We start from the raw sequence: 72,089 nt of genomic DNA, 5'->3' as shown, positions 1-72,089 counted from the left end.
CCGCATGCCTGGGAGTCTTTCCTTGATAAATTGAAGCTAAAATAGGAAATATCCGTTTTTCATTATTCTCAAGCTCAGCATGTGAAGCTTTAAAAAATTGCTGGTAAATCCAGCGGTTTGAATGGAGCGTAAAATAATGTTTTGCTCAAAAATGGTTCCCCTTCAAAATCTACTGAGTTCACAGAGTTTGCTCACAAATCTTAATTCTCTTCACACGTCACTCTCAGAGGTCAAACATGGTGCTTTATGGAGGATCGCCGCAGAAGCGAACATTTACCAGCCACTTGTCATCACAGTCGATTCCTGTAGGGCCAGAAGAAAGAGAGAAAAAAAAAAGCCACCACTGTCCCGGGTGATATATGCCTGTGCAGAGGGTAATTGCAGCAGGCACGGGGGGATGACTGTAGTACACAGAGGCAGCATCCAGCCCGCGGACAGGCATTCTGGGAAACAGGCGTGGAAGTGGTCCTTCCGCTGGAGAGAGGTCCTGTGATGGATGGGGTGAAAGGATGCCAGACTCTCTCGAAGAGATTGAGAGCAATTCTCTCAGTGCCAAAGTGGCAGAAACAAATGTCTGAGACATAGCACAGGTCACATTGTTATGGACTCCAAGACACTGATGGCTTTCAGGGCGTGTAGCCTCTCAAGGGGGGTTCTAGGGGACATGGCGAAATGAGTACATCGCCGATTGGCAACCTCTCTGAGTGCTGGTACATCTGCCTGTCGAGACACATCAAGAACTCATGGCGAAGAAGAAGGCCAGAACCGTAAAGTGAAAAGGATGTCTTCATAATCAAGACCATTTCCTGGTAGTGGATGAGGGGGAGTGTTTTTATTATTTTTCCTTTTAAGTGAAAATCCATATTAAAACAACACATGTGTTTGTTCTATGATTTTAGAAAGTTGAGACAATCTTTAAACAAGCTTACTTCCAGAAGAAGAAACACAAGAGGCAGAACTCTAGTCCCTGAAGGCATCAAATGACCAAACCTCATTGGAAATTGAGTGAGAATGATTTTGCGGCCGCTGTGGCGGAACCCGTGGGTGACTGCCAGTTGAAGAGAAGATTTGTCTTAGGCTTATTAGAATCAAATTCAGTCAGGTGTAAACGATAAAATAAAGCCTCAATGTGACATTTTAATTAAAATTCCAACTGCCAGTTGATTTTTTTGGGGGGGCTTTGGACTCAATGTTCCGTATATGGTTACACTCCCAAAATAATTCAGTTATGGTTAATTAGCGACACCTGTGATTACTGGCAGTACTGCTAAGAACGTTTTTATAATAACACAGATTAAGTATTTACTGGAAAAACACACTGTGCAGGTAGTTTGTCCAGCAATTGTGAAAGTTTACACCAAATATCATCCAGCTTGTGCAAACATTGTTTATTTTACATCTACTCCTGACATTTTAAACTACTTTTTATAGAGACTGGGATGTCACGGCAGGGTGCATCATAGAAGGCAGATACATTCCCTCTCAGTGGATGCAACAGGGACTAAAATTCCCATAATCAGCAGGGTATTTGGCAAGATGGCTGCCGTCCAGCTGAAGATGGTTTTGCTGATTGCTCTTGGGAGAGAGCACAAAGGGGGGAGGGAGACAGAGTGGTTGAGGTGCACACTTTGAAGCAGTGGCTTAATTTACTTCCTATTGTAGTCAGCAAAAGTTCTTAGTTAGTTTCATCCTTCTGTTTTGTTTTTAAGTGACAATTGAGTTGGAAATTGCTGCCTGCTGTCTTTTGTTTATCGCACCCACCCCTCCAGCTGAAGATCCCAATCCTTTCTAGACATCACAAGACATAAAATGAATGACAGTAGCATAATGTCAATATAGAGAAACAATTGCAAACCATAAATAGTAGAACACCATGGGTTTAATATCACAAAAAGGATATATTGTGTATGAAAACTTAAACAAAAAACCTTTATATATAATGCTCACAGGTGTTAATAATTATTTATAATGAGCCAAATTCAACCAAAATCTCAGCCAACTGAACTTTTCCCACATTAAACCATTGAAAAAAACTTCAGGCAAAACAAAAATACAGGAATGTTTAATGTGAAATTAAAACAGTTTTACAGAAAAAGTTGTGGGCATGATGAACGTGAGAAATGGGCTTTCAGGACTTTAATCAACTATAATAATAAACAAATGGAATTGGAATACAATTCCCCTGTAAAATAATGCAAATTGAACCCCATGGGAAAACCAATTCATTAGTTGTGAAAAGAAAAATCAAAAGAAGCGTTGCAACTGTTTCCAGGTGATCATCCCCCCCGCATCTCCATATTGGAAACCTATTCTATCGGATTGATTTTCCTGGGACACTTGTCAGTTCTCATTCATTTTTCAATTTGCAACTGCATCAGCGCGGGCCCACAGTCTTTGTTGAATCATAAAAAGGGTTGTTTTCTTGGCCACTGACCTGCATCCCAACTGCAAACATATGATCTTGCTGCCAAATCAAGCCAGTGATGGATGATACAATGCAGAGTTGTGACAACTTAGCAAAAGATAGGAGGCTGTCCCAAAACACAGGGTCAATATAGCTGTCTCTGACTCAATTGTGCCTTTGATTGATTTAATTCATGGATGAATAGAGTGGTGCAATGTTGAGGTAGTTGTGGAGGCCTACCATGAAATTAGCATCGCAGGGGCTACCTTGATTAAAAAAAAAAAGAGAATTCACCATTTGAATTTGGTATTTTGCAGAAAATACACTTTTTGGCCAACACACTTCATGATACTTAAAATGTGGAGATTATTCTACTGAACAAAACGTTTTGTCACCACTTTGTGATATTTGATGCAAGAAATCGGCAGAAATGTAATGCTGACACACATTCGCTAGCTGCACATCACCACCGCTAAGCTAAAGGTGGCTAATGTTTCGCGTGCTGATGTTTAGTAGTGTGTTTAGTCATTTTTTAGCAACCACTGATTGTATATGTCATGATCCTTGTTTCGTGTCCTTGTGTGTATTTTATTTTGGCATGTTCTGACAGAACGACCGAACCACCGATGGACCCAGCAGTACTTTTTCTACCACATTTTATTTATTTATGGAGAGTGGAGGAGAGCAGGTTCTAAAGAGGCTCAGGATGCAGCTCTCCTTCATGCACGCCAGGAATTGGCAGATAAGCCTTGGTTCGAGAGCTCACTGCCGGACTATTTAAGGACATTTGTCACTTCCCCAGAAAGCCTGCACCCTGTCCTTAAACCTTGTGTCATAGCAGTGACGCTTCCTGCAGCCAAGCCTTCTGCAGCCAAGCCTCCTGCAGCCAAGCCTCCTGCAGCCAAGCCTTCTGCAGCCACGTTTCCGGCTCAAGTTTTGGCCCTAGCAGCCATGTTCCAGGCCAAGCCCTGGCCGCCATGCTTCCAGCTGCAGTCGGGCCCACTCCAGCTACTTCTGTTCTGTCGGCGGCCCTGCCGATTCCAGCCGCGCTTGCCCTGTCGGCGGGCCGGCCGACTCCAGTCCCGCCTTTCCAGTCGACTCCAGCCTCGACTCCAGCCTTGCCTGTCTAGTCGACTCCAGCCTCACCTGTCCAGTTGACTCCAGCGTCGCCTGTCCAGTTGACTCCAGCCTCGACTCCAGTCTCGCATGTCCAGTCGGGGGTCCCACCGACACATGTTCCGATGGGGATCCCGGCTGCACCTGCTCCGTTGGGGGTCCTGCCGTCACCTGTTCCGATGGGGGTCTCGCCAACACCTGCATCTGCTCCGTTGGGGGTCCTGCCGTCACCTGTTCCGATGGGGGTCCTGCCAACACCAGCTCTTGTTTCGTTGGGGGTCCCGCTGTCAACTGATCCGATGGGGGTCCCGTCAACACCTACTCCGTTTGGGGTCCCGCCAACACTTGCTCCTGCTCCAGGCCGTCCCCCGGAGGCGTCTCGCCGCCTTCCAGGCCCTCCCCCGAGCTGTCTCGCCACCTTCCAGGCCGTCCTCCGGAGCTGCCTCCACCTCATTGTAAAATAAACAATGTTGCCTTTTTGGACTTTGTTGGGACGTCTGGAATCCGTCCCTTGAGAGGGGGGTTCTGTCATGACCCGTGTTTCGTATCTGTCATGTCCTTGTGTTGTGTGTTTTATTTTGAAATGTTTTCCTCACTTCTGTCATGTTAAGCTTCACTTCCTGTCTGCGTTTCCCTCCTGTGCCTGATTGTGTCATTGTGTTCACCTGTTGCCCCTGTGTTTCTCCTCCCCCTTCCAGCTGTCTCTTGTCCTGTGATTACCCTTGTGTATTTAGTCCCTGTTTCCCTTTTGTCTGGTGTTCGGTCGTTGTCATTTCTTCCCTGATCTTATCCAAGATACCTGCCTGTGCCTGTCGCCCTTCATGTCTGAAGCTAAGTGTTTTTCATGTCTGTGTTCCCCTTGCTTCGTGTTTTCGTCAACAGCTTTTGAATAAAGCCCGCTTTTTGTTTGGACCCTTACCTGCCTCCCCTTGATTTACTGCACTTGGGTCCTGTTTCCCCAACCCTAACAGAATGACACACAGAAGCTTTGGATATTCACGAGTAGGGAATTTTACTGACGTATTTTATGTTGTAAAAAAACGTGAATATCTTTTCAGCTGGAGTGACCACAGAACTTATTTCAGGCTTTTAATCAATTGAGATGAGAAAACCTGAGACTTTAAATCCTAACTCATTTCTGGATTTAAGGACTCATTACTGCACCACTCTATATGGGTGCTCTTAAACAGACATGCTCACGACAGTATTTGTTTTGATGTATTAATTCGTGGCACCTTTCTCTACCAACCTGAAACAAAGAGGGATGTTTGGGGCTGTTTCTTTGGGGGGAGCATGGGGAACAGTTCCATCCTCTTCCTCTCATCACAGCAGCAGAAGGTGCAGTAGATTAGGTGTCAAATGATATTTAATGTGAAGAGGGCCTGTCTCCTTCCCTGACAGCCTCTCCTGGGCGCACTGCTGCATGGCGCCGATACTCCAGCGCTCTCAATCCCGGTCTCATCAAATGGCACTCAAGTCAGAAGCACAGAGAGAGAGAGAGAAAAGGAGCATATGGCAAGGAAGAGGAACAAAGATAGCGAGGGACAGAGAAGAGAGGCTGAAGAGGGTACGAGATGTGAGACGGAGAAGAGCCTTCATTAACAGAAAGTGAAAGTGTGAAAAGGGAAAATGTGAAGGGTAGGCCCAGAGATGACAGGCTAGGAAATGGCAAAAGATGGAGGGAAGAAACTGTAAAAAAAAAAAAAAAAAAGGAACAAAGCACAGGCTTCTTGCTGAAGCCTACAGCAGCTGAATGTTTGTGACAGTGTGGAAGATAGGAGAATGAGAAAGGGATGGCCATGGAAGAGCTGTGAAATACCTCCAGATGGAAATACCTACCCCTAGAGAGGAAACGGGAGGAAAAAGAGCTGCGAGTCTCCTCAGATGTGCTCCCTGGATGGGAATGGCAGAGGAGTGGATCTGTAAGAAACCGTGACAGGATGCAGGCCTCGCAGGTCGCGGAATCGATTTAAATGGTATCACCCCGCTCCTCCTTTTTTGCTACTTCCTCCTCCTACTCCACCTTCTTTTTTATCTAGCGCTGCCCACGCCTAACAGGCTTTCTCTTACTCGCCCTGTCTGCTCTGCTTATTGTACTGTTCTGTAAAGCACTGCAGGAGAGGGAGAATACTCTCTGGTAGCATAGTACAGCTCGGCTTTGAACGGTGAATTTACTTCTCTTTACACATCTGAGCGCTCTTTTTCTGCATCAATTATGTTTTAGAAAGACATCAGGGATCGCTGCAGAAATTGGGAAAGAAGGTTGCTGGAGTTTCACCCTCCCTGAGTGAAGATTTTCTACCATTTTTCTTTTTTAAGAAGTGGAATTTTATGGCAAAAAAAGAGAGATTTTGAACAATTGTCATTGACAGCGAACTACAGTTTCATTTAGGAATGGAGGAAGTATTATGATTTTTTGGAAGTGTTTTCCTTTACTGTATGTTATTTAGGTATGTATGCATGTACATGGTCTGCAAAGGCCAAAATCCCTATGTTCACTCCAGATGGAATTTTCCCAAAGTTCTCAAAGTTTTTAATATGAACTCTAGAATTGCAAAATGAGCCACATTCAGTGGAAACATCCCAAAATACTGTATTTGTGTACAACAGTTCTAAAAACTGCACGTCATGGTACACCCGCTTTGGATATATTGCACAGAGGAATGACACCTTTGGCATTGCAAGTGATCTGGCAGATGGTCAACTCTGATTGAATTCTCCCCCCCATTTCTTTCCTGCCCCCACCCGCTTCACTGCAGGTCTTGCATCTTGGCTAATACAGTCCTTTGTGTCCCCGGAAAACTGATCTACACACAAATGAATGCTCAGCAACTCCCTGCGGTTTTGTGCACTGTCCCGAATCGAACGGAATAAAATCTTTGGACTTGATTCACCTTTATTCCCCCTGACAAATTGCCTCAGACAGGGCTCTCTCCTTCGCCGCATTGACGCAAAAAAAGCAGAAAGGTACAGCTTGGTGTTAATTTGTGGGAAAGTAACGATTTGAGATCTTTGTTCGTAACCATGCTCCAATGTTAGGGTTTGTTCATTAGTATGTGTATGTTTTACAGTGCTTATGTAGTTAATTGTGGGTGTTCGTTGATGGTCCGTGCGCATCATGAGATGGAGGCCGCCAGCGGCGCTTAGCCCTGTCTGTCCATCTGTCAAGCCTGGAGAGGTCCCACTCTGCGACTCCCGTGGCTGTCAGGGCACTTTGTCCTCCACAGTGTGTTGCTCTCCTCCCATCCTATCCCTCCCTCACTGTCTTTCCACCCCCCCCCCCTCATTCCCCCCTTCCACTTCTCCTGCTCCTCACAGCTGCCTCCTCAGCTGTGTCCACTGGCCATCGTCCCACTCCTTGGAGCATGTCCTGTTTATCTCACACAGCCAAGCCACACTCACTCATGTCAACACACACATATACTATATGCATGCCGAGACACCTAAATGGGTATACACTTAAAATGAACTTACACGGACACACACAACCACACTTTCCCATGTATGCCCAAGGGAAGTAGTATTTTGTCTTTTTATAAATCGGCTATTTAGATCTTATCAGCTAGTGCGACAACAACAACAGCAATACTCACCTCATTGACTGCAGGGTAATTCTGAAGTCACAAACTGCAATTGAACAAGACATCAGTCTTGTTCTTGCTCGATATAATGGCCTTTCAATTTTATGCTCTCAAGGTGATGCACAGAGAGAATCTTTGGTGTATACACTGGTCGCATTATACATTTAGAGACTTGATGACGTACATCTGGAATTGGACATTACCTCAGTGACATCACTTAAGCTTTTTGACTTGAAAATACTTGAAAACTTCCCATAAGCCCGAACATAAAAAACATATGTTCTATTAAAGAAAATAGTGTTTCACAAGGAAATCTATTTCCATCAGGTTGCATTACGACTATTTATTCCCAGCAAGTCGTCACTTAATTCCCCAGATCACTCTGTTTGAACCACTTTGACAGCATCCAATTAGGTTGCAGTTGAGAACCATGATGAAGTGATGAAATGTTACTGAAAGCCTTTTGGAAAAATAAACCAAAAGTAATTTCTTCTAGGTAAAAATGCAAAACCTTAAAGAAGTGAGTTTCAACTTTATCTGGCCTCTAATGGTTCTCTGCTTCACTACATTTCAATGTTTTGTAACTCGGCTACATTTACAGCTCTAGTTATCTATTACTTTGCAAATTAAGAAATGACATGCAAAACATGCTGACATTTTAAACTATGATGCTCGCTGTGAAAACTATTTTGACTACTTAATGTTCTTACAAGTTTATGCAAAAGTTTGAATATAAATTCAACAAACCTCACTGTTGGAGCTATATATTGGTTTGTTGTTTCATAATTAAACATTTATTTAATTTTTTGTTATAGTAGAGTAATAATTATTTCAGTTTTTCTCTTCTATTGGAACTAATTTTTACCAAAAATAGTCCCTGAGTAATGAACACTGTTGACGGCAAGATAATTGGAACAATGAAAATAGGCATATGAATGAAAACACTGGCAAACTTCTTATTTAGTTAAGTAAAGTTGAATGTGATACTCATTGTTGTTAGGGATCCATTTAGCGCAGGGTAATTGCCGTGCTTTATTATGTAATGGGACGTTTCATCAGTTGGAAAAACAGCATATTTAAAATATTGATTTCATCAGTTTCAATGAGGCATGTGCATCCATTTGAGCACACATTACTGTAATTATCATTGGCAAAGGAAGCATGGACTCAAAGGCTCTCTGAATATGGGAGTGAAGCTTTGCAATGGAAGTGGGCACCCACAATAAAGCAGATGTAATAAAGGGGGACTTACTCCATCTTGCTCTTTCCTTCTGCGTTTCGGAAGCACATCTCCTCTGCAACCCCAAGTAAGGAGAGCTCGGGGCCAGAAAGAGACTTGCTGCATTTATTTCCTAGGTAAATAAACACAAAGCAGAGAAAAAAAGGGCATTATATATGGACCAAACGTGTCTTGGGGGTTCTTATCATTACAAAAACATTGCTTCCCATGGTTAGAAATCTGTGGCCCAAGCTGGGTTGTTCTGCTGAACTGAAATGTATTTCAGGGTGGAGATACAGAAGGGGAAGAAAACTGGCCAAATTTAACTTGTCATAAAATACCCACATATTATTCACTCAGCTTGCTTTGATTAGCAGCATTGGCAGACACATGCCATTTTCCAGTAGATGCAATTTGGAAGACCAGTTAGTGCTCTGACACAATCTCAGTCTAGTGTGTTAAGCTACACTTCCCCTTTGGGACCAATGTATGATGAAAGGAACATTTGAATGCATAACAACAAACTCAAATCCTCAACTTTAATCTTTGCAAATACAACAGTAAGAAGAAGCTGTGTGTGCGAGATGCATTGTTTTAATTAAGAAATGTATTGACTTCTCTGTGCAAAGTGGCAGGCAAAACCGGGCCAGGGCTGGCACTTTTTTTTTTCTGGGAATGATAGCAGACTTTGAAATGCTACACTGGCTTCGTTGAGATTCGCCAATCAGGCTGACTTCTTCCTGGCTCTGTTTTCCCCCCGACCGCAGCGTGATCACAAAATCTGAGCCGGAAAATGCAGCTGGACTTGGCAGAAGAACAAACTTTGAAATTGAGTTTGACAGTGTTGGAGGAGCAGTGAGTGATACCTTATACCACAGACAGGCATGAGAGGACAGAAGAATGGGTAGGCAAGGCAAGGCAAGGCAAGTTTATTTATATAGCACCTTTCAACACAAGGCAATTAAAGGTGCAAGTGAGTTTGTGCATCCATGCGGGGATGCATTTCTGCCAAAAACAAATAAACACTCACACCGATGCAAACAGACTTCATGTACAGGGATAGATGGATTACTATCCTCTACGCATAGACCCCAAAACGTGAAGGGTCCAAGCTCAATCCAAGTTATTGATTCCGAGGGTGATCTCTAGCAACCCCTAACCCTAGTAACCCTACATCAATATTAATGTATCAGTATAAATCAGTTTGACAGCCATGTAGCTCTGCAAGGGGCCAAAAAAGAATGTTTGTCCATAAGTTGGTAGAGAAGAAAGTACAACACGTGATGATAAAATAGAGACAAATCTGCCTGCCCAAAAGTTAACAGGAAGAGCAAAGAAGGGGGACTGTTTGGCCATGGTCTATTTCAGTCTGTATGTTGTTACACTAGCAAAATCACAACATTAAAAGTATGCCAATTTAGCTATTAGTATTTTTCACAGATGTAATGATCTGAATTTAGTGTAAGTCACACTGAATTCAAGAATACGTTATATGTTTGTGTTTTGACAATTACCAGATTTAGGGTCATCATGTTAGCATTGTCATCGCCAATGTTAGAATGCTAATGCATGTAGCTTAAAGCCATGCTGTGCCTCCCAGCACCACTAGCATTTTTGATGACTTGTTGTTGCTTTTTTAATTACTGGACACTTTAACGTTTAATCACAACGTAGAGATGCCGTTGAGCCTACCCTGATTTATTTTACTGTAAATTGGATAATACATAAAATATGACCATCCTGCAGTATTGAACAAGACTGAAACAAGCAGTAAAAACCATCAGTTCCTCGGGAAAATGTTTTCTGTAACAAATCAAGTTAGAAATGGGGTCATTTTCTCTTCTATACTATCAGATGTCTTTTACACCCAATAGAATTGGCCTCTGCTGATCATTAGAAAAAAGGCAAGTTTAAGACATTGGATTCAAATGTACCCCAGGAAGTTGCCGCTTGTTTGCTGTCAATAATGTGGGGGACCAGTTGATTTTCATATAAAGCAGAAATACCACAATTACAAAAATAACCCAGCATTGCTTAAACTCATTACACAAACTAAAAACACCTCTGTTCTTAAGCACACAGGCGCAGGGTGTGAGTTCATATCAAACAACCAACACTGGTTTACTAGATAAAGAAAATGTCAAAACATAATTAATTAAACATCAAGCAGAGTGTAAAAGACATCACGTTCCACATTTTAGCTCAAAGAGAAGACATTTCTTGTCACTCCTACTCATTTTCATCTCCAAAACGACGTTCCTAAAACACACAAACACACACACACACACACACACACACACACACACACACACACACACACACACACACACACACACACACACACACACACACACCCTTCTGTAATTTCTGCTCCTTTGTGTTTCTATCCACTTGAGTGTTACTAATAGAAAGAAAATGAGCAGCGAGTCGAAAGTGCTTTCAAGTTTGCCAGCAACAATTGAGATGATTGATAGTTGGGGTTTCTAAATAGCAGGATATTGCATCTAGAGCGGAAAATAACGTGAAACTGCATCATGGAGGAAACACAATTGTTTTTCGGCTCAGCTCGGATGCTGTGAATGCTGCCCGGGCACATGCACAAATGCATATGCTTGTAAAGTCATCCGCACAGGCGTCGGGGTGCTGACAGAAACACACAAAAACACAGGCGATTAAACGGGAGAAGCCACAAAGTGCATGGATAACTAAATCAGTAAATGGTGAAATGGACTCTTTGGAGGATAACACTCACAGTGGTTGGCATCTGAGAGATGAGAGAAAGAAAGTCAGAGGAGAGAGAATAAGCACAGCTCATCAGCTCGCTTGAGATAGTAGCTTGGAGGGGGAGAGATAAAGCCATTTTGGCACAGTAAAATCCCGCATCCATCACAATGCTTATCGGTCACTTGGGAAAGGTGCCTGTAATAAATTGTCAACTGCCGCGTCAATAGCTCAAAGCCAGACAATGGGAGGCAGTGGAGCAACGCTCTCTGCTTGTTTGAACAGTGTGACTTATTTGGATGGCAATCAAACAGAATGGAGATATTTATAATGTGAGCTCACTTCATATCTAGCCATGGGGAGATATGAAGGGAGCGGTGATGACTTCCAGATTTTTCCACAGAAGGAGAGCGCAGGGGAAAAGGTGAAGAAGATAGCAGTTGCTGTAAAGAAACTGACAACCTCTTCATCATGTCTTCGTCTGTAGACGCGTTGTGGTCAAAGGTTCAGCTACCTCTGAGATTGTCCGGTAATAAATAGGGAAACGGTGATATCAAGTTTCAGCTCTGTCCTTATTCCGCTTAGCTTCAAAGGCCAGCTCACTAATATTTCTTTCCCAATTTCATCTGGCCATGGCGATTGTTTGGATTTTACTTGCCAAGGTTTTTGAAAAATCAGGCTCTAGGGCGTTTAACTTAACAATAGAGGTGAATGAAAGAGACTTAAATTTGATGAAGAAACATTGAACGGGATTCTATCCAACATCAGCGAAGCCAGAGGCACATTTATTCAGTATAAAATTCTTCATTTATATTCTCTTAAAGTACATAAAATGGATCTTATGAAGACAGCTTATGTTGGAAATGAGGTAAAACAGAACACTGTACTTAAGAGCATGTGTGAACGTCCTATAGTTTCTCCCTGGTGTGGAATTTATGGGTGAGTGGTTCGTATGTGAATAGCCCACAACACCAAAGTTATGTCTCCCTGGGGATAAATCTGCTGGGCCGCAGTTGAGTACATTTGCATTTAGAGTATTAATAAGTGGCTTGATAACCTGTGCTTGGTTGATTCTAAGATGTTTGGAAAAGAATTAACTCCTACACTGAAAACAGGAGGTGGACAAATGATGGGAATTTTTGCATGTGGATAAATGCTGGGAAGATACAACTGGCAAAATGGCCAGTAAAAGAACAATAGGACAGTTTCAATGGACATTTATCAGTACAGTGCATGTTTAATTGTTGCCAACTGTTTGGTAACCTGCTTGTTTTCAATTTTCATTTAATTATTCTTTCTTTTGAGAAATAGAGGTCAATGGAATGTCATTTGTGTTGTTTTAAACATTGAAAAGCACAATTTAGTAACTTGAATATGCATCAAGTTTAATATTGTTTTGTTAGGGTTGTTTTCACAGACCATTGGCCTCATGAAATGAAATTGTTTTGTTCTTATCCTAATTTGTTTTATGAGGATGACTTGCCTTATTTAGATTCACCAAAGCTACCTGAATTGACATGAAGGCTGCCTGTTCCGCTTTGTGTGAGCAAGCTCCACTCACAAAAATGTTAAATAGTAAAAGAAATAACAAAGATTTACAATTTGACTTTCGAATCCTGCTGTCAGAAATAAACAGGTTAAAACTTAACAAATTGGGGACTGTCATTGGTCTTATTAAGGATCCCGAAACGATTAGAACATTCATTAACAGCTGGCAATGAGGCATTACCAGAGCGACAGTGACAGACATAAGGAGGGAATGGTTTGTCATAAAGTTAGTTGCTAAAAAACTGGCAGATTGTATGCGGACAAGGGGATATCTAAATGGAAACAATGAAATAATAGCCATAGATAATATCTAGAGAGCAGGGGTGTAAAGTAACTTAGTTCACTTACTCAAGTACTGTTCTTAAAGGTCTCCTATTATGCTATTGCAACCGCCGCTGTGTATACGGCCTAACGTTTAGCACTTAAAACACTTAAACTCAAATCATCAAACAGCACAAACACCCCAGATTCAATTAAAAAATGATGCAGTTGGCAGTCAACAAAAAGGATAAAGACCAGGATTCACTCCCAAGAGTATGATATTTATTTATAAAGTTGAACAAGTTCATTCATATACACTCAGTACTATAATCAATAAATAGCAACAATTAATTATAAACTCATCAATTACGAAATATGCTATTAAAATGGTATCCAGCTCATAAAAATACTGACCAAATGAGCACAGACCCTTGCTGTTTGGAGGGGGAAAGAAGCAGGTGAAAATCAAAACTTTACTCACCGCCACTCACACGCCCTATACAAACACAGCAAACTGAAAAAGAATTGATAATCTAAGAAACGTGCAGAATAACTAAACACTGCTCACATCAGGGGTGCTGGATGCCTTGTAAAAACATAGAAAAAACCACACTACGTCAATTCATTTGTTTCTGTGTACAATCACTTACAACACTAATACTCTTGGGAGTTTAACAAAGCAACAAGATAAACAAAAGCAACAAAATGTAATAAAACAAAGCAAAACAAAACAGCAGTTGTGGACAGTCCTAAGCGTCTGGGACAGCGCAGCCCCTCCACTGGTCTCGTCAGTCAGATAGCCAGGAAGGTCTCGGTTGAGCAGGGGAAAGAGCTACCAGTATCAGCTGTTTAAATGTTATTTACTATTCTCTGGAATGCGGAGTGGGCAGTATCACCACACTATGGTGCCTGAAAAGTAGTTTGCTTTTTATAAAAGGTGGTTTGCTTTTATGGTTGGCTACACTATATTCAAACTATATGTTGTAGGGCCATATCTATACAAAACTTGTCTGTGAAGTGTTTTGCTTAAAATACTCATTGTAGCCATACCTGATGTCCCTCTATTTCAGCCCTGTTCCTGAAGTGCTGATTCTGTCACTTTAAATTTGAGCTGAGCTGAAACTGGCCACGCATCACCTCTCCTCAAGAGTTTTCTACCGGGAGAAGAAACTCAGCTAAACGCTGCCGTGATTAAACCCCATATTATGTTCAAAACAACATCAAGCATTATTTCTGAAACACTTCTCAGAGTTTACCACTAGAACAGTGACATTACATGAATTACATATACAACAACTCTAAGTCCCTCCTGCAGACATCCTGCTGAAAACACAGACACACAGAGGTGCTGCGGAGGGGATTCTACTCGCGACTGTATATTGTGGACGATAGGTTGGAACGTGTCACGCGGGCGGGACGTTGCCAGGAGTTCAATGTAAAGCCCGCCCACATTTCAGTTATGATCAGCTCATTTGTAAACCCGTTTTTAGAGATGTGGGTAAGGAGTAAAAGACAGAGGGTTGTATTTTCTGACACTTTGTATGCATAATAGGGGGCCTTGAAGTACAATTTTGAGATACTTGTGCTTTACTTGAGCATTTTCATTTAATGCTACTTTGTACTTCTACTCCACTACAATTCGGAGGAAAATCTTGTCTCCCCATCCGACGTCTTGCACATTAACCCGATGATAACATGGTTACATACTAAATAAACCAATTTTCTGAGGCAAATGGTACTCTACTACATGTATTGAATACCTTTATTTACTTTACAGCTTTGGATTAAGGATATTAAATACAATCAACCCTTAAATCAGACTTTAGTTCCACCTGGAGTGAATTCACAAGTTACTCTGCAGTATACAAAGTCATTAAAACTAGCAGGACCTTTACCAGCTTTGAGAACACTTTAATAATTATAATCCAAACATATCATATATATTATGATTATTATTCAGAATATTCCTACACTGTGGTACTTCTACTTTTATTGACATACTTCTTCCACCTCTGCTGGAAAGTGTCAGAGGTGAGACAGAAAGATCTCAGTTGGCAACTAACATAGACATAACTAAGTGATGAGGGAAATGTGTGAACATCACATTGTTCCCCCTCAGATTGTTAATATGTGTAATAAAATTGGCTTTAATGTTGATTTTATTTAAAGACAAATAGAGTGGTTCAGCAATTATGACGTATATTTGTAGGCCGACCCGAAGAGTTATCATCTAAAGAGCTCCCTCTACCAAAGGCAATGGGATTTTTTTATTGGCCAATATTGTAGAAAATAAGCTCTGTGGCAAACACACATTACGATTCTTATAAGTTTTGTTCAGCAGGATAGAAGAAAACTTGGAAACTTGTTGACTTAGAGCAGGGGTAACCAACAGGTCGATCGTGATCGACTGGTTGATCTTCAAAGCCTTCACTGTCGATCCCTAGCGTTTTCACATTTCACAAAAAAAAAAAATGTTCATGCTCTGGTTGGTTAGTTGTTTTAACAAGCTTTTTAGACTTAGCTCTGGCTTGTTGATTTGAATCACGCATAGGTAATTTTACAAACTCCAAGTTATTTGATATGCTGAGGTCTATGCTGAGGCTGCATGCAATTGTGGGCGGGATTAAAAAAAATAATCATATCCTAACGGACATCTTGAGAAAGTAGTAACTTTAAACTGTGCCAAGTTCTGCCAACCTTAACTAACAGTTAATATTGATATGGCTGAGGGTCCGGCAAAAAAGAAATCAAAAACGTATTATTTCCACCCGGAATGGGAGCATGAATTTCTTTTCACATCAGCAAAAGAGAAGACTATATGCCTTATATGCCAACAGGCGGTAGCCTTGCCAAAACGGTTTCAAGGTTTCAAGGTTTCAAGGTTTTATTTGTCATATGAACAGCAGATACAGCGTATATGTTGGCAATGAAAATCTTATGTCGCGTGCTCCTCCAACAACTCAACATACATGGTGCAAAAGATAAATAAAATAGTGAAAAAGAGAGAAGAATATTTACAATATCAACAATAAAGATTTGAGGATGTGAAATATATACATATGTTGAATACATTGAAAGTATTTAAATACTTTACTCTGTGGAATGAGGAGGTATGGACAGATGCATATATTATGTATAACAGATGTATATGGCAGATATGTATAATATATAGATATGTGTACTATAAACAGATATGTATGGCAGATGTGTATAATATATACATATATACAGTGGGGAAAAAAGTATTTAGTCAGCCACCAATTGTGCAAGTTCTCCCATTTAAAAAGATGAGAGAGGCCTGTAATATTTATCATAGGTATACCTCAACTATGAGAGACAGAATGAGAAAAAAAAATCCAGAAAATCACATTGTAGAATTTTTTATGAATTAATTGGTAAATTCCTCAGTAAAATAAGTATTTGGTCACCTACAAACAAGCAAGATTTCTGGCTCTCACAGACCTGTAACTTGTTCTTTAAGAGGCTCCTCTGTCCTCCACTCATTACCTGTATTAATGGCACCTTTTTGAACTCGTTATCAGTATAAAAGACACCTGTCCACAACCTCAAACAGTCATACTCCAAACTCCACTATGGCCAAGACCAAAGAGCTGTCAAAGGAGACCAGAGACAAAATTGTAGACCTGCACCAGGCTGGGAAAACTGAATCTGCAATAGGTAAGCAGCTTGGTGTGAAGAAATCAACTGTGGGAGCAATTATTAGAAAATGGAAGACATACAAGACCACTGCTAATCTCCCTCGATCTGGGGCTCCACGCAAGATCTCACCCCGTGGGGTCAAAATGATCACAAGAACGGTGAGCACAAATCCCAGAATCACACGGGGGGACCTAGTGAATGACCTGCAGAGAGCTGGGACCAAAGTAACAGAGGCTACCATCAGTAACACACTACGCCGCCAGGGACTTAAATCCTGCAGTTCCAGACGTGTCCCCCTGCTTAAGCCAGTACATGTCCAGGCCCGTCTGAAGTTTGCTAGAGGGCATTTGGATGATCCAGAAGAGGATTGGGAGAATGTCATATGGTCAGATGAAACCAAAATAGAACTTTTTGGTAAAAACTCAACTCCTCGTGTTTGGAGGAGAAAGAATGCAGAGTTGCATCCAAAGAACAGCATACCTACTGTGAAGCATGGGGGTGGAAACATCATGCTTGTAACTGTTGCTGTATAATTTGTTAAGGGTTTCCGATAGTAAATGATTTCATGTGTAGGACTTTTATTTTGAAGCCTCGGCGGAGCCAGGAGAGAGCTCGAAATAGAGACAGAGAAGATGTACGTACTGTAGTGACACACACGTTTAAGAGTTATAAGAGGTCATTATAAGATTAGTTAATGCCTTTTGGAGGAGAAAAGTGTTATAAAAGAAGAAGATTTCCTTTCTGTGCATGCAGCCAAAGAGGTATTTTGTCCGTTTGTCATTTGCTTTCAATGTATGTTATTTTTGTGTATGTTTGCTAACTCGTTAGCGTTTTGTACTATGTGTTTCATACCGTGTTTTAGTTTTCACGGTTGGATGGGGAGAAGACTTCATAAAACCCGTTTATAAGAAAACCACTGGTGTCTGACTGTGCTTGGGAGGGAGTCACAGTGAAAACTCTGACTGTTCGTCGACGCGAGTGGGCGAAGCAGCAAGAAGGCCCAAGACTAGCAAGCTAATCTCAACGTGGTGGCTACGGTGGCTACGGTGCTTGGAACGTTCGTCGAAGGACTGGCAGATGAGTCGATATCACGCACTTTCACACAGTTGAAGACGCACACACACACTCATTTAGCAATCGTTTATATGCAATGCCATAAGAACTTGGACACTAATAAGAGTGGGCTAAGAAGAGGGCTTTACAAAGTTTGCTTAAATGTTTATTTGGATGCTAACATTGAAGCACTGTTGTGTGAGTGGTGAATGCAACTTATTTGTTCAGCAAGTTCAACTGAATCTTGCCATTTACTGTATAGCCAGGTTTAAGAAGCTAAAGGCTTAAAGTTGTATGCTACATACTTTTTCGTTTTGAATTTCTAATATACAAATTTAAAGTGTGTGTAAAGTGGTAATACTAAGTGAAGGCTATTTGCCATTTGATATTTAAGTTCTCAATTAGTGTTCCAAGGGAACCAAGGTTTATTTGTACATTTTCTAAGTGCATTTTGAATTATTTAGGTGTAAAATACCCACTGACTTTACTGCTATTTATGATCATAGCTAATGATTATTTTTTCAGTTTAAATATTAAGACACTGCAGGTACACACATTTTATACATATTTGAGTAAGCTTTAGCAATTCATCTAGACATTTATTATACTTCTGAGTTTTAGTTTTATTTACAATTTACATGTAAACTGTTCAAGACATTTTGATAATGGCAGAGGGTAGTGAGTCTCCAATCCAGGTAAGGGATAATGTTAGGGATAGTGAGAATGAGCCAGCCAAAGATCAAGCTAGAGACACTGAAGCTCAGCAAGAGGAAGTGCATCAGCCAAGACGCGGTGAACGAGTCCGTAATCTAACAGAGAAAGGCAAAGAAATGCAAGATACGAAAATTAAAGCACTGCAACAAAGATTTAATTACATTAACCAAAAATGGAGAACACAAGTTAAACAAGCTAAGCAAGCATTATCACAATTATCAGATTCATTAGAAGACAGTCTGCTTCATGATATCATTGGTGACGTCAGAGGCCTTTGTGCAGATGTCCAGCGTGCTTATGAAGAGCTGCGCGGAGTTACAACACCAGACCAAGACACACGTCGAAGAGTGGATTTGTGTGTAGAGATTTCCAGCTTCATCGTGTCCAAAGCCTCAAATCGGTTTAGTGGGAAGACGCCAGAGGGAGAAGAACAAGGTTGGCCAGATGCAGGCTCTCTTTGGGACTCAAGCATTAGCGAATTCGGAACTGTCCCCTCTATCTTAAAGGTTGCCTCAGTGCATTCAAATAGGTCTTCTGTGAAACATCAAGAAGCTGCCGCTGACGCTGCTGCAAGCCAAGCTGTTCTGGAAGTGTTGCAAGAACAAGAAAGAGAACAGTTGGAAATACAGCGCCTGGAGGAAGAGGTTAAAAGGAAGATTGCTGCTCAAGAGGCCGCAGCTCTAAAGCGTCGCTTAGAACAAGAAGCAGAAGAGGTGAAGCGAAGAATAAAGAAAGAAGAAGAGGATGCTGAAATGAAAGCTAAGCTGGAAGAAGAGCATATGGCTATACAAAGAACTCTTGAGGAAAGACGGAGAAGAATAAAGCAGTTGGAGGCCATGAAGGAGCTCAGTGCAGCGCAAGCAAGAATGCAAGTGTACAATCAAGAGCCAAAAGACATCCTAGGCCATCGGTTGGTTGCAGATAACCAGCCACGGAGCCCCCCAAGACACCTGCCCCTGCCTGTGTTTCCTGCCCCTCAAGCCGTCACTTCCTCCACGAGTGAAAGCACACAAGAGCTTGTCAAGATCCTGGCAGATGCTTTAAGTGCCAACAGAATACCAGTTCCTGAACCATCAGTATTCAGTGGCGATCCATTGATATACAGTGACTGGAAGCTTTCTTTCCAAACTTTGATAGACCAGAAGAATATTAATGAGAAAGAGAAGATATACTACCTCCGTAGATATGTAAGTGGACAAGCCAAGAGTGCACTAGATGGGTACTTCCTACTTGGGACTGAATCTGCCTATGTGTCTGCATGGAAGCTTTTGGACGAAAGATATGGAGACCCATTTACAGTTGCAAAGGCATACAGAGACAAACTCCAAGCATGGCCCAGGATCGGCACAAAAGAGAGCTTTGAGCTCAGAGAGTTTGTTGATTTTCTCAGAAGTTGCGAGGCTGCCATGGTCCACATCAAAGCATTGGAGATTCTAAATGACTGCAATGAAAACAGAAAAATACTGTCAAAATTACCAGACTGGTTAACTGCAAGATGGAATCGGAAGGTCATAAAAGTTGACGAGAAAAGCAGCAAGTTCCCCTCCTTTAGTCAGTTTGTTGAATTTCTGATAAGAGAAGCGAAAATTGCGTGCAACCCGGTTACATCATTGCACTCACTGAAACAAGGTGAAATTGAAAGGCCAAAACAACAAAGATATCAAAGTATTACAGCAAAGACACTGACTACAAGCTCCAATGAAGAGACTGTGCAAACCTGCACTTTCTGTGAGAAGATTGGGCACACTTTGCTCAAATGCAGGAAGTTTGTGGAAAAAGCAATCTCAGACAGAGTCAAGTTTGTCCAAGCTGAAAAGCTGTGCTTCGGTTGCCTTAAGCCCGGTCACCTCTCAAAGAGTTGCAACAAAAGGAGCATTTGCGACACATGCAACAAGCGCCATCCTACTTGTCTGCATGAGGAAAGAGACAGAGCACCACAAGTCAAGCAAAGCTTAAGCCAAGACAGGTCAACTACACATCAGGAAAGGAGTAGGGAAAGGCCCCAAGCCACACAACATGAAACAGTGGCAGTAGCTACATCAAATAGAGTAATCCTTGATGAAACTAACAAACAAACGTCTGCAATAATTCCAGTCTGGCTGTCATCTGCAGCTCAACCAGCACAAGAAGTACTTACATATGCTCTTTTGGATTCACAAAGTGACACAACCTTTGTTCTCAGTGAAGTAGCTAATGCTTTGGAGGCCGACAAAGAGCAAGTCAAGTTAAAACTTTCTACAATGACTTCAAGAACAACACTGGTAAGCTCTCAGAGAGTAAACAACCTTCAAGTCCGTGGCTTTTACTCCAACAAGAAGATCTATTTACCACCAACCTACACACGTGACTTCATTCCCGCCAACAGAACTCACATTCCAACAGCTAAAACTGCCAAAGCTTGGTCCCATCTAGAACACCTCCAAGATGATGTGGCACCTTTACAAGACTGTGAAGTAGGTCTGCTCATTGGGTACAACTGCTCACAAGCCTTACTCCCACGAGAAGTTGTTTCTGGCAAAGAAAATGAGCCTTATGCACAGCGCACAGACCTTGGGTGGAGCATTGTCGGCCATGGGAAAGCCTCTGTAGATTATGGAGATGCCATCGGAATCAGCCATCGCATAGTAGTGAGGCAAGTGACACCAGGAGTTAACCCCTCCGTCAGTCTGAAAAAAGAAGTACACTATGTGAATAGAACCAAAGTCAAAGAAGTCACCCCCTCAGACATCCTAAAGGTCCTCGAGTCAGACTTCTCAGAAAGAGCTGGAGAAGAGGATCCTGTGTCTCAAGACGATCTCAAGTTCCTGTCAACGATAAGAGAAAACATTACACAAAAGGAGGATGGACACTACGAAATGCCATTACCGTTCAAACAGGAAAGACCGAAACTACCGAACAACAAGATATGTGCAACACATCGTCTAAATTGTCTTCAAAAGAGACTAATGAAGAATGAAGCTTACTGCAAGGATTACGTGAACTTCATGAACGACATCATTTCACGTGGCGATGCAGAGAAAGTGCCTGAGGAGGAAATTGACAACACCCCGGCTTGGTATATTCCACACCATGGAGTTTATCATCCGCAAAAACCAGGGAAAATTCGTGTTGTATTTGATTGTTCTGCCAAATTTCAAGAAACTTCTCTTAACGATCATCTACTCACCGGACCTGACCTGACAAACATGTTAGTGGGTGTCCTGTGTAGATTCCGAAAAGGCTCGATCGCAGTGATGTGTGACATCGAAAGGATGTTTCATCAGTTTCATGTGAAAATGGAAGACCAGGATTACTTAAGATTCCTATGGTGGGAGCATGGCAATCTGGAAACCACACCCTCAACCTACAGAATGAAAGTCCACAATCATTCTTCCTCCACCTGGAGAATTTATCAAGGAAGATCTTTATCTTCAAAAGAGGTGGCGTCGAGTCCAATATTTAGCCAATGAATTTTGGATTAGATGGAAAAAAGGAATATCTTTTGAGTTTACAACCAAGACAGAAGTGACAAAAGAACAGAAGAAACCTAAAAGTGAACGACATTGTGTTTTTGCAAGATGGTCAAGCCCCACGTAATGAATGGAAGCTGGCCAGAGTAACAGAAGTTTATCCAGGGTCAGATGATAGGGTTAGAAAGGTCAGATTGTTAGTTAGTGACACTACATTCAATTTAAAGGGTAAATCCACAACTAAGACAGTTTTCTTAGAGAGACCTGTGCATAAGTTGGTCACTCTGCTTGAAGCAGAACAGGTTTAATATTTCTAATTTTTATCTTCATTATATGTAAGAAGTATAATGTTTATCTTTGCATTTTGTGCAAGAGGTTTAATGTTTATCCTGACATTCCATATTTGTGGTTAATAACAGGAAATGTTTAATGTAAAGGTCAAAGTGTAACAATATGTGTAAGGAAATCTCACAGTATGGTTGTGTGATTTGGTGGGAGTGTAACTGTTGCTGTATAATTTGTTAAGGGTTTCCGATAGTAAATGATTTCATGTGTAGGACTTTTATTTTGAAGCCTCGGCGGAGCCAGGAGAGAGCTCGAAATAGAGACAGAGAAGATGTACGTACTGTAGTGACACACACGTTTAAGAGTTATAAGAGGTCATTATAAGATTAGTTAATGCCTTTTGGAGGAGAAAAGTGTTATAAAAGAAGAAGATTTCCTTTCTGTGCATGCAGCCAAAGAGGTATTTTGTCCGTTTGTCATTTGCTTTCAATGTATGTTATTTTTGTGTATGTTTGCTAACTCGTTAGCGTTTTGTACTATGTGTTTCATACCGTGTTTTAGTTTTCACGGTTGGATGGGGAGAAGACTTCATAAAACCCGTTTATAAGAAAACCACTGGTGTCTGACTGTGCTTGGGAGGGAGTCACAATGCTCTTGGGCTGTTTTTCTGCAAAGGGACCAGGACGACTGATCCGTGGAAAGGAAAGAATGAATGGGGCCATGTATCGTGAGATTTTGAGTGAAAACCTCCTTCCATCATCAAGGGCACTGAAGATGAAGCGTGGCTGGGTCTTTCAGCATGACAATGATCCCAAACACACCGCCAGGGCAATGAAGGAGTGGCTTCGTAAGAAGCATTTCAAGGTCCTGGAGTGGCCTAGCCAGTCTCCAGATCTCAACCCCATAGAAAAGATCTTTGGAGGGAGCTGAAAGTCTGTGTTGCCCAGCGACAGCCCCAAAACATCACTGCTTTAGAGGAGATCTGCATGGAGGAATGGGCCAAAATACCAGCAACAGTGTGTGAAAACCTTGTGAAGACTTGCAGAAAACGTTTCACCTCTCTCGTTGCCAACAAAGGGTATATAACAAAGTATTGAGATGAACTTTTGTTATTGACCAAATACTTATTTTCCACAAGAATTGGAAAATAAATTCATTAAAAATCAGACAATGTGATTTTCTGGATTTTTTTTTCTCATTCTGTCTCTCATAGTTGAGGTATACCTATGATGAAAATTACAGGCCTCTCTCATCTTTTTAAATGGGAGAACTTGCACAATTGGTGGCTGACTAAATACTTTTTTGCCCCACTGTATATATATTTATGTATAGTGTGTAATATAAACAGATGTGAGTAGACATTCACACAGCTCTGGAGTTCAGTAGTCTTATAGCCTGTGGTATAAAACTGTCTCTGAGTCTGGTGGTCTTGGTCCGGATGCTGCGGTACCGTCTGCCAGACGGCAGCAGACAGAACAGATTGTTGCTGGGGTGATGGGGGTCCTTTAATATCCTACCGGCCTTCTTCCTACACCGCTGGGTGTAGAGGTCCTCCATGGATGGCAACTCCGTCCTGGTGATGTGCTGAGCAGTTTTCACCACCCTCTGTAGAGTCTTACGGTTGAGGGCGGTGCAACTGCCATACCAGGCGGTGATGCAGCCAGTCAGGATACTCTCGATGGTGCACCTGTAGAAGTTGCAGAGTATCCTGGAGTCCATGTTGAACTTCCGCAGCCTGCGGAGGAAGAAGAGCCGCTGTCGAGCCGTCTTGGATATGACCCTGGTGTGATGTGTCCATGTCAGGTCCTCACTGATGTTAACCCCGAGGAACCTGAAGCTGCTGACTCTCTCCACAGGAGTCCCGTCGATGGTGATGGGTGTGTGTGCTTCTCTCTGCCTCTTCCTGTAGTCCACAATCAGCTCCTTTGTTTTGCTGACGTTGAGATGGAGGTTGTTGTCCTGGCACCAAGATGTCAGGGCTCTGACCTCCTCTCTGTACGCCGTCTCGTCGCCGTCTGTGATCAGGCCGATGACGGTCGTGTCGTCAGCAAACTTGATGATGGTGTTGGAGCTGTGTGTGGCCACGCAGTCGTGCGTGAACAGGGAGTAGAGGAGAGGGCTGAGCACACAACCCTGAGGGGCTCCGGTGTTGAGGGTCAAGGTGGAGGATGTGATGTTCCCCATCCGCACTGCCTGAGATCTGCCCGTCAGGAAGCTCATGATCCAGTCACAGAGGGCGCTGTTGAGCCCAAGGTCCCTGAGCTTAATGATGAGCTTGGAGGGCACAATGGTGTTGAATGCTGAACTGTAGTCAATGAACAGCATTCTCACATAAGTGTTCCTCTGGTCCAGGTGGGAGAGGGCAGTGTGGAGGGTGAGGGAGATGGCATCATCCGTGGACCTGTTTGCTCTGTAGGCAAACTGCAGGGGGTCCAGTGAGTCAGGGAGGGAGGAGGTGATAAAAGTTTTGACTAACCGCTCAAAGCACTTCATGATGATGGAGGTGAGTGCAACTGGGCGGTAGTCATTGAGGCAGATGGGTTTTGTCTTTTTGGGGACAGGGACAATGATGGACTCTTTAAAGCATGTGGGGACTACAGACTGGAGCAGTGACCTATTGAAAATGTCTGTGAACACATCTGCCAGCTGAACTGCACACACCTTGAGAGCACGGCCAGGGATGCCATCAGGTCCTGGAGCCCTGTGTGCGTTGATCCTTTTCAGAGATCTACACACATCTGCACTGGTGAAAACCAGTGAGCAGGGATCCTGGGCCTTTGGTGCCTCCACAGCCGGGGGCTTCTCAAAGCGTGCATAAAATGTGTTCAGTTCATCTGGGAGAGATGCAGACACTTCCTCAGCACCACTCGTTGTCCTTTTGTAGTCTGTTATTGTTTTTAGTCCAGACCACATATTTCTGGCGTTGGAGCCCTTGTAGTTCGACTCCACCTTGTCCCTGTATTGTCTTTTTGCACTGCTAATAGCTCTCCGGAGTGCATACCTGGAATTCCTGTACTCATCCAAATCACCGCCGCTGTGCGCGATGGCCCGTGCTTTAAGTTTAGCTCGGACCTCGCCGTTTATCCAGGGCTTCTCATTTGGGAATGTCCGTACAGTAATCCGCGGCACGACGTCATCGATGCATTTGCCGATGTAGCAAATGACCGCGTCAGTGTGTGTGTTTATATCGTCCTCCTCAAACACACACCACTCCGTGATGCCAAAGCAGTGGCGGAGAGCAGAGTCAGACTGCTCGGACCAACGCTGCACTGTCCTTGTCACAGGTCGGTCCCTCTTCAGTCTCTGCCGGTAAACGGGGAGCAGAAGAAGAGATATGTGGTCTGACTTGCCGAAGGGGGGGCGGGGGAGGGCTTTATATCCATGCCGGAAAGGAGTGTAAACATGGTCCAGTGTATTTCCACCGCGCGTGGGGCAGCTGACGTGCTGATAGTATTTCGGCAGGACTTTCTTCATGTTGGCTCTGTTAAAATCCCCGGCCACAATAAATGCGGCCTCTGGCCGAGAAGTCTCTGTCCTGTCGATAATCCCATACAGCTCTTCCAGCGCTGTGTTGTTGTCAGCGTGCGGCGGAACATACACTGCTGTTAGAACAACAGATGTGAACTCCCTCGGCAGATAAAAAGGCCGGCATCCGATCATGATGTGCTCTAGGCTGGGAGAACAGTCCGAAGAAATGATCTCCACATCTGAGCACCAGTTGTTGTTGATCATGAAGCAGACACCTCCTCCCTTGCTCTTCCCTGAGTTTATTGTCCGGTCCTGGCGATGAATGGAGAATCCGTGTGGAGCAATGGCGGCGTCCGGTATCGTGGGGTCGAGCCAAGTCTCCGTGAAAACCAAAACATTACAGGTCTTAATGTCCCGTTGAAATGCCACCCTGCTACGGAGTTCGTCCAGCTTATTATCCAGGGATTGGACATTTGCCAGAAGTAAACTCGGTAGAGGAGGCCTGTTTTCACGTTTCCTCAGCCTGACCAGGACCCCGGCCCGGGAACCTCGTGGTCTCTTCCTCCTGCGCTCCACAGGTAGAGCTCCAGCAGGTAAACACAGATACTCTCCATTGTTTGCAGGTCGTCGTGGATTATTGCTGTCCACCAGCGACCTGATGTGTAAAAGTTGTTCTCTATCATATTGGATGATAGGGCTCGCTTGGGCGGTTTGCATGTTGCAAAAAAAGTTAAAAACAACCAACAAAGTAAAACAATAAAAACACTAAGATGTTGCCACCCTGCTACGGAGTTCGTCCAGCTTACGTGGCAACCTGGAGCACCATCATGCTAGCACCCATGCTGAATTCAAAGACTCATATCCACTCAACAGCGCATTAAGATCAAAAAGAATTGATGAACTGAAAAGAGGACTAAAAGCACAGCGGTCGCTTTTCATCGCGCCTACAGCAAAGAGCAAGGCAGCTACAGAAACGTCCTTCCGAGTTAGCCATATTTTGACTAAGCACAAAAAAACAATTACGGATGGTGAGTTGATCAAAGAAGCAAGTGTTACAGCTGACGTCTTGTTTGCTGATTTTAAAAACAAAGAGGACATAAAAGCAAGGAGGAGAAGTGTGCCACTTGGTGCACCAACTGTAGCCAGACGAGTCGAGTCATTGTCCGAAGATGTATCCCAGCAAGTATTAAAAGACTTATCTTTCTTGGAATACTTTTCAATTCAATTTGACGAGTCTACCGACGCCAGACACAGCCCAGCTAAGTGTTTGTCCGAATGGTTTTCACGGATTTTACTGTCAAGGAGGACTTTCTGGCCCTTATCCCATTGAAAGAAAGAACCAGGGGTGAGGACTTGTACAAGGCATTCAAGGACTTTATGCGTAAGTACAAGATTCCCATTCATAAAATAGTGTGCTTCACAACCGATGGGGCACCGGCGATGATCGGTGTTCGTTCAGGATTCGTTGCGTTGTGCAGAAAAGACCCAGACTTTCATCATTTGTAAACTGTCATGATTCTTGTTTCGTATCTGTCATGTCCTTGTGTTGTGTTTTATTTTGAAATGTTTTCCCCGCTTGTGTCACTTGTTAAGCTTCACTTCCTGTCTGCGTTTCCCTCCTGTGCCTGATTGTGTTCACCTGTTGCCCCTGTGTTTCTCCTTCCCCTTCGAGCTGTCTCTTGTCTTGTGATTACCCTTGTGTATTTAGTCCCTGTTTCCCTTTTGTCTGTTGTTCGGTCGTCGTCATTTCTTCCCTGATCCCTTCCATGTTACCTGCCTGTTCCTGTCGCCCTCCATGTCTGAAGCTAAGTTTTTCATGTCCTGTGTTCCCCTTGATTTGTGATTTCATCAACAGCTTTTGAATAAAGCTCACTTTTATTTTTGACCCTTACCTGCTTCCCCTTGATTTACTGCACTTGGGTCCTGTTTCCCCAACCCTGACATAAATATCACTGTGTGATACATCAACAGGCATTGGCAGCTAAAGCAATTGACAAGTCACATGTAATGAATGTTATTGTTAAAATAATCAATTCAATTTGCGCAAAAGCGCTTCAGCACCGGCTATTTAAGTCTTTATTGGACAAACTCGACTCTGGATATGGAGATTTGATCCTTCACGCAGATGTAAGGTGGCTCAGTCGGGGCAAGGTGCTCCAGCGTTTTCTGGATTGGCTGCCAGAGATCATCAGTTTTCTGAAGTCGAGGAACGAGGAGTAAGAGCAGCTGTCCGACGATACTTGGTTATTGGACTTGGGGTTCCTTACCGATCTGACCGCAAAACACAATGACCTTAACCGAGAATTGCAAGGGAAAGACCGAGAGCTTGGTCACATGATTAGCGCAGTGGAGGCATCCAAAGTGAAGCTCAGTTTGTGGACCACTCAGTTAAGACATGTGAGGCTGACACACTTCCCAAATCTTGAAAAGGTGTCACAAAACCTAACAGACAAAACCGCTTTTCATCTTGAACAATTCTGCGCCCATTTGAACAAACTGATAACAGTAAATAAAATTTGGTGCTCGATTTGTGGAGGTACAAGACATGGGGCAAGTAGTTGGTTTTGTATCAAACCTTTTCCTCAGCATTGACATTGAACAGCTGTCAGTTTAAATGCAGGAGGTGTTTACATTTCCTATGGGCGTTGACATGGAGATTATTGAAATGCAAAGTGACATTGAATTGAAGGCCAGAGCAAGAGGCCAGGACTTTAGGTTTCTCGTGAGTAGAGAGAGGTAACCACTGATGGTGTTATGCGCGCTTAAATTGCAGGCCTACTTTGGCTCCACATACCTATGTGAAATGACCTTTTCCAAATTCAAGTATAGAACTCGTAGGACTGACATCTTACTGACTGCCTCAGACTGGCAATCACTAACTATCAACCAGATTTCAAAAGACTTACAGATAATGTGCAGTCACAGCAGTCTCATTAAAGTCAGGCTGATAGAGGTACCTGAGCACTGAAAGATATTGTGCATTGAACAGAGAAACTTAATATGGATTGTGTGCATTGAACTGTAGGCTAATATCTGTAGATGTGAATATTATTAATTGAACTGAGAAACTAAATATTGTGCATTGAACAGATACTGTATATATTGATAGTTTGTATTGAACAAATATGCCTACCGTAAATATGAATATTGTGCCTTGAACAGATAACTGTGCATAACTGTGTTTTTCTTGGTGTGTATGTATGCACGTACATTGAGCCTGTTGTAACAGAAATTGATTGCAACAATAAATATGGGATGAACAGTCTTACTCCTAAGTGGGTTTTTTGGAAGATATCGGATTGGTAGATCTCGGCTTACAATTTGGAATAAGAAGTGATGTTGGGCTTGAAAAGGTTGGTTACCACTGACTTAGAGGATGGAAGTGGAAAATGTTTACTTAATCCTGAGTTTAAGGACCACGCCCCTTTATAGCACCACCATAACATAAATCTACTCGGGAGCACATTTCACTGTCGACAGCAAATGTGATGTTGTGACATGGTAAGGAAAGCAGATGGCTTATTACAAAGGAAAACTGGCAAACTAAGGAAGTGAGGCTGGCTGAACTTTGAGTGTATTTGTATACTTGAACTATTCCTATATCCCTTTCACTGTTTGGAGTTTTGGAGTCCATTCAGCGTTATTGTTGCGATGGTAAATGGTGAAGTCAGATCTGTTACATAGCATCAGTTCCAACTTTAGATCAGCTGGGAAAAGAGGATATAATCCACCTGGGAAGCTTCATCAAAGAACAGATGTTTCGTAGGCCTACATATGGCCCGATGTTCTGGTTAGTTGTATGCTCCCCAGTTTTTGGTAATGAAAACGATCAAAAACAAGACTGACTTATCCGAGTAGAGTTCTTATAAGGATGATATCAGTTTTTAATTCTGTCTTACTTTAGTAGTGTTGACTTTCATTGATATCACCAATAAAGCTCTGATACCAACCATGTTCATTTGTGCGCTGGCTTGTTTTCAATTTGTGTGATTGCTCCACCAGATGTTGCACTAAAGTCCCAAATCTCTGCAATCATGACAAAAAGTGGTGCTGTTACAATAAGACTTTAGTTATAATTAAATGCTTTAAAGCTTTCAAATTAGAATGTACCCAATTTAATATTTTAATTATCTTGATTATAAAATGTGAACTGCATGGAAGGCTACCACCCAAAGTAACAGGCAAAATATTTGTAATTGAATTGAATAGACCCTTTAATTACAGGCACCAATTTCAGTGGTTACTTTCTTTCGATCTGTTCATACATTAAAGCATTCAGTTATGGAAAAAGCACAAGAGGGAAGAAAATAGAGAAAGAGCTATAAATATGATTCACTTTTCATTAAATCACCGTGTTTAACAGCACATTTACTTGCGATAATACGAACGCAGGTCACAGTGGATGCAATGGCTTAAATGCCACCACAGAGAGGAAAATAGTGCATTGTTTTCCTAACTGTTGGCCAGTGGATTTTTGCTGCACACACACAACCCATCAAACAGAGTGATTATTTTTTTAGAGCACATACTGCCCTTCTATTTTCATATTGGCAGTGGGAGCAAATCGGCTCTGTCGGGATTGAAACACTGGCCTTGGAGAGCAGCGTTTGCTTCAAAAGACAGACGGTAATCCTCTGGCAAACCCCAGCTCATCCCAGCCCATCATTACATCTCTGTGACCTAGAGCGCTGCTTCCGAAACCCCCTACTTCCTCCCTCCCTGCTCCTTCCTTCTCTCTCCTGGAGAGAAAAACGATGCATCCCTCAACCTTATTACCATTTCAAAGATTTCCCACAAAATCAGACCACATGGCCCCGCATTACACCAATGGCAGGGGGGCATGGTGCTCTCAGATTCCAAATGTCTCCGAAAGTTAAGACACTGGGAGGAGAGGCAATATCTTGCTGCTATCCGGACAAACAGGGGCAAGTATTCCTGACCTGTCTTTAAAGTCGCTGTGGGGAGTGAGGCAAAGCTTAACCGTCATGCTCTAGCTGCACAGCAAGCCAGGCCAATAAAACGAGACACACATTTACTGAAAGGCTTTAATGATTTGCTCTTTCCATGATTCAATACTTCTACAGCGGCCTCTGAATAACAGAGAAGGCATTTTGTCAGCTATGAATGCTCTAATGTTGGTTCATTTAATTTGTTGGCTCTCACTTTAACTTTGAACTAGGCTGATATTCCTTTGAAGTGATAAAAAGGGGTTTTTCATGCATTTTAGCAAAAGGTGATATCCCTTAACCATATATATTACATGGTTCAGTTGAAAACTCTCTACTGATTGGTCAATTTGGACATTCAAAGGTACGTTGCTAAGGGAAACAGACAGCTGCTAAGGAGGATCAAAGGAATGTGTGCAGTTATATCAATCCGCAAAAAAAGGATGTGTTTAATTTAACGTCAGCTGTAAACAGCAAACATACATTACTGCTAAATGACTAAATTAAAAGTAACAGAGTGTAGGAATACTCTGTTATAAGTAAATGTCCTGCTTTCGAAATATTACTCAATTAAAAGTACGAATGTATTAGTATTAAAATATACTTAAAGTACTGACACTAGTCATTGTGCAGATTGGTCCATTTCAGAATAATATCTCTGATGTGTTTTATAATTATTGATCATTAAAGTGTTCTCAGAGCTGGTAAAGGTGCAGCTAGTTTGAATGGCTTTGTGTACTGCAGGGTAGCTGCTGAATTTACTGCAGGTGAACTAAAGTCTGAGTTAAGTGTTGATTATATTTCACGTCATTAATCCAAATCTGTAAAGCAACTAAAGGTATTAAATAAACGTAGTGAAGTAAAAGTACAACATTTACCTCAGAAAATTGGTCTATTTAGTATGTAACCATGTTATCAGCGGGATGTGCAAGAAGCCGGATGGGGATCCTGTCAAGATGCTGATCACCCTGTCGGTGTTATTTATTTATTTTAATAAATGACCCCCTCTCTGGACACAATCCCTAAATAAATAACTCTTTAGCGATATTTAGGGAATACAAGCCTATTCTTATTTGTCACAAACACCGCCGTGGTGAATTATCTGTTTCAAGAGCTTGAGCTGAAATGTAATAATAACGCTCAACAACGTCTGAAATTCTGCTGTGAAACTACAAAGACAGCCGAGAAGGTGAACTTCTAAAGGTTCTTTCGAGAAGAAAAAATTCACCTCTCTACTTCAAAAGCCCCCGTCTTGACACACAGTGGGGATGGGATTTCATATTAAAGAAATACTACAAAAACGCCCATTTATTTTTCAATTCCGAAGGCATGAAACACTGGTGAAAAAATAAATAATGCTGACGCTTCTTTGCTGTGTGCAAGGGCATTCATTCCATCTGGGGTGTGATTGAAAAGCCCCAGTGCCCCGGGTTCAAAGCAGTATTACATGGCACTGTGTTGGGTTTTTCATCTCAGATGGGTATCTGGGGGCCGACATGGAGACAGATAGGATATCAGAGCCGAGGATGATACAAGGATCGCCTCTGAAAATCAATCGGCAGACAGTACTACATTCGTCTCGCCTATTTATTTCTGCATCACTGTGTGCGAGGCCCTTCATCAGTGCCGGCTTCTGCACAAAGTCCCACAAATAAAGCCTGATCTGGTCCCACCGAGACTCAGAGAAAAGAAAGGCATGTGACATCCTATTTTAAGTGCCAAACACAGTAACCCATGACTACCACACAGACACAAACACGAAAAAGATAGCATTTTAGGAATACATGATGCATTTCTGAGGAAGAGATAACTAACATTTAATTACATTTATTTTCGGCTTTAATTTGGAAAAAGCCTTTTCTTAATTTTACATTTTTCCAAATATGTGAATATTGTAGGCTGTTTTTAACTACTGGAACATGTCAAATATATTAAGTGGACTCGAGGGACAATTTAGCATTGTCGGGGTTTAATCTGTTATCTATTACTATAAACTTGTGTTACTTTTCGGATGGATGGATAAATGGATGGCGTTTTAAGAATGCATGACACATTTCCCTGTGCAGAGCTCCCTATTACTTGATTCCCATTTTCCATATATCTACTGTTACATTTTCTGAACTTGAAATTATTGCAAGTATATCAGTGTTTGAGCCTAGTGCCAATAATGTTAATATTTTAAATATATTTAATATAATTCAAAGATTTCAAGATTTAAAGGCTTTATTTCCATATGCACAACTAAAAACTAAATGTAAAATGAAATAGTGTACAGGAACAAATGAATGCTTGTTGTAATAATAAATAATCATGTGAGATGCAAACAGATCGATCCTTAAATTTAACAGACTCTTCAATTGATTGTTTGAACACTAACAATTTATGTGCCTTTTTTTTTTACACAGTCTTAGGTTAAGAGTTTAAGATTAAGAGTTTTGAGCTAAACAATAAACAACACACACGTTGTATAGTCAAAGACGGATGTAATGGGCTCGCTAGCCAAGCAAGCTAACTATCCATTCAGTTAAACGTTTCCCAAAAAACTCCACAGCGTGTTGAGGATTACTCATGTAGTTTAATGGTAATTTCGTGAAACTGTAAACACAATACAAACATAAGGTAAGTGTTAATAAAGCTAAACAGTAAGCATAAAGAAGTAAATCTATAATTCAACACATGGAAAATAAAGATAACACTTACAGACGTTGCTTTAACAAACAAGAAGATGTGGAACTGCATCTTAATGGAAGAGCTGATCAAGCTGTCGATCCTGCATGCTCTCTATGTGAATAACGTGCTTGTGACTTCCGGTCACCTAACTAGCAGCCCCTCCCTTAGAGCATTCCCTCTTAAAGGTACAGGAACCTATGCCACATACATTACAAAAAACACACTTTCAATGCCAGGGGCAGAACACTCCCCACTTAGGGTCTTACAAGACTCTACATTAATTAACAGAATCAGTCTTAGGAGACAGAAGCAGAACAACTTCTGTAACAGGACGAAAGAACGTCTTCTTGGTTCCACCTTTGACGACTTCCACTTCAACTTTCCGAACCAGTCCATCTTCTCCTGGAAAGGTCTTGGTGAGAATACCCATGGGCCATTCATCTCTCTTTGCTTGACTATCTTTTAAGAGAATGATGTCCCCTTCTTGGAGACAAGGCTTCTTTCCTTGCCACTTGTGACGTAGCTGCAGGGTTTTGAGATATTCACTCCTCCATCTGCTCCAAAAGATGTCAGCTAGGCTTTGAACTTGCTTCCATTCCTCTTTGAAGAGATCTGCCTCATCAAAGTGGCCAGGAGGAGGAGGAGGAGTAGAGCCTGTTTTGAGGGTCAGGAGCATTGCTGGGGTGAGGATGAGAGGCGACTCCGGATCTGATGACACTGGGATGAGTGGTCTCGCGTTCATGACAGCAGTTACCTCGGACATGAATGTTGTGAGAACTTCATGGGTCAGACGAGATTTCTTTTCTTCCAACAGCATACAATCCAGTATACGGCGAGCGATGCCAATCATACGTTCCCACGCTCCCCCCATGTGGGATGCGTGGGGCGGATTAAACACCCAGGTGCAACTCTGAGTGCTCAGGTACTTTTCCACTTTCTGGAAAGTAGGACTTGTCTTGTCCATCTCCAGCTCTCGGGAAGCGCCGACGAAGTTCGTGCCACAGTCGGACCGAATCTGTTTTGCGGGGCCCCTGATGGCAAAGAACCTTCTCAAAGCGTTGATGAAGCTGCTGGTGCTCATTGCCTCGATCACTTCAATATGAACTGCCCTTGAACTCATGCATGAGAACATCACAGCCCATCGTTTAGAGTTAGCGTGTCCTCCTCTTGTGCGGCGTGAGACGACTTCCCATGGCCCAAAAACATCAACACCTACGTAGGTGAATGGAGGTGCTACTTGGAGTCGTTCTGCTGGCAGATCGGCCATCTGTTGATGTTCGGTTTTTCCTCGCAGTTTCCTGCAGGTGACGCATCTGTACAGCAGACTGCCGATACAGCGTTTTGCTCCCACCAGCCAGAAACCAGCAGCCCGTATTGCACCTTCAGTAAGATGTCTTCCCTGGTGTTTCACAGCCTCGTGATAGTGACACACCAGCAGAGTCGCCAGATGATACTGGCCAGGGATGATGATGGGGTGTGTTTCATTCATGTTTAAACCTGCTTGTGCTGTGCGTCCTCCTACTCTTAGGAGTTGATCTGGGTCTTGGAGAGGATGCAACTTCCAGAGGCTGCTGGAGGATGGAATGGGGAACCCTTTGGCTATGCACTTCAGCTCTTCTGCATAACAATGGTTCTGAACACTCCTCATGATGCACACTTTAGCTCTCGCCAGCTCTTCCTCTGTAGGACGACAGATGTGCCACCCTTGGCACTCGCCTTGCACAGGGCGGATGAAGGAGTGTGCTACATGGATCAGGTGTGCAACTGCTGTGACGAGAGTGCTGAACTTAGAGAAGCGTTCAAAGCGTTGAGGATGAACCATACCTATGGCTGCATGTGTGATACTTGTGGTCACCTGAGGACGTACTTCAGAGTCAGAGGAAGGATCGATGAGGTCGTAGCTCTCTTCAGTTTCAGGCGTGGACAAGGATTCACTCTTAAGAAAGTCTGGCCCGGTGAGCCATGTTGTGCTGCGTAGGAGGGCTGGAGTAGCTGTTCTTGTTCCAACGTCGGCTGGATTAAGGTCTGTACGGACATACTTCCACTGGCCGAGACAGGGTGATTGACGAATACGTTGAACCCTGTTATGCACGAACACATAGAATCTCCTCGACTGGTTGTGGATGTATCCCAAGACAACCTTGCTATCTGTGTAGTATGTGATGTTGTTGAATGTGACATCCATCTCTTCAACTATCAGCTCGGCTATCTCCACAGCAAGTACAGCAGCGCACAACTCTAGTCTTGGGATAGTGAGGTCAGGCTGAGGCGCCAGCTTTGCCTTCCCGAAGACAAAGCCAACCTCGGGTTGGTTTTCGTGGTTCGTCACCTTAATGTAGGCCACAGCTGCGACAGCTTTCACCGATGCATCTGCAAAAACACAGAGTTCTCTTACTTGTGCACCTGCGGTAGAGAGGGACGTGTAAGGACGAGGTATCTGGAGGTCCTGTAAGTCCTGAAGCGACTCTTTCCATCTTGTCCACTCGATCTCCATGTTTTTTGGGAGTGGTGAGTCCCAATCCTCTGCCTGCGTGGTGAGCTCTCTGAGTATCAGCCTTCCGTGAACAGAGACCGGTGCAACAAACCCTAGAGGGTCATATAGACTGTTTACGGTTGACAGCACCCCTCTGCGAGTGAATGGCTTTTTGTCGTTTTCAATCTGGAATGTGAAGGTGTCTGCTCGCATGTTCCAAGACAATCCAAGACTACGTTGGACTGGCAGGTCATCGACAAAGAGATCCAAGTTGTTGACGTCTTTGGAGCGATCTTGAGGTGGGAATGCGTGAATGACTGCTGGTCGATTTGATGCAATCTTGTGCAACCTGAGGTTAGAGGCTGAAAGCATCTTCTGTGTTCTTCCAAGAACGCTGATGGCCTCTTCCTCAGTAGCGAACGACTTCAAAGCATCGTCAACATAGAACTCACGTTCAATGAGTCTTCTTGCGTCACTGCCATACTCTGCCTCTGCTTCTTTGGCCGCTCTTCTCAGACCGTACACGGCCACAGCAGGAGAAGGACTGTTCCCAAAAAGGTGCACTCGCATCCGGTAGTCCACGACATTGCAGGTAGGATCATTGTCCCTGTACCATAGGAAGCGGAGATAGTCCCTGTGGTCTTCCTTCACCACGAAGCAGTGGAACATGTGTTCGATGTCAGCCGTAATGGCTACTTGCTCCTTCCTGAACCTCATAAGTACGCCTAGCAGGCTGTTGTTCAGGTCCGGGCCGGTGAGCAGGACATCGTTGAGTGAGACTCCTTCATGTGATGCGCTGCTGTCGAAGACCACTCGGATCTTGTCCGGCTTTTTGGGATGGTACACGCCGAACAGGGGTAAGTACCAGCATTCTTTCCCTACTTGCAGGGGTGGAGCGATCTCTGCATGTCCTCTGCTAAGCATGTTCTGCATGAACTCTAGAAAGTGGGCCTTCATCTGCGGTCGTTTTTCCAGAGTGCGGCGGAGCGAGAGGAGGCGGTCATGCACTTGTCTCCTGTTGTTGGGCAGCCGTTGTCTTGGGGATCGGAAAGGCAGAGGTCCGACCCAGCTTTTGGAGCTGTCTTGGTGGAACTCAGCATCCATGATGTGAAGGAACTCTAGATCCTCCATGGAAGGTGCAAGTCTGTGATCATCGGCAGTACGAGTGAAGATGGCTTGGCCTAAGCTGTCTTCTGCTAGCTTTCCTAAGCTATATGTGAAGGTAGGTACTGGATGGTTTTGATATGTAGGTGCTTGACTGAAAACCTCTTTCACTTTGATTTGGTTGTTGCATGGCTGTAGATGGGTAGCACGACCGTTCTCTAGGATGGATGTTTTATAGCTGTTCACCTGTGGTGATCTGTGTGCACCTCCAAGGCAAACGTCACCGATGACGACCCACCCTAGGTCCAGTCTTTGGGCAAAGGGTGCATTGCCTGGACCATTAATCTGATCTCTGACCTTGTGTAACCTCAGAATGTCTCTTCCCAGAAGGAGGAGTACGTTAGCATCAGGATCGAGAGGTGGTATTTCATCTGCAATACGTTTCAGGTGAGTATGGTGGCGTGCGGCGTCCGGGGTAGGTATCTCAGCTCGATTGTCAGGGACTTCGTTGCATTCGAGAAGCGTAGGTAGAGGAAAGCTAAGTTTCTTGTCCAGTGACTCGATAGTGTAACCGATGGCTCTTCTCCCCGCTGTCTCTTTAAGTCCTGCACATGTCTTGAGAGTGTATTCGTAGGAGCACCCAGAGATCTTAAAGACATCAAAGAACTCTGAACGTGCAAGGGAGCGGTTACTTTGATCATCGAGTATTGCGTACATCCTCTTGGACTCCTGTCTGTGTCCAGTGGGGTACACACTGACGAGGCAGAGCTTAGCACAGGCTCTCGCACTTAATCCTTCGCCACACACTTGAGTGCACCTCGAAGTGACCTCCTGGGCCTCCGCTTTGTCCTCCTCCCCACTATGCTCTGAAGCGGGAGGGGACGAATTGGACTTCCAGGTTGCTGGTCCAGGGTGTAGTGCTGTCGTGTGGTTGGTGCTCTCACATTCCATACATTTGACATCGGCGGAGCAGTTCCTGGCGAGATGCTCTGTGGAGGAGCAACAGCGAAAGCAGATGTAGTGTTCTTTGAGTAACTGTTTGCGTTCCTCTAAACTCTTTTCTCGAAAGCCTCTGCATTTCATCAGGGGGTGAGGCTTTCCATGTAGGGGGCAGTGTTTGCTTGGGTCCACTGGTTTGTTACCTACTCTTGACTCAGGCTTGTCCACTGAAGAGACTTGGGTCTTGTGAACGTATACAGGCGCCTTCATAGGCCTCTCCCACTTGTTCTTTTTCTCTGCTGGAACTTGTGTGAAGAGGTTGAAGCTTGGGTCTGTACGTGCTTTTGCTTCATTGCGAATGAAGTCGACAAACACAGAGAAAGGAGGGAAACTGACCGAATGGTCACGTTTGTATCGTGATCCGAAGTAGATCCACCTTTCCTGAATGTTGTGTGGGAGTTTCTCAATTATAGGATTGACTCCTCTTGAAGTGTCCAAGTATGAAAGACCGGTGAAGTAGCCATCTTGTTTAGCTGCTTCCAGCTCTGACAACAGATCTGCTAAATCTCGAAGTCTCTGTGGATCCTTTGTTGTGATTCTGGGGAAGCTTTCCAGTTTACCAAAGAGGGCCTGTTCGACGGCCTCCGGTGAGCCGTATAGCTCGTCGAGCCGCTCCCATGCCATAGTCAATCCAGTAGGCGGGTGTCTGATATTGACCGATTTAATCCGTTTAACCTGTTCTGCTGACTCTTTTCCGAGATACTTGGTGAGAAGGTCGAGCTGTTCTCCAGCAGACAAGTCCAGGTTGTCAATAGCACTATGGAACGACATTTTCCATGACCAGTAGTTCATTGGTTGTTCATCGTATACAGTGAGTCCTGATGTCACGAGGTGGCTGCGGGCCAGATATTTAGCGAGGTCATTGGTGGTTTGAGAGTGGTCGCATCCAACTCTACAGGGCGCTCCATGGACAGGCTGATGTACAGGGGATGGCAAATGCTTATTTAGGCTATAATGTGGCGACGCTTTAATATGATGAGGGACTTGCGGTGTGTAGTCAGGTGTAGTCTCTCTATAATGCGACACTTGAGATGCGTAGAATGACGTAGTCTCATAAGGAGTGGTGTCTTGGGCTTGGCTGATGCTTTGTGGGTTTGGTAATGTGGGATTGTCACCATTTATATTGGCTGGCGAATCAACTGCAGTTATACTGGCTTGCTCTGCCACGTAAGCAGCAGTACGCTCTTCTTTGCTTTTTTTTGATACTTTACTGGCAGCCTCACTGACCACTTCGAACCACTGTTGTCTCATACCAGCCATCAGAGAATCAGCCTCCGCTATGGCAGCATCTTTTTCTTTCTCTTCGTTTAATGCGTCAAGATTGGCATTAATCCGTGCTTGCTCTACCTTTAATTCAATTTCCCTTTTTGAATGTGCCGCTCTAGCTTGCGCTGCTTCAGCTTTTGCTTTGGCCATGGCCACAGCCATAGACATCTTTGAGCTGGACGATGTACCGGAAGAGCGAGAGCTCACAGACTTATTATCTCCATTTTCTTTGTTTTTACTGTTAGCTGCTGACATAATGACGGTGCGTTTTTAATACCAGCAACAGATATGATGGCGTACAGGCTGTATGGATGTCTTTCCGTTAGCCGGTTAGCAATTTAGCTCTGTAAGATGGCTGTCTTCGGCTATCTTGTTAGCTGTGTTGCCGTCTTTTCACTGTAATGGGCTCGCTAGCCAAGCAAGCTAACTATCCATTCAGTTAAACGTTTCCCAAAACACTCCACAGCGTGTTGAGGATTACTCATGTAGTTTAATGGTAATTTCGTGAAACTGTAAACACAATACAAACATAAGGTAAGTGTTAATAAAGCTAAACAGTAAGCATAAAGAAGTAAATCTATAATTCAACACATGGAAAATAAAGATAACACTTACAGACGTTGCTTTAACAAACAAGAAGATGTGGAACTGCATCTTAATGGAAGAGCTGATCAAGCTGTCGATCCTGCATGCTCTCTATGTGAATAACGTGCTTGTGACTTCCGGTCACCTAACTAGCAGCCCCTCCCTTAGAGCATTCCCTCTTAAAGGTACAGGAACCTATGCCACATACATTACAAAAAACACACTTTCAATGCCAGGGGCAGAACAACGGAAGTTGTTTGTCTCAATTTCTCATGTCTACAATATAATATTTTTCTGTTTCTATAGCAGCGGAGTCTGTCCCGAGGGCCTGAACCTACCCACCAAATGGTCCAATCCGGTAATCCGGTCCTTTGGATGATTTTTCAAACTGTGAAAAATGACTTCTTTTTTTCCAACTTTTTCCAATTTTTCTAGTGCGGAGCATGCTGTCCTAATAAAAGTGGCAGGTAAGCTAGATGCTCTATTATAGATCCCACGTGTTGACTTACTGTCAGAGGGTGCTACCGTTGGTGCTGGAGCCACAGGTGGAAATAGTTTTTGGAGAAAAGTAGACTAAGAGTGTCATGGCTTCGAGGAAAATGGACCATGTGCTGGTTAATTCATTCATGACACCTTTCAAAGCTTAAATACATAGAATATTCAGATCAAAACACCTCAAGCTGTTTTAAGACCTTTATCAGTTTTGTAATTGGATTTTAGAAGAAAACACATTTTTCCACAATTATTATTTTCTGACTTTGTCTAAATTTAGTTTCACATCTTTACACTTCTAAAGGGAAACTAGTCTTTGAATGTTCTAACAATGTCTGCATTGATTTTTATATTCAAATAAATGGGTTAATAAAAAAGGTTAGTTCTCCTCCCTGTTCAATGTTTTATAGCCATTCAATCATCAACCCATTCACGCAGCCTTTAGTGGTGCTTCAGACGTGTCTTTGTTTTCGCTGAATAAATAAAATGTTCCCAAATGGAGTCAAAGGCTTGCTCTGTTACTTTAAGATTTTTTAATGATTTTCTCTAGTGAAAGGCAGGAAGACTGCTCCCTTTTTTTTAAGTATAAAACCCTTACACTCGGCGGAGCAACTGCTAATTTAAGCTTTCTGTTTTAATCATAGTTTGATGGATTCCAGGTATAAACACTTCAGGGTATTAAGGTACTCTATGCCTATTGACCTGTTTACTGAACCTTACACAAAGAACATCCCCACATGTCTATAATGTTGTTGGTTAATGTATGTAGTGTGACTAAAGTTACATATGCATGCATTGGTCAAATACAATTGAAAAGCAGTCAGCTTTTTCAAAGGAGTCAGCCAATCCAAGGTGGACATATTGGAGCCAGAAACCACTACGATGCACTTTATTGTTAACCTGCTTAATGCAACATCTCTGCATCATTCAAATGTAAAATGGCAATTATAATTTCAGCTTCCAGTACATTTCACTGAAGTTTTATAATGTAAGTGATGAATGTAAGTAAGGTAACAATACTTATATTAATGTGATCATATAATCAACCATTTTTATATGATTACACCACCTAAGCAACTTAATTCATAGACTTATTGCTGCATCGCCAGCCCTTCCCTACCACATTCATTGGACTCCCTTCATTTGCAGTAAACAGTACAAATAGTTTTCCTCTCAATGGAAATACATTTCTCATTGTGAGAGTTGCCTCTCCACCTACATAATATAGTAAGTGTTGCTGGAGGTGGTAAAAGTGGGTTAGGCAAAAAAAAGCAGCAAATATGCTATGCCTCTTCAACATCAAACATGATAATACTTCATACTTTATAACAGTGAAGGGGTATTCAAGATTTGTTTTGTATTATCAAGACTTTATTATCTGGTTTCTATATCTGCAGGTCAAAAGTATCTTTTCTTACGCTTCCATCTTCCTGTGCCTTTATACAAGTATGTCAATAAAGCAACAATATAAAGCTTACACTGCTGACGAGGTGATCTTTAAAATTTCAGGAAGAAATTGCAGAAATATTTTTCACTCTTTAACACATTACACTGAAAGGTTAATGACAGTACTGCATGTATCCCATCCCAGAAGCTCTCATTCCATCTCTTCCCTTGGCAATGATCCAAGCAGAGGAAAGTCTGCATTTAGAAACTAAACACTTGAACTTCTCGAGAATCAGCGGGATTAATTATCCTCCAGGCAAATAAATAAGCAGAAAAGGATTCTTGGCTGCGAGGGAAGAGGTTAATAATAGGCTGCTTAACCATGCTAAATGCCCTGAAACACAACACCAACACACAGGTTTGTGTATGTTAATTGACTAGCTAGGAGCCGAAAAATGCATGGATTAACTGCTTATAACCCATTATCTTCTATATAAACCTATTCCAGGCTCAAGCTTTGCTTAACTTAGTCTATCCTGTTAATGACCCATTAGGGCATGGGTGTCCAAACTTTTTTCACAGAGGGCCACATACAAAAAAATATACGAAGAGCTGGGTCACTTATAGAGGTGAATGCGGGCCGCATTTGGCCCCCGGGCCGTAGCTTGGACACCCCTGCATTAGGGGTAAGAGAGAGTAATCTTTGTTTTTCATTTGAAGCTATTTATAGATTTTGTTTGGCCAAACGGGCAGCATAACAAGATATATGCACATTGAAATACTATCACCGTTCATTACACAGCTTAGTTCAATACTGGTTTCTGATTGGTCATTTTCAACATTTTAGGGGTTGTAAATAATGGCTTATTAGCAAATTAAAACATAATTGTTGCTTAAGAGGATCAAGAGAGTATGTGCAGTTGTATCAATTCACAGAAAGAAGTTTGGTGGCTTTAAAGAAAACTGTAGACAACAAATATTCCGAAAGTATTCCATGTTTTCATTCATCAGATAACATGGAATACTTTCGGAATATTAACTCTTATATTTGTGGAGAGCATGAAACTCTCTTCAAAAGTAAAGAAAAGAAAATGTACCCATTTACCCATCCAGCAGACATAAGCATGTGTTAAAGTCTCAAACTGAAAGATGTAATCCAACATTCACTCCTAATTTTGCTCTGTTTTTGTCTCCACCAACCTCAGAGAGAAATACCTGCCTCTCTGGCTGCAACAAGCTATGTTATGTATACAGGCTAATTATTTATTTGTCTGTCTGTGTTTTGGTGTTGTGCAGGTAGCCTACAGCGGGTCAATCAAGACTTTCTTGCTAAATGTAGCCAGCTGCTGCTGTTGGAGACAACACTGATGGGAAAGAAAACATTAAAGGTCCCCTATTATGCTATATTTGAACAATATATTGTAGGGCCATATCTATACAAAACTTGTCTGTGAAATGTTTTGCTCAAAATACCAAACAGATCATTCATTGTAGCATGCCTCATACCCCTCTATTTCAACCCTGTTCCCCCCAAAGTTCTTATTCTGTGACTGTCATTTTAAATTTCAGCTGAGCTGAAGCCGGCAACGCCCCTTTGCAGCGTCATGCATGATATGTGCTCTGAAGAGAGTTTTCTACTGGCAGAAGACGAAACGTTGCTGTAATTAAACGCGATATTATGTTTAAAACCACATCAAGCATTATTTCTGAAACACTTCTTAGTGTTTACCACTAAAATAGTGACATTATATGTATTATATATAGGCTACAACAACTCTAAGTCCGTCCTGCAGACATCCTGCTAAACACACACACACACACACACACACACACACACACAGAGGTGCTGCTCGAGGGGATTCAGCTCGCGACTGTATATTGCAGAGGATAGGTTGGGACGTGTCATATGGGCAGGCCGTTGCTGTGAGTTAAATGTAAAGCCAGTCCACATTTCGGTTATGATGTCATATTGGCAGCAAATCTGGATCAGCTTCTTTGTACCCCCGTTTTTACAGATGTGGGTAAGGAAGAAAGGAGAGGAGTTGTATATTCTCCTTACCAACCAGGGACACATTTATGTATAAAAGACAGCCAAAAGTGCATTTTGCATAATAAGGGACCTTTAAAGTATGGGGTCATAAAACCATAACAATGAGCTGAGATACTTTGTGGAATTGAGCGAAACAGCAGTATCTTCTAAATATTCACGGTGGGACTGTCTCTGCAAGCTGCCCATATATTATGTGTTGTTGTTATGTTTTTTCATTGATTTTGAATGTGAAGAACCACGAACACACCCTGCAAAAATAAACAACAAGAAAAATCACACCCGAAATGAATACCCTGCAGTACAGAGAATTGAAGGAGGTAAAAACGTAGATAAAGATAATATGTACATAAACATTTATATATACTGTATATCCACACAGTATACATACAATGCAAAAAATACAAAAAACAGTTGTGAGTTATAAAAGTGGTTTGAGCTGTTGGGGAACAGTGTAAAGTGATAAGGTAAAGACACCTCACTGGTGTATGGAAATTAAAGTGTGTTTTCAGGAATATTATGTGGGCCTGTACTTACCATACCATACAGGAAAAATAGTGAACTAGAATCATGTGTATATACATCATACTCAGACAAAATGACATACAAAAAGTCAAAAGGTATTCGGGAAGTCATTAGTTTTTATTGTTTTGACTCTACTCCAGCACATAGCATTTGATCGGACTATGTGTTTCAAGTTTTGAATTACTTGACTTAAAGGGTGTTTGAGGTTGTTCAAATCATTATTCGGTAAAAAGCTCTTGTAAAAAGTCGATTTTTAACACACAGACAACTCAACCAAAGGTTTTAAGGGTCAGAAAGTGTGTTTTTTTGTCCAAGTCAGTCACTTAACTTCGGTCCAACTAAGGCAATTTAAATTGGATGAAGACCTCAAGGGAGGCACACCCTCAAATTAAAGCTGAAACTTGGCACTTTAACCTCATAGTCAGTGTTTCATTTCAAATCCAGTGTACAGAGCCAAGACAACAAAAATGTGTCAATGATGTGAGTAGTTAAACTGCAGCAGAACATTGGCAGGGTGTTACTGCCAGCCCCCCTCTTCATGGCCTGTAAAGACAAAGTCAATAGCAGGGTTTACAGTACATGCATATGTGGTAAACTGGTTATTGGATACTGGCCAGGTTCTGTCTTATTGGGGTTAAACTGTTTACATGAGCCTGTGATACTTACAACTGCTGCTCCCTATTGCCTTCAATAAATCAAATAAACCAATGTTCCTATATTCCTGAGGCATTCAATACACAGGTTGAAATGTTCAACAGCAGAAAGAATGGTATTTCCACACCAGTTGCTCTTTGATGGTTGTAGAAGTATTATTACCAATTCAAAATCCTGGCTAACACCTCAATCTTTTCATAAAGAACACATTTAGAAGGCCACTCAAAGACATCCGCCAAGACCAAAAAGCAATTGTTTGCAATGTTATAACAAAGGTGTAAAATGATTTGGGTTCATTCACCCAATGAATCAGATCCCCTTCAGATTGTAAGGGCCCATCAAGTTTCATAAAAAACAGTGCGGTAGCTTTTAAATGACCTTTCAAACAGACAGTCCAAAGAAAATAACATAACCTTCTTGGCAGAGGAATAAATGGAAGCTTCCCAAAACTCCACCAGAAGTAAACTTAACACAAAAAGTAAAGAAATGTTTGTTTGGTAGATTATTTCTTTAATGTTACAATGCTTTTTGGCAATAAATATTATGCCGTTGGAAAGCCTGTTTTCTTACCTTTCAAATGGTGCCACATTTGTGAGGAACATGCATTTGTGGGAGGACCAGCAGAGCTGAGTATGTGGGTTGTGCCCATGAAAAATGTGACTAATCTCCTCCAGTGGCGGCTAGTGATAACAATTATAGGGGGGTGCAAAACCAGACAACCCAAGATACCACTGCAATGTTTACGGAAATTGATTGTGATTCATGGACACTAGCACTAATGGCATATAAATGTTGCCCTCCTTTCCTTCTGGCCTGCAAATTTCTCAATGACTTTCCGAATAAAGTCAGTCATCTCTGTCACCAGATTATTTTCCATTGACACCACAGCCAATGCATTCAACCTTAAAATCAACCTTAAATCTTGTACCCCCGTCGTTGTCCACAACGCTTCGGTGCCGAAAATTTGAAACAGCAGGCAGGGAAAGCAATAGAAGGCATTGCTAACAGCACATCCAGCTAACAGCTCCATTTATCATAGCAAGAGCTCATCCTCAATCACTTGCCTGTTGATGAATTTTTAAATCGGGTCGGTCTGGTCCAAGCTCCTTTATTCTCTGTTTTTTCCAGTGGACGCCCTGAGGATGAGTACAGGAATTCCAGGTATGCACTCCGGAGAGCTATTAGCAGTGCGAAAAGACAATACAGCAACAAGGTGGAGTCTAACTACAAGGGCTCCAGCACCAGAAACATGTGGTCTGGACTAAAAACAATAACAGACTACAAAAGGACAACGAGTGGTGCTGAGGAAGTGTCTGCATCTCTCCCAGATGAACTGAACACATTTTATGCACACTTTGAGAGGCCCCCGGCTGTGGAGGCACAGAAGGCCCAGGATCCCTGCTCACTGGTTTTAACCAGTGCAGATGTGTGTAGATCTCTGAAAAGGATCAACGCATACAGGGCTCCTGGATCTGATGGCATCCCTGGCCGTGCTCTCAAGGTGTGTGCAGTTCAGCTGGCAGATGTGTTCACAGACATTTTCAATAGGTCACTGCTCCAGTCTGTGGTCCCCACATGTTTTAAAGAGTCCATCATTGTCCCTGTCCCCAGAAAGACAAAACCCATCTGCCTCATTGACTACCACCCAGTTGCACTCACCTCCATCATCATGAAGTGCTTTGAGCGGTTAGTCAACATTTTTATCATCTCCTTCCTCCCTGACTCACTGGACCCCCTGCAGTTTGCCTACAGGGCAAACAGGTCCACGGATGATGCCATCTCCCTCACCCTCCACACTGCCCTCTCCCACCTGGACAAGAGGAACACTTATGTGAGAATGCTGTTCATTGACTACAGTTCAGCATTCAACACCATTGTGCCCTCCCAGCTCATCATTAACCTCAGGGACCTTACTCAACAGCGCCCTCTGTGGCTGGATCCTGAGCTTCCTGACAGCAGATCCCAGGCATTGCGGATGGGGAACATCACATCCTCCACTTTGACCCTCGGCCTGATCACAGACGGCAACTAGACGGCGTACAGAGAGGAGGTCAGAGCCCTGACATCTTGGTGCCAGGACAACAACCTCCATCTCAACGTCAGCAAAACAAAGGAGCTGATTGTGGACTACAGGAAGAGGCAGAGCGAGGCACACACACCCATCACCATCAACGGGACTCCTGTGGAGAGTCAGCAGCTTCAGGTTCCTCGGGGTAAACATCAGTGAGGACCTGACATGGACACATCACACCAGGGTCATATCCAAGACGGCTCGACAGCGGCTCTTCTTCCTCCGCAGGCTGCGGAAGTTCAACATGGACTCCAGGATACTCTGCAACTTCTACAGGTGCACCATCGAGAGTATCCTGACTGGCTGCATCACCGCCTGGTATGGCAGTTGCACCGCCCTCTACCGTAAGACTCTACAGAGGGTGGTGAAAACTGCTCAGCACATCACCAGGACGGAGATGCCATCCATGCAGGACCTCTACACCCAGCGGTGTAGGAAGAAGGCCGGTAGGATATTAAAGGACCCCCATCACCCCAGCAACAATCTGTTCTGTCTGCTGCCGTCTGGCAGACAGTACCGCAGCATCCGGACCAAGACCACCAGACTCAGAGACAGTTTTATACCATAGACTATAAGACTGCTGAACTCCTGAGCTGTGTGAATGTCTACTCACATGTGTTTATAGTACACACATACATATATATATATATATATATATATGTGTGTACTATAAACACATGTGAGTAGACATTCACACAGCTATATATATATATATATATATATATATTATACATATCTGCCACATCTGTTTAAACGTAACATATGCATCTGTCTATACCTCCTCATTCAACAGTGTAAAGTATTTAAATACTTTCAATGTATTCCACATATGTATATATTTCACATCCTCAAATCTTTATTGTTGTTATTGTAAATATTCTTCTCTCTTTTTGCATTATTTTATTTATCTTATTCGCACCATGTATGTTGAGTTGTTGGAGGAGCATGGGATATAAGATTGTCATTGCCAACATATACGTTGTATATGCTGTGCATATGACCAATAAAACCTTGAAACCTTGAAAGAAAAGTTGTTTTTGTAAAGAAAAAACGGAATTTTCTGCGGCCCACTTAAATTTGCCATTTACAGTATGATCCGGAAAACTAATGGCGGGTGTAAACATATAAGACAGGGTCATGGTCCAATCACATGAGGTCCAAGATCAAGAAAACACTACTGATTGGCTGCCAATAAAAGCGGAAGGGTCAAAAAGCATGGAGCTGCAAATCTGCGAGCAGCTTTTGGTCACCTGCTTACCAATAGTTTCACGACTTTCATTCCCTCTCATTTGGCCGGTGTCCGTCAACGCGGAAATAATGTAATCACAGAATGCAGACTACCATGCAGGTGCATAGTTCAAGGAAACGTGTTTATTTCATAATATTTTATATATAATAATTCATATCTATCATGTTTAAGTAGACTTTCTTCTCGAGATATTATGAGAAGGGGCGGCGCCCCAGCTCCCCGCATCGACCAACTACCACTGATCTCCTCTGCCAATGCCAAACTGCAGCCAATCTCTGGTCTCGTACGGCCGGCAGGAGGCCTGCCTTGACTGCCCCTCACTGTCAGGCCAACTTGCACTGGAACCTCAACAGGTGGAGGAACATTACGTTCAGCGATGAGTCCAGATTCTGCTTACGGAACTAGGATCATAGGGTCACAGTGTGGAGAAGACACTCTGAACGCTTTGCTGATTGCTGTACCAATAGAGCAGGAGTGGAGAGGAGGGAATGGCCTGCAGTCCTGACCTCAACCCCATTGAACACTTGTGGGATCAGTTTGGGAGTAATGTCCAGGCCAGAGTGATCAACACAACCACGTTGGCTGACCTGGGACAAATACTGGTTGATAAATAAGATGCCATCTAGCAGTGTGTGATCTACCAATATGTCTTGTTTCCTCAGACTTAAATCATCCAATCCACAAAACAACACCAATAGTCAACAGCAAAAAAAGCTGTTTGGGTTTGTATGTGACCCTACGATCCAATTTCCGTAGGCAGAATCTGGACTCATTACTGAACATAATGTTCCTCCACATGTTGAGGTTCCAGTGCAAGTGGGCCTGACAGTGAAGGGCAGTCAAGGCTAGCCACATTGGGCCGTATGAGACCGGAGATTGGCTGCAGTTTGGCATTGGCAGAGGAGATTTGTCACATTTTTTATGGGTGCAACCCACATACTGAGCTCTGCTGCTCCTCCCACAAATGCATGTTCCTCACAAATGTGGCACCATTTGAAAGGGGAGAAAACAGGCTTACCAACGGTATAAGATTTATTCCCAGAAAGCATTGTAACATCAAATAAATAATCTTTCAAACACAAATGTCCTTACTTTTTGTGTTAGGTTTGGTTTCAACAAGACATACATATTTGTATTTTCTTGCCTAGAGTTAGATGAGATGATTGAGCAACTCTCTTATTTGTACATAAAAAATGAAGCTACAGCCAGTTAGCTTAGCGTAACATGACTGAAAACAGCTGTTTAATTGAAACAGTCTAAAAACAATATTTTTGTGGTTTCATTGGAATTTTGTGCATAACTACTTCTTGCCTAGATGTAATGATTTTTCTGGAGAACTTGTCACTACCATTGGCCAAGAAATAGTCCCCCAAATAACCCAATGTTACTTAGTAAGCATTAAAGGTGCTGGAAGTCAGATTTTGATTACCTTTGGACAAAGCCAGGAAAAACTGTGTCGGTTTTAATGTATGTTCAAAAATTGATTTACCAGACACAGATTAAATCTGACACCCTTCTTTATGGGAAATCCAATGAGCTTTTCATTAGTTTCTTATTGTTTATTTAGACGATGCAAAAGAACAGTGTGAGGTACGAAATGGAGAGAAAGCTGTGGTGGGATTCGAAGCAAGGAAATCTGTCTGGGTGGGGATAATGATTGTTTATGTGAAATTTATATTATAGCATATATTAAGCAATAACAGGAAGAACTGACTTCAGCTGACTGTGCCATTACATACACTTTTGACTGTGGTCTCTCATCACTCACTATGAGAAAGTAATGGCGGTCTACTCTAAAGGCTAACTCAGCATGATATGACCGCCATATTAAACAGACCCTGGAACAGCTATGTGGAGTGTATTGCCTTACACTAAAGTAATCCTTTTGACCTTGACATGATCTGGGATAGGCCGATAGGTATGCATCTGTCAGTGGATGGTATAGTGTGTCCAACATTTTACCGCTCCCGCTTATGTAGAAGACATTTCTTTCCTTTTATGGAGTAGCATTTAGGCGAAATGATACCGTTCTACTGACATAAGTAGTAAAGCCCTGTTTTTATGGTTCTTTCTTCTATTTCTCAGACTTATGCAGGGTCCTGCCAACCACACAGACAGAAACAAACGCACACACACTGAGTGAAACCACACACAATTATTATCACAGCTTTCCAGAGGCAGAAAAGCAGCTGCTGTTTCACTTGATCTTTTATAATGGGAACAGCAGCGAGAGGCAGTAATGACATCTCTGCTCACACTATTCCAACACTTCCTATAGCATGACCCCAGAGTCACTGAAAAAACTCGAGCTCTGGCTGTTGGTGGAAAAAATGTCCATAGATTAAATTATACACCGCCAATAACAGACGCAGTAGGGAATTAAATTGAGGTCTGATTGACATTTACTGTATGTGACAATTTTCCCAGCTGTAGATTTTGTATGACAGAGGATCCAGAACACCGGAACCTGAACCAAGCTGATTTGCTACAAGGCAACTTCATCTCAAGGGATAGGACTCTGTGGGAAAATGCAGACTACACCATTTACTGTGTCATATTTTCATTAACAAAAATGACAGTGAAGTGTATCTGTGGACTGTCAATCGAGACTACCACTATATGAATCCTTGAAAGCGAGATTTATAAGAAAATGTGTTACAAGTGTCCGAAAAATGGGTATCACAAAATGTTTTCAGATTCTCTTAACTTTTTAGAACTGAACATTTTAGTAATGTTATATCCGCAAGTTATTGTAGCTAATGTTACATTAAACAAATTGCATAGTAGCTGAAATATTTCCCCATATCCATATGGTAGTGGTATGTCACAGCTGTGACCAGTTTTGTTTACTAGCACATATGGATTAGTACAACTTCATATTTCTCAACTACCCTTTGAAATTGAAAGTGAGAAATAATGATAAGGAAAACATCAACAACAAAACCTTACCCACCATATTTGAGAAAAGGCCCAGGAACTGAATGCTGGCTCTTAGTCGAACAGTATAACCACTGACCCAGACAGAGTGTATGTACTGCATAACACTTGTTTCAAGCATAATGACCTGAGCCTCCTTTAAAGTTAAATGTTAATGCAAGCGGTGGGTCAAGGACAGTTTATGGTTTATGTGCACCCCAAAGAAATTGAACAGTATCTGCTTTATGGCTTGGTTGGGAATTGTGACCAGAGCCTTATGGGTTACTTGTGTGGCTGCAAAGAGGATTTCCTTTAATTTGAGAGTACACCACTATAAATTGAGTTACTTAAGTTTGTCCGATTGAGTTGCATCAATGCAAGATGACACAGCAGAATTTAATTTCCCAATGGGGTTTCATGTAGCATCGTTGATTCAGGACGACATAACCAACATTTTACAATTAATGAGTTACCGTTTAGTCCATGTGAGTTTCATTAGCAGAGCAATACAATGGTTTTTCTAAAAGACTTAAAATGTACAACAGCATGTCTGTGATTGTGTCTGTCAAAAGCAAATCATGTCAACTCTGGGGTAGCACTATTGTGTACCTGTCCAAGTCCTTCTTCCATACTAGCGTTTTTCTTTCCTTGCAATTGTTTGACTGTCTATTCTGTTGGTTGCTTTGCCTGCAAAACGGATGGATGGATGGATAGAGTGCGGCCTTGGAAAAGGTGTTTCTGAGAATAACTGGTGGCTTTTTTAATTTTCTAGGGCTGCGTTAATCTCTATGACAAGGTTTTGTGGACCATAACAAAATCTTTCTCAAGAACAATAAGCAATGAACTCAACAGAGGAATGAATAGTTCTCTCCTGGTTGCTTGAGAAGACAGAAATCCCTAAACAGTCTGCAGTGTTATGATCAAACACGATCGGATATTGTTTCTCAATTGTTTATAGCTTAAATGTAAGGTTACCTAAACCTTTTTGACCCGAAGATAGTCAGGATCATAGCTCGGAGGGGGAATTCTAATGTATTAAGCAAGGTTATATGGAAGGCGTGTTTCTCACAGGAGTGAAGTAAATTCATCTTCCTGGCAGTTTCAAAGGTCTCTCTATTTCCTTGTGTTCCCTGCATAATAGGAGGGTAATATCACTCTCCCCTCAGAGTCAATATATCAGACATGAAAATAACTCCCAACAATTCAACATTGCGTGCACTTCAAAGTTATTTGATCAGAGCAACCTTAAGTGAAATTCTGTAGGCTGGATTGTGATGGCTTTGTACTGCTGGCTATAGGAAACACGGAGAAAGAAAATGACTGAGAGAAAAAAATGAATGAAAAAGGCACTTGGCAAGATGTAATGTCTATTCTGCTGAATTCTCATTCTGCTGTCCATACCTTGTGCCTGTGCATTAATAGTGTGTGCATTAAACGTCTGCATATTTGGCTTTGATACGCTTTGGCTCATTTTTTGGTTGGGTTATCATGGTAATGCTCTTTGACAGAGCTGTAACACAAGGCTGCCGGATCAAAAGGCATTTTGTTTTCTTTTCATCTCTCGAGCTCTCAGCCAAGACTTCATTGAGCGGGCGAAAGAGGGAGGGACAGACAGCAGTAGAAAAACAGACAGGGTAGCTGACAGGCAGGTAGTGAAACAGCCCACAGTCATGGATTGTAAATATCTGGGACATTGCTCATCAACTCATTAATTTCTCTCCTCATGCGGGAGGAGTTCTTCCATTAGCTCATACATAAGTATTTTGGATAGCGACTTGCAGATGATTAATTCACTCACATCAATCGGCCGCCTCTGATTGTATGAGTGTTTGTCTCTTGTGAAGTTTCCTTCTCATCTTTCATCTCACAACACTGTTCTGTGATGGATACAGACTGTAAGTGCCAGTTTGTAAGTGTGCATATTCTGTTTTTGTGTGTGTGTGTGTGTGTGTGTGTGTGTGTGTGTGTGTGTGTGTGTGTGTGTGTGTGTGTGTGTGTGTGTGTGTGTGTGTGTGTGTGTGTGTGTGTGTGTGTGTGTGTGTGTGTGTATGAGGCTCCTGCTGATTCAGTTGGCCAAGGCACTTATTAATGTATGTACCAGGAATGGTCTAGCTTTCAATGTGCCCCTATTGATATCTGGCAGGTGAAAGCGGAAAATAATATATAAAGACTCTGAGTTTGCCACATATAGTAAGAAAACAGCTGGGGTCAACCAAAGAAAATATTGGTTGACGGAAATTCCACTTTCTCTTCAAACAGTACTAACCAATTACCTGTGCACCTGCCCATTGTCAAATGATTTCCAAGAAAATAACGCTCACTCAAACCTGATGCAAGGGATGATGCCTGCACTTATAACTTTGTTTTTAAAATGATTTATGGTAAGTTTATACGGTAGGTAACAAAGACAAGTGTCAGACCAATATGAATTTGGTCGGTAAAGAGCAAATCGTCCAATGTGTTGATAAGTCAACAAGAAAATGTCAGCCATAGTAATTATATAGACATTTTTGGGGAAAATTTGATAAAACCATTAAACGATTAGATATCTACATGGGTATGTTTGTGCGTATCTATTTCTGAGAATGAATTTAGGTTAATAGTAGTTGTTAGATGTAGCACCTTAAAAGATGATGTCACATTGCCAGTCCAGGAGAAGTTGAACCAGTTAAACTCTCACAACCTGCAAGATACATTTTTTGCCAAACCGCCTTTTGTTTGCATCACTGCAATGCCAGAAACCAGCTTAATTTCAATGAATGAGGAACCTGCATTTTCTTCTTCCAGGTACATTTGGTATAAGGTCTACTCCAATCCAAAAACAAACAGAAAATAAACAACTTCCCTTAATCACTCCTTTTATTCAAGTAGTTATCTAACTTAACTAACATCTCTAAACTTAGTGACTCATAACATAACAGTGACTCTCAATATGGTATAGTCTTTAACCATAATTAACCACAATACAATAAATTCAACCATAGCAAACATGTATATCCAAAATATGAATTCCCCCTGTTTATCTTCATGAAAATGTGAGGTTATGATTGGCGTCTCTTATTAGCTAATAGTCTTCCGTTGGGTTTGATATTGAACTTTTTTTTTTTTACCATTTATTCACAAGCCTAGTGTCTCTTAATTTTAACGAAACTTAGGACCCCAGAAGCAAACACATTTTTATTTGATCTGTCCTTTGTCTTTTATTTGTCTGTTGTTCAGTGGGACAAAATGTTCTAGTTTTGCTCCACAGTTACTCCCATTGTTAAATTTAGGGTACAACCAACCCGACTGACCTGTAGCTCTGCCCTGCAGGGACAGCTTCCAGATATTTACGATCAGGGGACTTAACAATAATAAAAGAGCTTTGCAAGTGGCTTCTGTTTCAGAAGACTGAAACCCCTCACCACCCACTGACCTTCCTGAAAGACCCCATAAGCTTAATCCCCAGGCAAATAATTGAATCTTGACCTGGCTATTATTATCTCCCTCTAACCGCTCCATTCTGCAGGAAGCTGACCTCGTAAAAGCCTCGGGGCCTCCCTCTGGTTCCCCCCACGCTAAAGGACAGACACACACGTGCACAAACACATTTGTTCTGGTACAACGTCGATACAGCCAGCCACAAACACGCTTATTTGTACACATACAAGCAAACACACACAGCCACCTAAAGGCAGATCAAATGCAGGATTAAATACTAAATAACACGGAACAAAGTGACGATGGCGCCCATGCACAGATGATATACTGTTCACTAATACCAACCCATTCACAAAGTTCATTGAGATGGGTGGAGAACTCCATAGTCTACCAGTGGGTGGTAAAAGCTGTGTCTAAAGCGATCTTGCAGACCCATGACTGCAGGGAGAATGAAATCACACCTGGCACAGCCTGTCCACTGGTTAGGCCTTGAAACACACACACACACACACACACACACACACACACACACACACACACACACACACACACACACACACACACACACACACACACACACACACACACACAAATGTGCACATACAATACACAATTAAAAAATATACTTGCGTAGTAAAAGTACAATTGCCAAATGTCTTGCACATTCACACAAACATGCGTTCGACACCATATGCACATGTCTTCTGGTGGCCATGGTCTTCTGGCTTTTGTAGTTAATTTATAGTCTCTTCTTTCCTGAGGGACAGAGGGAGTGCATGTCTTAGGTCTCTCAAGAAACATAAACAATGCAAAACTAACAAATGTGGGAAAAGTGCAGTTTTGGTTTCTTGCACAACCTTGTCTGCTCTTTGTACTGTCAGAACATTAACATACAACTACACACATATATACAGTACTATACATATCAGATCAACCATAAACTTCAGCGAAGACTTTTACAATGTAGATTACTATTTCAAATCATTGCCTAACTACATTCTTACGCTAGGCCTTCTGAAACTTTATGGTAAGCCTTTTCGACAACTGCTAGCAAACAGTAGCTCCAAGCGTATGAATCCATCATTGCAAACGAGAAACAACCAAGATTGCAGTGTCATTAGTTATCATACTTCAGTTTATTTATTCACAAATATTTAATTACATTTTTCAAAAGTAGCTAGGCATTTTAAGTCTCACCCGACGATGAATAAGAATTGTGTTGATTGGGTGTAGTGCACTATTTCGTGCCATGGCTAATTCAGGGTGCAATACATTCACTCGTAATGCTATGGTTTCTATGATCTTTGCCAATGTAATCATTAAGTTTCAACTCCTGCCCTGTCAATGGGTTAAGTTGATGGCTCAGAAAATCTTTTGCTGACCTTCTGCCAAATGGGTTGGTCGGTCCAAACCTTGATAAAAAGACTTACTGCATTGGCTGCCCAGCACCTAAACGGTGGACCACCTTGGCTTCCATGAATGGATGTCAAAGGAAAAACGATATTATAAGATATAATGGAGGTTGAAGAAGTGAAGATTAATGGACTACATAGAGAAAGGACTTTAGCTTCTTTTTAATAATTCAAAAAACTCAGTGGTGTTTGAAAGTTAGAAATGGAAATGAAAAGCATGGTTCTACCAAGGCTCTTTCTGGCCTTAGGAAGGCCTTGTTCAGGGAGGTAATCCAAGAATCCAAGGAGCTTACTACAGGACTACAGAGCTGATTGGCTGCCATGTGAAGAGATTCTGGAAGAACTACAATGAGTGAATCACTTGAATCCATGCTGTACTGCAAAAATAGCCCCAAGAAAGACTCTTCCAGATCAAGACTTAAAGGACCTTGACTTTCCCCAGACTCGGCAAAAAGGCAGTTGAGAGAGTCTTGATAGCAAGAGGCAAAAGAGTCTTCTTTGATAAAATGGAAACTATACTCTCAGCCATAAAAAAAGAATCTCTTCCGACAGGGAGAAACTGGGCACAGCTCATTACCCGTTTAATAGCACCCCTACTGCGAAGCATGGTGGTGGCAGCGTCAAGCTGTGGAGGGGAGCAGAAGGCACTGGGAGACTTGTAAGGATAGGGGTAACAATTAAGGGAACCAAATGGACAAATTCTATCAGAGAACTTGCCTCTGGGTGCCAAAAACATGGATGAGACGCTTGTGTTCTGACAGCCAAATCGGTGCTGGAAAATTCCTCCGGAATGGGGCTGCCAAACCCTTGTAGCCACCTTGTAAAGGACCAAATTGTGATCAATGGAAAATTCTGTGTAGTGGTTTCACAATGTGATTGAGCTTTAGCTTGCTACTGGGATTTGAGGGTTTTTGTACAGAGGATTTGGTTAGAACTTAACAAAATTACTTGTTTTTCTAATGGTCTGTCTGTTGGTTGGTTGGTTGGTTGGTTGGGTAGTCAACTACTTGCAAATAATGGATGAATTGGTGCAAAGGGTTGTCCTACATTTATGGACCCAGGAGATCTATTCCTTTCCTCTTTCTCTAGAATCAACCTTTTGTCCTCTCCTCCTTGAGTTTTGTCCAAAGCTAAATGTTTTTTGACTGCTATTGAATCGATTGCCATTACATTTAAAGTTATCCATGGTGTATTTATGGTGCAGAGAGGATGATACCCATTGACTATTTGTGATTCTATGATTTCCTGTATAGCTACCTGCATGTCTACTGATCTAGTAAGATAGCACCGTATGCTTGATGGATTGGCACTACATTTACTACAGACATTCATGGTCCTAAGAGGTTAGACCACATTCCAGTGATCCTTCTTATTCCTATTCACTTAATGCCATAATGAGGATGAGTTTGGTCATTGTCAGGTTTAAATTGGTATATCTTGCAATATCCGTATTGAGGGACTGCATTTGGTCAAAATGATTGTGATACTTGATTTTCTTCTCGCCAAGCCCTAGTCCAAACTTGAATTGATCATATACTTGGTATTTTGATGAAATTGACAGTGTTATGAGTCAGGGTGTCCCTGAACAAGATACTACATTGTTTGATCTGATTGGTCAAGTGTTTCTCGCTATCGTCCACTGATTTTCAATGTATTTTAATTATTAAAATGCTCACTGATTGAACCGTTTTTAAGCGTTTTCTAAATGAAAATAGCAATCTATAGCCAGGAGGGAAACCCCAAAGTGCTAGGTGTGTGCTACATTATGGTATAGCTCTGAACATTTTGTGACCTTGTAACATTTATTATTACATTTATTTTGACATTTACCTTAAGAAACAGAATTTAAGTTTCATGGTAAAAGCTTTATACTGTAAAAGAAGATTTCGGCTTTCTTTTAAGATGCAGTGCACACCGGTTATTGATACACACAATGACAAAGACACACATTTGGCATTCATAGAACAAATTCATTTAGTTATTCATATGCACTCATACTGTATGCCTTAACTGGTTTAGTATGACCTATATTGCCATTAAAAAAAAAACATTATAATGAAAACTATGTATTTCACTTATTGGGCAACCATATTTGTTTTCTATGATTCATGTGTTAAATGTTAAAGTGGACATAGAATGCATCTATCTCGTATTTGAAGTTGTTCTCTGATGTCTACAAAGAAGGTATACAACTTTGGCTGATCCAAAAAATGTCCAGATGCGGTTTTACAGGCTCATTTACAACACTATGATTTGGTCCTAGAATGAAACAAGCTGGATTTCCTTATTTGGTGGCTCATTTAAATAATCATGATGAGCTCTGCTCTGATTGGCTGGTTTACAAGGAGCAATCCATGGCTGCCTCAGAGCCCACAGAAGTAAGTGAAGTTCGAGAAACTGTGAGAGATGAACCATGAATGCCATCGGCATCCAACCTTACATGTTGGAGCCTTTATCAGAGGAGGAAACCGATGAATTTGAAGAACAGCCAGTTGGTCGGAGAAGGAGAGCAGCGTTACGGAGTGGTAAGTGTTAGCGTTAGTGTTTCCAGCAGCTGGTGCAAATGCTGGGGCTGGACTACGGTGTGTGAAGTAACACACAAGGATTGTTGTAATTCGTACGTTTTATCACGTGATATGATATGCATATTCATGATTTGCACGTGAAGGAGGAGACAATGGTGTTTGAGGTTCACGGTATGTCAGTTCAATGTACCGAACTCTCCTTATTCAACTATGCCAAGGTAAACACAGTTTTCCAATCTATGGCACTTTTAAATCTATAATCTGGTATACCTATAAACTGTTGAATTAGAAATGGAAACTAACGTATCTGACCAATGGAGACAAATGCTGTGTATATCATTATCCAATATGGTCATTCATCTTCTATTACCCTGATATATCCACCAAAGGCATAATTTGCGGACAAGCATAGGTGGGAATACAAATGAGACTACCCAAGAAGGAATAAAACCAAATGCACTCAATGCGCTGTCATATATAGCTTCTGTTCCTCTTAATTGCAACAAATGGCTTTCTAGGCTCTGTAAATATTCTAGGACCATTTTTTGTTGCCACCTTAGAGTTGGGCTTCCAAGTGTGAGCAGAAGATTTATGAATACATGTACAGCGCATTCACAGAGGATTAGAAATATCCTTCAAAGTTAATGCACGAAGCTGGTGTAGAAAAACATAACGGATGTTTGTGCATGATGGAGAATTTGCACTTTGTAGCACAGGCAGGGAAATCATAAACAACAGCACAAGACATGCTAAACAAATACACAAACAAATCATTGTATCCTGGAACTGGAGTGCAGTTCAGAGCAGAAAATGCATTAATAATTCTCTTAGCATTTAGGAATAATAGACTAATGATGGGCTAATAACAGGTTCTAATGGGGTCATTGTTCATGAGCACCCATATTATATAATAGGGATGTAAATGAATACAAATCCATTATTTACACAAGACCAGAGATTGCACTCTCAACAGATTTAATCAGCATCTACAGTTTTACAATATTTTCTCTACCTTTCACATAATTGTCAAAATTTGCCAAAAAAGTCACAACACTTCTTTTAATAGTCCTAACCACAGACTATATAAAAAGACATCTCATAACGTTGGAAAGCCTGTTTTCTTACCTTTCAAATGGTGCTACATTTGTGAGGAACATGTATTTGTGGGAGGAGTAGCAGAGGTATCTGGGTAGCGCCCGTCAAAATTGTGACAAATCACCTTTGCCAATGCCCGACAGCTTTTTTTTGCTGTTTACTCTTTTGGTGTTGTTTGGTGGATTGGATGATTGAAGTCTGATGAAACAAGACATATTGGCAACACTTTATTTATTAAATGTATTCATTTAACAAACAGCCTGAGTAGTGTGTGGATGAAACATACACAGCCACAACAGCCTCTTCTCCTCATGCTGGTCTCCAGCCTGGTCACACGCTGCTGTGGGATGGCATCTCATTTTTCAATCAATATTGGTCCCAAGTCAGCCAACGTGGCTGTTGATCACTCTGGCAAGGACAGCACGCTCAAGCTGATGCCACAACTGTTCAATGGGGTTGAGGTCAGGACTGCAGGCCATTCCCTCCTCTCCACGCCTACTATATCGGGGCAGCAATCAGCAAAGCGTTCACAGTGTCTCCACACTGTGACCCTACCATCCAAGTTCTGTAGGCAGAATCTAGACTCATCGCTGAACGTAATGTTCCTCCACCTGTTGAGGTTCCAGCGCGGGCCTGACAGTGAAAGGCAGTCAAGGCAGGCCTCCTGCCGGCCATACAAGACCGGAGATTGACTGTAGTTTGGCATTGGCAGAGGAGATTTGTCACATTTTTCATGGGTGCAACCCACATACTCAGCTCTGTTGCTCCTCCAACAAATGCATGTTCCTCACAAATGTGGCCTCATTTGAAAGGTAAGAAAACAGGCTTTCCAACGGTATAAGATTTATTGCCATGAAGCATTGTAACATCAAAGAAATAATCTACCAAACACAAATTTCTTTACTTTTTGTGTTAAGTTATTTTTCCTCAGTGTGCAGAGCACTTTCTGGGAACTTGGTTTGAAGCCTCAGGTTTACTATTTTGACCATCGCCTTCCTGGTTTTCTATAAGCGACATAACACTTTTAATGAACTCAAAACATGATGTGAGGTTGTAAGAGTCAAACAAAGAGAGCACCAATTCTGAAAAACTACATCTTAGCTACTCATCACTCAAAAGGTAGCCACACCCTTAAGCTTACGCTGCTTTGTTAATTGCTTTACTTTAAATTGGACCATACTTTACTAATTCATTCCTGTATCAAAGAAGATTTAAAACTGACAATTGAGACCTTAAACTTCCATGGACTTCCGTTTGCAACCATTAGAGTCACATAGTCACATTGGATGGTCATAACTCAGTTACATATAAATACACACTGTGAGAATCAGTGGAACTGAGAACATCAGTAGTTGGCACTGTCATTCTGAACATGTTAGCATGCTAACTAGCATTTAGCTCAGAGTACAGATCAAAACAGATGCAGGCGTGGTGGTTGATTCTTATTACATTGGCGAGATATTTATTATATATGAATTGAACTGGGATTGTAGAGTCCAGACAAATGCCAATACCAAATACCTTGTGTCGCAAAGTTTACAATAATCATTTTGTATCTGCCCTGTCATTCGCTAAACCTTTCCCTCAAGTTTCATAACATTGTTTCAGTAGTTTCTGAAAACCTTGCCATTTAAATTATTGTTACCTTATTAGCTGTGGTAATAATATATGTCATTGAGTGATTAAAATAAACAAACAAGAATGTACAAAAAAACTGTTAAACGTCATAAACTTTTCGACTAAACTCATTCATCTTTTTTATCTTTCATTTGATTGAATTCTCCTTTGGAAAATGTTGTGCTTTCAGTGAGTAATCATTGTCAGCTATGGTAAGGGACAATTGAAGTTGCATGGAATCACATATCAATGACATTCACATGGTACATTAACATCAGAACAATAGGAACTCATAATGTAGTCAACACTTCCTAAAACATGTACACACATACACACATCGTTGTTTTTGTGCCCATCATGAATGTCCTTCTCTTTCAACCTTTCAAATATGACTCTCTAAAATAAGCTATGTAATAATAGCCTGTCCAAGAAAAATGATTAGTGCTACAGTAGCATTAATGGATAGATATCGCAGTTGAATTACTCAGATAAGGACGACATTATATTTATTTTGTGAGGTATGAATCACTTAATTCTTTTTGGCTGCTGGTCATTTATTACGTCCAACACAGAAAGAGGAAATGATTTCATTATCTAAAATATGACACGTACCTGAACTGAGATCATTGCCGGAATAATTCCAAGAAGCGAGGCTGCTTTCTTTACTCCTCAAATAGCATGGAAATGTATATTATCTATTGCTGTGTAAAAAGAAAAGAAAAACATGTGTTCTACTGTCCATAAAGAAAGAAACCCAGCACCACTGGGACCCCCCTTTAGAAGTAACCAGTCACATTATCTCCCATAATTCATAAAACTCTCCTGCTTTGAAATGCTGCCACCTGTTTTTTTTCTCTCCCCCGGTGCTTTTCCCTTCCCATCATCTTAAACCTCCTCCTTCCTCGGGGGACTGTAGCTATAATGTCCTGTCTCATCTCTCAGGGTTTGGATGCGGTCCTACATTTGGTATTCACCGTGAAACTGATCACCCACGTGTGCCGACCTTGCAGCAGGACCTGCTCTGCTTGGTAAGGCAGCTTGGCCTCTCCTAGAATGCCAAACGCTGCCGGCAACATATGACCCTGGGAGATGTTTTGTTTTTAGAGGAAAGCAGCATGTTTTTGTGTTTGCCCGCCCAAGTACGTCTGTCATTGAGCCGTTTGCTACGGTTCATCATTTTTGCACGTCTTAATATTAAATATTGGACAGCGCTCGGATTTCGATCAGCTTATTTGCATGGCAGCCGCAGTCGGTAACAGCAGATCTGAAAATAATTGCTCTCCTAAATGTCACTGCGGTTGTAGTATCAGAATTGAATGAACTAGGTAACCTATTCCTCAGTTCAATATAAATAATCTGATATTAAATTCTAAAGTGTGGAAATATGCGCCCGCCATGGTGTTACGCAGTGTGCAGAGTGATGTAATGGGTCAATAACACTCCAAGGATTCTCGAAGACCAATACAGCGCTTAATCATTTCTCTGCACTCATGAAATTACTGCATGCACACTTTTTTTATGCCTCAGCTAAGTCTGAAGCATGGCTCTAGTAAAGGATCGCCATGAAAGTAGGTACCTAGGAAACATTTTACAGCATAGCATCAGCGTTGTCATTGTGAGCTTGATAGCATGTTGACGGTAGCATTTAGCCCCAAGCAACCTCACAGAGCTGCAAGCACTGCTGTAGACTCTTTGTCTGTCTGATGTGGCTCTAGGGAGGCAATGTTGTCAGTCAGTTTATCATTTATTCACTTTTGTCCAGACTAAAATACCTCAAACACTGTTGCATAGATTTCCAGGAAAGTAAAGCACTATTATTTATGGTCCCCAGAGGATGACTTAACGACTTAAGTTATCCCCAGACTGCTCCTCTAGCTCCAACATTTGTGGTTTTGAGTGAAATATCTCCATACTAAATATTTCTATAAACTGTTTTTGAATGTAGTTCTTTAGTTATTGATTTCCCACTCAGGAAGAATCGTAATTAATGTTATGAACCATCATATTGCACTACCATCCAAAACCTGTCTTATTCTTTGACGATAATTAGCATGCTACAGCTAGAACCTAAACTACGATTGGTAAAGTTTGTCCAATTTCCAGCTTGAAAGGATAGTTTGGCAATTGTTTGTATTGACTTTTCAATAAAAAAAGGCAAAATTGAAGCTGGCCACCATACAATTTAGTGGTTGAAGCTAGCGGGTAAGATTGAAGATTGACTTGAAGTAAAAGCCACTCAAATATAACACAAAAATCTATTTTTGAAACTAAATTAAAGCAGTAGACGCTGTATGTGCTGACTTGTATTCTTAAGTAGAGTTCAAACACCAACAATTCAGAATCCCACCATTCCAAAACCACTAATAGACATACTTCCCTAGATTTCCTGTCTCCCAATTGCACATTTCTTTCAAACTAAATTCCTCCAGTTTATAATGCAGGCTTTTTCTTGAAAAGTCCCAAGCATGGGTTGAGATAACGTTTCAAGCTTTAGAAATCTTCTCCAGGGCCACAGTTTACATTATACTATTCTTATCAAATCATGAATAAAATGCAATTTACTGTATAAAACGTGGTTGAATGCCTTTCATCATCGGCATATTAGGATTGCCATTTTTAGCATGTTGTTAGCATCTAGCTTAAAGCCCCACTGTCCCTTTGTGAGGCTCACACAGCTGCTAGCATGGCTGTAGTCTCTTGCAGGCCTCTGCTGCATCTGCCAGTCAACTATTTGCATTCAAGGAGGACCCAACATCGAGACGCCTCCTCACACTGCAGCTCCATTACCAGCTATTTCAAGCCGACCACCAAACACCTCATCATCGTCACTGCCTAAACTGTGATTAATGTGCTTTGCCCTGCTGGGGTTAAGACAACCACAGCGCGCGCCGTTTATTGGCTTCCCCTATGTGTTTGTTGACAAGCTGTCCAGGACACACTTAACATATCATCCAGTATGAAAAGGGGGTTGCATCTCAGCTACTTTGGGGTTGAAAGGTCAGCTTATTACATTACCATCTTTTAACAATGGACCATCCCACGAGGGACAAATAGACATACTGTATGGCTGAACGGGCATGAGAAGCTTCATCATCGGCTTCATGGGACACCGCCACATCGGCAGCAGTTGCAGAGACGCAACGCTCCGGCAGCCAGAAGGAGAAGAAGAGAGGAATGCAGGATGGTAATCAGAAACATGTGCTGTTGAGTGAGAGAACCCTGTCTGCTGAGGGAGGATACCACGAGACAAACATAGCTCTACACTTGGACACACACACACACAAACTGAGACGCACACAAAGGGCTTTGTGAAAACATACCTAAACAGGGAGATTTGGGACATGTCATTTATTTCATGTCAGTTCTACTCCCCTCCTCAGCAGGATTTCGGTTTCAATCCGAACACACTCTGAAGGCAAAGCAAAACCGGCAAGATTTAGCAATAAGGAGCAGTCAAAAATGATAAAGTACACTAACATGTTCATTTTGACATTAAGAATAGTAGCTGTTTCTGCTTCGCTGTAGCCGCAGCTTCCGCCTTCCGCACCCTCAACAAACCACGGGGCCTGTGCTATATATATAGGCAGGAGAAACATGGCAAAAAACGCCTGGTCATCAGTCATTTCCCTTGTGATGGGCCCTTTGGCATGTGTTACACAGTTAGGACCGTGCTTACAGGCCGACTTTATGTGCTGACAACAAAAGCAAATTGCCTGAATGATGCACAAGCAATAACAGTTTAATTATTATATCTCAATGGTGGGTTATATGAGTGAAAGCTACTTAAAATGCACACAAAAACCACACAAACTTTCCAGGGCAAGTTGTATTTCTTTTTTTAATTCCATTTTTGTCCCTTTATTGCCTACTGTAAATTGTTATTTATAGTGTTATACGGCCCTTTCCAAAGCTAGCCGGACACAGCTAATTTTATTTCCTGGGCTACTGAGCTTAACGATAAAGTGGGCCTGGAATTTATGGAGGTTTCCCCTGGCTAACCAGACCGGTCCAATAGTAGTATCAATCAGGGAGGCAACTGCTGCAAGGCCAGTGCTTTAAGGAATTAAGACTCCGCTCCTGACTGCACTGCTCCCCAGTGTATAGCTGCAATTACACCACAGCCATTCTGTTAGCTGTGCCTGTGCCATTATTTTTGGGACAATCTCTCTGCACCAATAAAATTTGAATTTAAAATATCTATTTCAGTAAGGGAAGAGCATGTCACACACACGTTTTGTTGTTTTTTTACTGTGAATTAAATGTCGGTCAATACCTCTGCTAAATACAAAGTAAATGTGCCCAGGTGCTGTGCAATTACTAATGTAAACAGTACAGTCAAATGTAACATTTCTGGCTTCATGAAGGTTTTAAAAAGGCCCAATTATGCTTTTTGTGCATGTAAATGGTCTGAATATGCTAAAATCCCAAAGTTAATTTAAGAGGGAGTTCTCTCCAAGGGAAAGGATGGAAATATGTCACAGTAGAGGCACAGAATACAAATATTATCCAGAAAATAAGCATTTTTCCTCTTTAAGAGACAATAACCAGAACAAACAATCAAAATATATCAACGTTAAGTATCAAACCATTGGACTCGTAGCAATGAAGTACTGCTGAGCAATGCAGTCAAGGTTTAGTGCAAATATAATGCATTTATTGCACTTGGAACCAAGAACAATTCAAACCTATTGCTTTTTCCCTTGGGGGACATACATCTGCGCCCAGAATGAAGAAGAATGAATTCCTCCCTAGAGTGGGTGGTCCGAGCTGGCTACGATCTACATTCCCTTCCGCAAAACTTTTCTGACAATCACATCTGCTATAGAAAGCGACTGCATGACAATTACTTTTGCTGGCAATTTTAACAATGTTGAAAGAAAACTTGCTTTGAACTACAAGGTTCTCTTACTGACAAATACAAAAATGGACTCAATAAAAGGATTTGTAAAGTAATACTGTGATTGTGTTGTCCACATTGAAAGTATTATAGTCCTCTGTAGGCCCCCTTTGCACATTGCAGATGTGTGGAGGTCATGGTTAAGGTCTTGTTGATCACTGCTTGAAGGTAGAACTCTAGCGTCTCTCAACAAGTGAGCCCTTGATTATAGTTGAGAAGGTTGAGTGGGAGGTGCATTCCGAAGAGGATGACAGTATCTTTACTTTTTTGAGCATTTAACAGGAAGTGGTTGTTTCACCACTTAGTCTTCCGTCAACCGGCCCATGATCGATTGGTTTGTCCTGGAGCTGACTGAGTATATAGATTACATTAATGGGGACTGGACACACCCCTGGGGTGAGCCTGTGGATGTCAATGGCTTTTCGAAAAGATCCCTGTAAACCCTGACTGCCTGGGGCCTAAGTTGTAAAAAGGCCAAAAGATGGACAGAAGTTGTCTCGCAAAATTAAACTACAAATAAATGCCCTACATGAGTATATGGGTCATTCGGTTTTTCTTTCCTCCCCTTTGTGTGTGTGTGTGTGTTTGAGAGAGAGTGTGCAGGTGGAGCCTGTTTCGCTGATTGGCTTCCTGACTCCTGATTGGTCCACTAGATGACTTCAGTTCTATTTAAACAGCAGCAAGACAATCACTCCCCGTGTCCTGCTCCCAACAGAGGAGGCGTTTTGGTTCTATGTTTTGAGATCTGTGTGCCTTTTTGGCAGGTGTGTTGTTGTGGGCAGACCTTAAGAAATGAGATTGATACATTACATTTTGAATGCTTGAAAACACTAAAGAGTGATAAGCCCTTCTAGGGTTAATTGTGAACCCGTTTTCTCCCTGTTTAAAGATAAATGATCTTTGGTTTGAGGCTTGTCTATTTTAGTGGGATTTGTCTTTTGTTACGAAGGTTCAGGAATATTGTGATTTAGAAAAGTTTTTTTTTTGAGCCTTTCTTTTATTTTAGGAGATTAAGAAAACTTACCCTATCTTATGGGTTCTGGAGTTGCAGTCATGCTATGTGTACTGTAGGTTACCCTAGATGGGGAAAAGCTTTGGTTCATGGGTCTGACAGAAATGAATTGAGAGGTGCAAAGCTAACAAATAAATATGCATTTTTTTAAAATCGTTTCATTATTAAACTATAATCAAATAACTCAAGCTCTCTTTTCAAATCAAAATCATAAATGGTAATGACTTATTATTTTCAATGTCATACCATTCCAGACGGCCCTTTGGTGATTGATAAAACATGTTCACTCTATACTTCTTTTATCTTTGTTTGTCATCCAGACCAATGTGACCTTTACATAAATGTTCCTTACAGCTTTGCTCAGATATGATAGGACATTTACAAAGAGAGTTGTTTCGGCTCCAGGTGCGCAGTAGGAAGCGGTAGCATTAACATCCGTTAGTAGGAGCTTGTAACGATATGAAGAGGAGGAGAGTGTATCCGGTTTTTCTCTGAAGCTACATCACAGGTGGATTTTAAACTTATTTTGCCATTGAAGCCTTATTGAATGACTACAGTGAGTGGGAAGGAGACTCACTTCCACTTCTCTTCTAGTGAAGCTTCAAGTAAATGTATCACGAATGTCATCATTTTTTAGGTATAGAATTTAGCTTGGCAGTTCTATAATAGAGCATTGTTGTTGGAAGTTGATTTGTGTCTTTATGTGTTTCGAATTGCATCTATGTTTTTCAGGAATTTTGCATCTATTTGTAGTTATTTTAATTTATTTTACATTCATTTGTTCTCATTTGTAATCTCTTTGTAGTCATTTTGTATATCTCATTGTAGTCTGTTGCATGTCTTGGTAGTTGTGATGAATGCCTCTGTTTTTTGCTTAATGTCCATTTTTTCTTTGCATTAAAATTAGTCTCTCCGACTATCAGTAGTAAGCTTTCTTTTTTTCTTGATTCAGATGTGAAGTTAAATTCCAATCAACCTTATGTATAGAGGTGGATATTAATAAATGTTTTCTTTACCAACAATCATAGTTAGACAAAGGTCTTGAACAGCTATAGCTTTGTAGTATATCCTTAACGTGGCAAAACGACTCCCAGTAATTTATAATAGCATTAATATACATTCAAACAAGAAGGTTTAAAAACTGTTTCAATGCTGATTTACTGCATATGTTTTACAAAATAAAAACAACTTCTGTGGAAGTGAACAAAGAAGTAAAATGGAAGCGGTTCAGGCATGGGGGGAGTGTGTGGCAGAGAACTTTGGACTTTAGCATTTGCAGACCATTGTTATGCATTCAAACCTATACAACACACTACAGGAAAGGGAAAACCCCAAAAGTATAATAGCTCTTTGAATAACATGGTTGTTCTATTCAAAGCAAAAAATATGTTCTCTCTAGTCTTAACCTCAAATTACCCCTGCAGCAACCAGTGGGCCGATGAAGGCTCTGCTGTAGACTTTTGATATGTCTTTTGTTCTGCTTCATTGTGACCAAAGTGGGCACAGAACTGTAGCGAGACAAAAAACCATATCCAGATTTGGTACTTAATGAGGTGTGATGTCAAGACTACAGTCATGGATTGTGACTGAGGGTGAAATACAAAATAAACAGAGCATGCTGAAGTGATGTAATAACATGATCTTCAGATCAGAGCAGTCAAAAGCGGACTGGATTCTACAGAAGTGCTCATGGTGAACAGTCTGGTTTCCAAAGATCTGAAATTAGCATACTACATATTGTTCTCCACAGGGGGTTTCATTGTGAAAGTGGGGAGACGTACGGTATCTACATGGTAAATTCACCCCTGAGGCAAAGTCAAGAAGACACATTTGTAATATACTGGAAGGGATATTGAATTATTACATCTCTCACTGCACAAGTTCCTTTGGGAGCTTTTCAACTATAGAACAGAGAGAAAGTTCTAACTGCATTATAGAAACACTGTCTTTGGTTCTCTATGCCTAAAGTGGACAATATTTAACTTGTACTTGAAATGCACAGATTTAAATCATTAAGAAAACTCATGTGAAACTTTTTTCCCAGATAGTGATTATCCAAACTTAGCTAAGCAACCAAAATAAAGGTATCGCAGGTGTGCCACTCTTTGCACACTTTTAAATGATTAAAAAATCTGCAAAAGGGTTTAGTAAGACAAATACTTTGTATCTTAAGTGTTTCCTTTTTTTTTTAGCTTTTCTGGAAGGAACAAATTAACCAGTCTGTCGAATCTGCTGTAACTAAGCTGTCATCGTTAGCATGCAGAGCTAACTACGGAATTATCAGTGGTGACATAAATACTTTTATGTTTTATGTGTGTTTTATTAAGGTACGGAACTGATAACTTTCTTATGCAGGACATGTAGTTTAACTTAATTATTTGGCAGCTGGGGTGTGTTTTTTGACGCTAACGTAAGCATAACCAGCTGGTTTACTGTAATATGCTAGCAACATTCGCCTTTCAGACATAGACATTTTCCAGTTGAGGGCTAGAAATAACATGTCTGCTTTGGTCTATCTTTCTAAAAGAGACCAGTTCTTTCTTTTTCAAAGAATTTAGCATATCTGCCAAGTAGGGGTGGGCGATATGAGGTAAAATTCATATCACGATATTTTTCACTGTCCAGACGATATCGATATTATATCACGATATATGAGGGGAAAAAAATCTGAATCACATTTGAATAGCCCTTCTTAGTTAAATGACATTGGTTGAGGCAAAAATATGTATTTCAACATCATAAATTGACTTGGCTTACTTCGCCGTAAACTCTCTCCCGACATTCCAAGTAAAGTTGAGGCAGGCATTTCTGGCTGAAGTACTTGCGGCTTGGATCTCGTACCTTGGGTCCAGAGTTTGAAGTAACTTTTTTAAACCCACTTTCTCCACAGTTTGGATGGGTACCATGTCCTTCGCAATGTGATGGGTTATAGCCTCCGTGATGTCTCTCCATTTCTTGCTTGTCCGCTCATAGCGAGTACCGGCAGCGAATGATGTTTGTAGTGATTGCTGAAGAGTGGAAGTCTGGCTTGTCTTTGGTCGAGCTCCTGGGCTGATTGCTTCTCGCATTTTGATGCAATCTGCATATTCTCGTACATGCATCGTTTTAAGGTGATTTAATAAATTGGTGGTGTTTCCACCTTTCGCTAAAACAGCACGGCGACACAATTTACATAAGATATTTTTTTGTTCGAGGTCGGAGATCTTAAAACTGAACCAGGTCCACACGACAGAGGTGTCCCCTTTCTTTTTCACCAATTCCTCTCCCTGCACCTGGGTATTCTTTTCTGCCTGTTGACTCATCTTTAATTTTCAATGTCTTATTTTTCTTCAATGTCTTCTTCTTCTTCTTCGTCGTCGTCGTCTTCTTCTTCTTCTTCTTCTTCTTCTTCTTCTTCTTCTTCTTCTTCTTCTTCTTCTTCTTCTTCTTCTTCTTCTTCTTCTTCTTCTTCTTCTTCTTCTTCTTCTTCTTCTTCTTCTTCTTCTTGTTTTGGATCCACTATTGCTAGCAAAACTTCCGCGCAGCAAAACATGCTTGCAACGTCCGCTCATAAAAATAGGTCTACACCGTAAACCCTCAAATTGTGGCCGAGTGCTTTTATTTACTTAGGCTGCACATCGCACTTGCCTTTATTTGGGGCAGGCTTGTATATGGACCAGGCCTTTATTTCTTGCTTACCTTCTGTTGTATTGTATTACTTAAATCAAATAATGGGCATAATTACAGTAGGCTAATATCATTCACTGCATATGCATTTAGGGTTGTGCGTCTCTTCACTGAAAAACCATTCCGCTCAAGCCAGCCCCTGCTTGCTAGAAGTTCCGAAATCAGTGACGGGCGAAAAGATTTCCAAAACTTTGTTCTAAACACGCTATTATGCTTATCGCGGACTAAAAAAATCCGTTTCACATCTACATTCATGATTCTACTAGACATCGTGACGTCCTAAAATAATGTCATGATTTTGATCGTTTAAAGTTGCTTTCGCGTTGCCTGTGGAGTCTGGATTGTTCACACGTCTTGCATGCCCTTATAAGGAGCTCGTGGAGCGTTTTTGTATGGAAATTAGGTGCACGAGAACTCTGTGCACAGCTGTTTTAGGAACAGACAGGCTGTTTAGGAACACGTCCAGGCATTCATTAATCCAGCGGAGATCTGTTGTTAGGTTAGTCTTCCGAAGCCCGTTTGAATATACTTCAGAAGACTAAGAATGTTCGACAATGCGACCCAATATGAACGCCAATTTATGAATTTATGAATACCGCGGTATCAACGATATCTCAAAATTCATATCATAGCGCAGCACAATACCGGTTTTTACTATCATACCGGTATATCGCCCACCCCTACTGCCAAGTATAGTTAACATTTTAAACTGCTAACTTCGCTAGCTGTCAGTTGTACTGGAGGTTGACACTTAAAAAAGAGTGTAAAATATGTGCATAAATATTGAGAACATAAATACAGCATCAACAAAGATCAGCAAGTTGCCGCTCAGCAACTATTTCACTTATTAAATAAGTTATGTTCTTTATCTTTAAGGCTACAGCCCGTATGAAAAATCATGTCAAAAAGACAGAGGAGAAAGAGGGTAGTGAGTAAAGAGTCAGAGAGACTTTCTGAGACAGACCAAAGAGGAGAAGCATCCTTGAAGTTGACATCGATGTGAAAAACTAATCTGCTCGCGGCTGTGATTCAGACCCAAGGTGAGCTCTGTGACATTTTGAGCTGATTAGGAATTTCACCAGCCTTAGCCTTTAGTGTCGTGTCAACTGCTTAGACATTGCATTACGCCGTTTCATTATCATGCAGTCACATCTAATAAGGGCGCTGTCCTCCAACCTGGCGAGGATAGTAAAGAGGCCTCTTTAATGCACGGTGGCCTGAGAGGAGGGGTAAAAAGACAAATCAAGCCTTTAACTGTTAGATTAGTGCGATTGGGCTTTTGGCCCAGAACAAATTGCATTACTGTCACATTATGTCCCCGGTATGCATGAATTAAGCACTGTCAGTGGTAGCTCTCAGCCTTCCATGAGTACTTCCTTCCAAATCCTTCCACAATTTTCTTATCATTAATCTTCCATCAGGGAGGAAAGACAGGCTCATTCACTGACTTTTTTTCCGTCTTTCCTCCCTATGTGCATTGGGTACAATCTAACAGTTTCACTACTCAGTGGTTGGAATTTGAAAATTGCATTGTGAGAGCAGTGTGGTTAGTCGATGGCCTTTCTATGCTGATTCAGACATTG

The sequence above is a fragment of the Eleginops maclovinus genome, chromosome 15 (assembly GCF_036324505.1).
Source record: "Eleginops maclovinus isolate JMC-PN-2008 ecotype Puerto Natales chromosome 15, JC_Emac_rtc_rv5, whole genome shotgun sequence".
Taxonomy (NCBI): domain Eukaryota; kingdom Metazoa; phylum Chordata; class Actinopteri; order Perciformes; family Eleginopidae; genus Eleginops; species Eleginops maclovinus.
The sequence above is the reverse complement of the archived record's forward strand: the minus strand, read 5'-3'. Positions refer to the sequence as shown.